The 63,955-nt window shown below is 38.6% G+C and overlaps 2 protein-coding genes across 2 annotated transcripts; both read right to left on the bottom strand.

Moving 5' to 3' along the window:
- Window positions 1-1,099: 1,099 nt before the first annotated feature.
- Window positions 1,100-30,250, bottom strand: LOC112942494 (cytosolic phospholipase A2 epsilon-like). The gene is made up of 21 exons (XM_026033443.1): window positions 30,203-30,250; window positions 28,840-28,911; window positions 20,794-20,866; window positions 17,463-17,599; window positions 16,469-16,600; window positions 15,143-15,183; window positions 14,511-14,553; window positions 14,044-14,101; window positions 13,412-13,578; window positions 13,176-13,262; window positions 12,739-12,776; window positions 11,124-11,271; window positions 10,122-10,258; window positions 8,945-9,167; window positions 7,618-7,732; window positions 6,238-6,375; window positions 5,432-5,539; window positions 4,086-4,277; window positions 3,446-3,612; window positions 2,154-2,340; window positions 1,100-1,348 (listed from the first exon to the last, which is right to left on the bottom strand). The coding sequence occupies exons 3-21, from the start codon at window positions 20,819-20,821 to the stop codon at window positions 1,140-1,142; spliced, it is 2,355 nt and encodes a 784-aa protein (XP_025889228.1). The 5' UTR covers window positions 20,822-20,866; window positions 28,840-28,911; window positions 30,203-30,250; the 3' UTR covers window positions 1,100-1,139.
- A 6,958-nt stretch (window positions 30,251-37,208) lies between these two features.
- On the bottom strand, window positions 37,209-63,712 carry LOC112942459 (cytosolic phospholipase A2 epsilon-like). Its single transcript, XM_026033401.1, has 20 exons — window positions 63,692-63,712; window positions 63,020-63,092; window positions 54,440-54,576; window positions 52,427-52,558; window positions 51,540-51,580; window positions 51,004-51,046; window positions 50,223-50,286; window positions 49,417-49,580; window positions 49,046-49,138; window positions 48,076-48,113; window positions 47,296-47,431; window positions 45,911-46,047; window positions 45,488-45,710; window positions 44,829-44,943; window positions 44,201-44,338; window positions 41,222-41,329; window positions 40,035-40,226; window positions 39,329-39,495; window positions 37,993-38,179; window positions 37,209-37,544 (listed from the first exon to the last, which is right to left on the bottom strand). Exons 2-20 carry the CDS (start codon window positions 63,045-63,047, stop codon window positions 37,336-37,338), a joined length of 2,352 nt encoding a protein of 783 aa, XP_025889186.1. The 5' UTR covers window positions 63,048-63,092; window positions 63,692-63,712; the 3' UTR covers window positions 37,209-37,335.
- Window positions 63,713-63,955: the final 243 nt, after the last annotated feature.

Below are 63,955 nucleotides of genomic sequence, written 5' to 3'. Positions count from 1 at the left end.
TATGAGAAGTAATTCAGCTTAGGAAAAAATACAGGATGTTTTACTTTGAAAACTTGAAAATAAAAATCGGATTCTTTTGATTAATTTTTTTTTTTGCTGTGTTCAAATTATACCTTTCACTGGAACAAAAATTTCATATGAAAAATCCTATGCCACTTCATCTTGCTTTCCATTTATATATGTTTCATTCACAGCCCAAAAGAGCTCAGGAGACAACGAGCTTCACAGATCTGGCAGCATGCACAGACTTTTGTCCCTATAACACTTAGGACTTCTTTGGTTTCTCTTCAGGGTAGTTGCAAAATAGAGTCATTTCAGGAATCCAATGTCAGCTTTCAAATCTAATACTCTGCTTCTTGCTCTCTGGATTGTGCTCTTGAACACATGGCTCTTCTGGGATGCTCTCTGATATTACACTCTTAGGTTTACAGCATGAGGAACAAAGCAGACAGGCCAGAAATGGTGTCTTTCCCTGTGTCCTTCACACATTGGTGTCCACAGGTAGGAAGAAGCCCTGCTGTGGCGCATGAATCTGGCTTTTTCTGCAGGTGGCATCAATAGATGCCCAAGCAGTAGGGGAATTACAAGAAGGAAGGACAAGGAGAATGGAGTCATTAGGAAGATAGTCATCAATGCAAGGCAGGTTAGAAGGAGGAAAAGAAATATATCACATTTTCTTTGTTTTCCAGGTTTAGCTGTACAATGTGTTCAATAAAATAAAATTTTAGGAAGCAGAATTTCTTATCCTCTTCTTATGGCATGTAGATACATTAGCTGCGTTGAATTACTGTAGCTCCTTGGTGTTATAAAATGTGTTTCCTATATGTCATGTATGATATTAAATTAAACTTAAAATAACACATTTGAACTTTATACAAATCCTAATAAGGATTTATATGAAGTGTATTCTGCAGGCAACCTTAATTTAGGGGACAGATCATATATGAAGATTTCATAGGCAATGTTGTTGATTGCTTAGAAAGGCCACTTTATGAGATTGAAAAAAACCCCACTGAGCCACCTGGAGTAGTTTCTTTCTGTAGTGCTGAGCAGTCAGTGTTCAAAAACCTTTGCTCCTTCTGTGTGCTAGAGCATAAGAAACTTCTCCACAACAACAATCCAGGCAATTGGATGGGTGATCAGCACATATTTTGTCTTTTCCGTTGCATTGCCATCTGCAGAGCCTGCATAATCACCTGAGAGTTATTCAGGACATTGTATTCGCTGAGGTTTAGGAGACGCCGATAATTCTCATCAGAGTATCTGACCGAGAACATGCAATAGGGGGAAGAGCGACTGGTCAAATCAAGCTGGCCTCCCTCCATCTCTGAGCAGCAACGCTTCACACCTGGAAGAAAAGACAAATTGTCACTGTAATGCTGAGTTTATCTTAGTGACAAGCTGTGGCCTTACCTTGAACAGTGGGGCTCTCTGTGGACCCTAGCTGAGAGAGTGGAGTTGCTAGTAATACTAGCATGACATTTAAGCAAGAAAGAAGAAACACAAACATGTGAAATCTTAAAGTTCCTACAATTTAGATGACAGTCTTGGAGCACCTACCACCTTCTCTGCGTTTTGCATTTGTGCTGTCTCTGATTCTGGGAGGGCAAAATAGCATTTGAACTTTGCCTGCCTGCACCCAAGATGTAAATGCATCCTCACGACTGGCAGGAAAGGAGAGGAATACCAGACATCTGACTGTGTCAGAAAATAAAAATAACAGAAATAATGACAGCTCCCAGCCATGGCACAATAAGCAAAATGACAACTAGGATAACCACCAAGGAGACACTCATTGATTTTGACACTGCCGGAGTTAATCTTGAAAGCCAAGTTCTCGCTCTCTTGCCATTCACACATGCCACTGTCTCTGCAAATGCAGCATTACCCCTGGGCAACAGACAACATAAGCGTGTGAAAACAGATCTGAGTGAGCCATTTTTTTCCTGGGAAAAATGTTTACAGTCTCTGGCAACATTTTATGGTATCAGTGGGACAGAGATGAAGGCAAATACCATTTGAGCAAGGGCTGTGTCTCTCTTCCCTAGGGCCAAAGATGATATGAATGTATACAGCAACTTTGGCAGAGATGAGAAAATGAGAAAATCAAACAAACTTTGTTTGTTTAATGTTTGCCACCTCTTACAACTTACCAGGTGCTTTGTACTCTCGGAAGGTGTCATTCACAAGTGGAAGGAAAACCACAATAGGACATCTCGGAGAATCTGAATCTTGGAAGAGGTAGCACTCCTTTAGATTTTTCTTCTCTTCATCACTCAAAGAAATTTTGGGGAATGGGATTTTCTGCTCTGAGTAGTATTTGCAGGCTTTGTCCAGAGTCTGAAATACCACAGAAATGATCACTGTTAGAATTGAGGTTGACTTCCTTAAAGCCCAGGAATCATTACATGCTCTAGGTGTGCCTGCTTGAGCAGGAAGGTTGGACTAGATGATCTCTAGAGGTCCCTTCCAACCTTGAATATTCTGTGATTCTGTGATTATCTAGTTTTAAGATTTAGTGATTCAGATCCATGAGGATTCCTTTTTACCAAGAATTTCTCTATACATAATTACCACATGCAGAAACCAGCATACTATTCACAATGCTGAACAGAATTCCAGAGACAGAGTATACTTAGATTTAGATGGAGTAAAATTGCAGAAGCTTAAAGCAAATCACAATAGTGTTAGTAACCGAAAGAGCCTGTGTTTAATATTTATAGAATTAATCAGAAAAGAAAACAACAGTAAAAAAATGTTTTAAGAGAAGTTATGTGACAGGAAGATTTTTTAATCCAAAAAAGAGCCTTTCTGAGGTGTTAGGCTATAGTGTGCCTTTCTCATGAAATATTTAATACAACAAGATCATATTCCACTATGTACTGTGCTATTTGCTATGCAGCATTTAGTGGCAGGCATCATGAAATAGGGAACAGTTTCTATTATATGCTTAATTCCAGCAGCCTTTCTTCAAGAATGTAGCCTAATCTCAGCTATCTGAAATCTCAGCAAAGCTGAAATGAAACTTTATTATACGAGTTATGCACCATATGGAATTCCCCCTACATTGGCCAAGATCGGTAAAATTAATTTTCTAAACAAACTCAATTTCTGAGGTATAAAACCTCAAACAACTTCTCTGAGGAGTTTTATAGACAGCTAATTAGCTTTATCTCCATGAAATTGGGATTTTGCAGGGAGTTGTTTGTCACTTGATCTTCCCTGTAGCATCTCAGTTCCCAGGCCTAGGAATGTTCTGCCCCTGACTATCCACCTAATATCTTTTATATTCTAATTTAAAGCATAAGAAATCCATTCTCATATTTCTGCGTGTTCCCATGCAGGCTCTGGTAACTTGCTTGATTCAGCATAAAGCATAAGAGCCTATTTCCATCATTCTGGAAGAAAAAGGACAGACAGCACATCATAACATGATGCTTCTCACCGATGAATGCGATCCAGTAGTGTAACTTAAATATATGAAGACATCCACTTCCCTCTGTGGCCTTAAAAGCGGTGCACTGCTGGTATTGATGAAAAATCCAGCATCTATCATGCCCAGGTGATCAGGATTTTGCATCAGCTGATTGGGACGTGTGTCTAACACAGTATCTGAAAGGAAAATATTTCTTGGCATATGAAAAGATTTGTGGATATTTTGTTTGGAAAAAAAACGGCTAAACTGAATATTCATGACAGTTTAATCTTAAAAAGACTTGTTTAATGAATTATGAAATAGTCTGTTGGGACTTGAAGAGGCAATCTAAGTCTACTTCTGTACTCCAAGGCAGCACTGGACAGCATTTCTGATAGATTTGTCTAACCTATTCTTAAAAATATTCTATGCCGAGAATCCCAAGTCATCTATTCCAGTAATTTGCTATAGTCATTTGCTAAAGCACATAAACACATGCTTATATTTAAAACAATATTTACATGCTAGGCAGCACTGAGTTCTTAGCTTCTTCTCCCTGTTCAGGAAAAGAAAAGTTCCTTTGGGAGATGCAAGAAATCTTCTTCCAAGTCTTACAGATTTCAGCTCAAAAATATGTGAAGTATTTGTTTTAAATACTAGTTCCTATTACCTTTCCATCGACAGAAATGTTCATTCTCAAGGTAGTTGTTATGCAGCTGATAGCCCTTCAGAAAATTGTGATGCTGGGCAACGGAGAAGCGGTCAGTTAAAGCACCTCGAAGAGCGTTGGACAGGGGACCAGGTGGAGCATACGTGCGAGTCCTTAGCTCATGGGGCCTTGTAGGCAGTATTGGGTCTTCATCTAAAAGAGGGGGGAAAAATTGGCAATCTGTTAATTCATATTAATTTCTGGTTGGCCTAGTACTTAGATCACAAAGTGTGTCCTGAGAAAAACTGTGAAAAAAATATTTTTGATAGAAAATGCTGATGGAAAACAGCAGCTGCGAGCTCTGTTGATGATCTTAAGCTTTAACCTAGAGATGGTTCATCAAACACTATGTTTAGTCTTAGAAAGGGGATACCTTAGTGGAATTATATCATTCAATAAATTTCCAGTGAAAAAGTTACATATCCTCAAGGAAAATATCATGAAATAAAGCCAAGCATAAAGAAAAGGTAGAGCATACTCTTCCCTTCCACTCAGCCAGGCAGGCAACAAAAATGCCCCATAAGATCTACTACAACAGTGAAAAAGTCTACCAAGCAATGAGCAGATGTTCTGCAGTTACATGAGCATTTGCTTTATCAACCAAACAAGTGTATCCCAGGAAAATGTAGAAAATACATCCATACTTAGAAACTATATGTAGTTTTCAGGGTGACTGCACAAGAGTGTATGTGGGTGAAAGGCAGAAATGGCACAAGGTGGGGTTTCCTGAAATCACAGCCTGCTTTGCCAGACCAGGTGCTGACAATGCAACAAGACAGACTTGGCATTTTCCAACATTGCGCAGATGTATTTCTTTATTTTCGGGATGCCTGTAATTGCAGTTACCATCATGTTAAATGATTTAGCAATAAAGCTGTGGTTTCTATATTGCTTCAGAAAAGAGCCTCCAGGCCTCATATGTTCTCATGCCAAGATGAATCCAGCGCAGTAATTACTGTACTGAGTAATAAAATAAAATGTCAGGAAATTGATATTCAGGTTTATTCTCTGTATGGTCAATAAAATAACTTTATTCTCCACTGCTGAGTTTTTGTTCTATATGGTTTGAAAAACAAAGTCTCAACCTTTTCTCAGAAATATGAGACCCCCATAAAGCTTGCTCTTAATGACAGTGCATTTTAATTTGAAGAATTCTAGTAAGTCTAATTATCACAGCAGTATTTCCATTAGCCTACATGCTGGGAGAAGTTGCTAACTTTTAAGAGGATCCTACATCATTGCCTTTAAACTAGTCAAAATGATGATGCAGAAAGGCATCATGAATGAAAAGTTTAAACATTTCTCACCGACATCATCTATTTTGTCTTGGGTCCATCTCTTCCAGAAGTCCTCTGAACTGTGGGACAGTCCCCATATTTGTAATAGGTTAACAGAAAATATGCTACTCCACATGCCTGTAAAGAGAATTAGTGAACACAAGAACACATTTTAACTATAAATTGCCTTTTTTCCCCCTTGTCTTTCAATCTCTTGGACTAATTGTTGAATTGGCTGAATTTAAATTTTAACTAAATTTTAAAGTTGTTAAATTCCTCTTGATTTTCTACAGTATTGGCTCTGACTGAAGAGCTAAATTCACACTGCAATCAGTACTGTCCCGCATGGCTCTGCTGCCCTGTAAAGAGAGAAAAGAGTAGGAGAGAAGATGCAAAAGACACAGCTTTCACAGGCCATTTTACAGAGAGATGCACCGGCTGTTTGGAATCACAAGTAAAAGCCTTGCACTTTTAACAGGTTGAGACTCAAGGACTCAGCCAACTCCTTCTCTACTGCACATTCTTTTCCTCCTTCTAGGATTATCTCCTTCTTACTTTCCCTAGAGAAACTGGTGACTTTGTTAGCAAAGTATGAGAAAAAAGAATTCCTGGGAAAGAATTTCTTCTTTCCCAAGAAATGTGGGGGGGGGAAAAAAAAGAAAAAGATTAGGATCAGTTTTTAATATATCTTTTGGACATATAAGCATGCATCTGCATTGCATGGGAGGTGAAACCACACCAGTGCCCAGTATCTTAAACTAGAAAAGTCCCCACTCTGGTTCACAGCCTTGTGCTTTACCAAAGTGCCTCTGCTCCAGGACCTTGGAATACATCACCTTGCAGGTAGCATATGCGGGATTCGGGGAGTTTTTTTAGCATGCGTCCCATGAAAAACTCGCTTCCAAAATTCTCTGTGGGAATAAAGGCTCCGTACTTCAGCAACCCCACTTCATACGGGGTGAACTCCACCCATTCTGCAATACAACCACAGCGGCACTTAGCACGTTCTCAGTTTTTCAGCTGAGGGCAAGAAGGGAGGATGCTAGAGCATAAACCAGTCAAAAGCAGAGCAAAGCTTCCATTTTCCTGTCTTTGCAAAAGTTATTTATCACCTACAGAGACAGGCTTTAGAGAGGTTTTCATGCCACCCTACTCAGTCATTATGACTATGGATATAAGGAGGCAAGAGCAGTTATGTTGCAAATCTGCTGTTGCTTTGGCAAAATGTGCATGGTGGCAGCAGTGCCAGTGGCACCATGTGCACGCTGCGAGCCTGGGAAGACTCCAGCCTTCACACATCTCCTGTGAATGCACCAAGACTGAACTCTCCAGGCGTGCACTGTTACACTCTGCCCTTGCATACACTATGTCTATACTTCCAATTTTATGGATACAGTTAACAGAATATAATGCATTTAGCTTTCTTTCCTTGAATAATTAGATGTGTACAGAGCTACTCAGTTTTTCAAAAAAATGAGTTTGATACAAGTGGCCAATTATACTCATTCTATGTGGTGCTAAGGAAGACAGAACTTTGCCTTGAATTTCTAGGATGCCACTCAAGTGAAATGCAGTTGTCCAATATAACTGCAGAGTGAGAAAAACCTGTAAAAGAAAGGCCACAGACTATAATTTTCTTTTCAGTCAGAAGAGGTTCATTATTTCATTTTAACCATAAAAATCTGATTTGAATTTCTTCTCCTCCCCTTCTTCCCCTCCAGTTTCTTCTCCTCATGGAAAAGTAACCAAACCAAGCAAAACAAAAGATTCACTTGGGACTAAATTGCATGTCTTTCTCAAGTTTTATCATAAATAAAATTTAGATTTTTTTCTTTCAAATATATTAGAATTGACAAAAAGCAGCATTTAATTCTTGCAAAATTCCAATACTTTCTTATTCTAGTTGGAGCAGATAATATTCCAAACATGGCCTTTCTGGCAGGATTTCCATTCAATCCATCTCAGAAAGGTAATGATCATAAAAATGATCATAAAATGATGATGATCATAAAAAGTTCTTGTATTAAAATCACATGGCTTGAAGCAATGGCCTTTTTTCCATAAAGCAGCTAAGACATCAGGGCTGCTGCCTCAAAGTTCTACCAAACAGTGAAAAGCAAATCTCACACACACACGAACAAAAAAGTCCCAATCCCCTAAAACAGGAATTCCACTAGCAAAATTAAGCTTCACAGGATCTGAAACATCATCCTTACCTTTGAAATCATGAGTGCTATAGTTGTCCCGGACACAGACGGACACGTATATGGGCAGTGGGTTCTGACCCTCACACACTGCTGCTCGCTGCTCCGAAAGTTTGTGAGGATCTTTCTGGTTTTGAAGGAAAGGATTTACATGAGGACACATGAAAACAATGCACAGTGAACCTGATTGAGCTTCATCCATGGAACGACAGATTGCTCTCCTCAGGGATCGAGCCTGACTTCATGCTCTTTACCAAAACGAGGAGAGGAAATCTACTTCAGCATTTACTTCTAGATATACTTGAAAGCACTGCCCAGGAAGGGGCAAGTAGGTCCTTAACATGACTAGAGTATCAAGTAGTGCTTGTTCTCCTCAGGGAAGGAATCCCTTGAGCACATCAGCATGGAGCTTCCCTTCTCAGAGCACAAAAACGATAACAGTCTGGCCTTGAAAAAATCACTGGAATCTGGAAACAAAACACTTGCAACTCAGCTCCCATTTTTTTCTAGAAAAACTTATTGTCATTGAAGAGATTTGTAAGAAATAAGAAATATATCAAAATCCTACCAATTGTCTGACATATGTATGTCAGGCACATATATTTATTTATATATTCACATATATGCCTGACATATATATATATATATATGATTTCAATAAACAAACATTTTTGTCCACACTGGAGCAAATATCTTTTATACGCTCATCAGACTATTTTTTTCTCACTTCCTGAATGTCAAATAAACCATTTTTGAACTGTAATGTAACTGGAGAGAAGAAGAACTAGACCTCTATACTGTTGGGGTAGAAACCACTTCAAATAATATAAAAGCAGATGTCTTGCTTGTAAAAATTAGTACTTCTCAAACCACCTACTCTCTCAGCAATCCTCATCAGCAAAAGCAGAATATGGACTTGCTACCAGTATAGCTACACTTCATATTACATATCAGTGGCTGCAAACGGGCAGTAGGCACTCTAGTTATTCCTTACTGACACTGTTTTCAGGGAGTTTTCACAGAACTGAGATCATTTTGCTTTGCATCTTGAACTCCATCTTGAACTCCTCCTGCATGTGTAGTTTGCATTTCAAGCAGACTGGCTGAGATTGCCTCCAGTTTCTATTTAAATCCAGCAGAAGTCTAATTACACTTTCCAAATGGCTGCATAACTAATGTAGTTTATTAACATGTGATGTATTTCTCTGTAAGCAGTCTACTGAAGAAAATAGAGATATACAGTGTTTATTGATATGGAGAATTATGATGGGTTAATTTCCTCTCCACTCATTGAAAGAAAAAAAATGTAATTCTCTGAGAAAATGAATATATATCATACCCCGTCATTTAGCAGATATTCAATCATGAGCCCCCAAAGATCTATAAACGAAGTCCTGTATCCATCTTCTTTCCGCTGACATAACTGCTTGTTATAGTACTTCATGCGATCCATAGAGAAACAGCTCATCTTGCATTTGGTTGCTTGCTTCTGAGCTTCACCAATATGCCAGTCTAGGTCCTTCTGTGACCAGTAGGCATCTCTGTATAAGTTGGCCATGGTCCTGGAGAAAGATGATAAAGACAACAAAAAAAAAAGCAGCAAAAGAAGACTTTAAATCTGCCTTTGGGGATAGAGATATAGAGTACTGGTTACTATTCATGCCTGTTTGTTTTTGTTATTCTCTTTTGGAGGCTGACCTCTCCAGATTTTTTGAGTGTTTTACAGATGAGGATTACAGTATATGTAGCTTTGTGAGTCGATGGTTTTTTCTAGTTAGACACAGTAGCACCTTAAGAGTGAATATTGCTTCATTTAGGAGGCATAAATAAGGTCCAAAATTATAATACATTTTATTTGCTTGCTTTCTAGAGCATAAATTATCAGACTAGCTGCTGTCTCTAGGTTTTATATCACTGTGTCAAAATTACAATATCACTACCTATAATTTAATTTCATCTTTCATGTTATCCTCTGCATGTTAGACCCTTGTAGGGCCTGTAAACAGGAGATAACACTTAGGAAACAGCCCATTTCCAAGCTGGCAGATTACAGGCAAAAATATGCATTGTTCTATGTTTTCTCCAAATGATCAGTTAAAAAGCAGAGCCTGTTTCAGTTTTTGGAAACAAGGGACATCCATGGAGATAGAATCAGATATGACACTGTGGGCAGAACTGCATCCCCAGAATCCATTTTGAAAGCATATTTGTCATAGACATATTTAACCACTGTAACTGCAGAGCTGAAAAGGAGAGTAAAACCTCCCGGTCTTGTTTGTTTTCAGAATGATTCCATCTCTTTTGACCCAGACAGTTTTTCAAGGTCTTTTTCAGATACAGAGAACCTAAACCTTGTTTTAAAATATTAAGAGATCATACAATAATTCTTGGAGTAGCTACTAACACCTGTAACAAATTCATTCTTGGTGGATACTACCATCCTGTGACTCCAGCTCCTTGTAGCAGCTTTACCCCTCAACCGAGCCATTATAAGCTTCTGTGCAAGCTGTCCTTACCATGTGGTGCCAGACAATCCACTGATGTATGTTATGCAGTCCAAGAGATTCAACTTCTTGAGCCCCTGCAGACTGCCATAGAGGCCTGTCATGGATTTCAGTCCTCCTCCTGTTGTGATGATAGCCACCACGGGGACCTGGTGACACAGAAACACAGGACCCTGAGGCAGGTAACACTCAGTGTGGCGGCCTGGATAGACACAGTATCCTGACACCGCTCCCAGCCCAGCTCCTGACCTCGGAGCACAAGTCCCTTTTCAGAAGGGGAGGCTCAGAAATAGCACAATCATTCCTGCTTTTCTTTTCATAAATATAAGTCAAAGAATTAAGCCAAAACTAGGTTCTTTCCCATCTCTCCTTAGGGCAAGTGAGGGCACAGACAGACAACGATCTGTGCTTGAAACAACGTGTTTTCTTGTCACTTCTCAATCCCTTGACACTTCCTTCTATTTTGCACACCTACCACTAAATCTGCCTGCCAACCCCATGAAAAAATCCACACAATTCACATATATTTAGTAAATTATCCTCATCAAGGTTATTCCTTTTCAGTATCAGGAAACTACTTTAAAATGCAGGATATTCATTTTGAGGAGTTTCAAAATTGGAAGAAAGGAAAGATATTTTAAGAACCACTCAGAGAACATTCTTTAGGAGAGTAAACTCTCACAAAATGATTAAATTAGAACAACAGAAGAAATACTTGTTATGTAATGTATTTAACAGACACAAAGTATTTAATAACCAAGCCAATTAAATAATAGCATATAAGAGATCAATACATCTAAAATCTCATAGATTTTACTTTGCCCCACGGATAAGATGCAATTAGTGTTCCTTGAAATAGCAAAACTTGGTAGCAGTAGCAAATGTAATGAAGACAAATGTGCTAGCATTATTTAGAAAACAGATACTTGTATTTGGTCTAATTTGTTTAAAATTGATCAAGGAGAGACCATGTAGACCCTAGAAAAGTCAAGACCCACTTCCCAGAACACATACCTCATGCTGCTGGAGGTCCTGTTGCAGATGAAAAACATTTTTCAGAGCGTTTGCTACATATCTCTTCCTTTTCCACAGGAAATTCCTCTCATCTGAACATAAGCTAAAGCCAAACCGCATGTCCAGGTCTTCGTTGCATGAGCAATTACTAGGATAAACATGTGTACATATTTTATATATTATCACACCCTTATTGATCACAGCACTGAGATCAAAGATAATCTACTACACTCTTCCTTTCATGTTGATGCAACATGAGATGGAGAACAGGAGAGAATATTACAATTATTTTTAAAAGTAAACAAGTATTTTTCAACCAGTAAGGTTAACCTGTGGCATTACATCCCTTTATTGTTAATTGACAAAAAAATATACAGTATTTAAAAATTAAGCAAATTATTAACATGAATACTCTAAAATTAATTAAATTAATTAATTAAATTAAATTAAAAATTAATTAAATGTCTGTGCTTCTTTGTGCCAATATTTTAAAATACATTTATTAATTCTCATTACACTGGAAATTCCAAAATATTTTCTCGCATTCTAAATATCTAAAATAAAAATAAAACTGCAAATGTTGTGGGAAGAAAATGGCCAATTTTGGGCAACTCTAGTGTGAAGACATCCCCCTCTAGTGGCCCAGTACCACCGCAGAACTACATTGGCAGAAAAAAACTCTCATCTCTAAGGTGAGCTTGATCATGCAACCTTTCCTGGGATCAGCATAAGGATGAAATCAGTGATGAGCAGGCCCTGAAGGGATGGGCTTTTGCTACTGAATTCAGCGGGGTAGGATTTTATCTCTTGCTTTCCTCATCCTACTTGCACAAGCCTCTTCATATCTCAACTCAAGTAGTTGTCAAGAATTGTACAGTGTAAGACTGCTCAGAAGAAGATTAAATCTGCAGTTTAAAAAATCATTCCTTAAATAACTCCACTGTTATAGCTTATTTCCCTGTGCACTTGTGCTGCTCAGTACACTAACATCCCTTCAACTTCTTCCTACTCCATGAGAGTATCTGCAACTCAGCTCTCATGGACATGAGACCTGATGGCTTGTAGCCAGAGCTACCTTTGGGCTTCCTGACTGCCCAGTTAACTGTGACCAGGCACTGGAAAAAAGCACTTTTTTTCTTATTCTTTCATTGACAGAAAGCCTCTTGTAGAGCCTCTAGTCTCTACTACAGAGTACCTTATGTCATTGAAACTAGTTATGGGACTTCCTTCCCTTGTCAGCCAAAGGATGATAGTTCTACAGAACTAAAAAAAAAAAAAAAAGATAATTTATTCATTGTAATTTTCGATCAAGTTCCTTGTTTGCTTCTCTCCATTATGGTTTTCTATCCAAAATTTTCTCTTTTTTATTAATTTCAAAGACTGAAATTGATCAGCTATAGTATTCTCTGGTCAGAGGAGCAGGGATAATGCTAAAATAAATGTGTGTTATCAGCATGTAGTGACGAAGATCAAATTCGGCTAATTACAATATGTTGCATAAGCATTTTACATTTTATTAAAAGCACATTCTAATATTCAGGTTGAGAATGTCAGCTCGTTTCTTTTCTGTGTGGCTAATGTAACAAAAAACAGGAACAGGAGAAAGATGCCTTACCAGCTTTCTGCTTTGACATTCAAATCAAATCTTTTCTCCTAGAAAACAAAAATACCAGCTATAAATGTCCTATTTAGTTTTATTTTTTTTTTTTTACCTCTTTTTGTCTGGAGGACAGAGTTTTATTTAATCTACAGCTAGGTCTGGAAAGGACTGCACCAAGAGTCTGAAATCTCGTTATCTGACAATCTTGCTCATCTCCTCTGTTGGCACATATAGGAGACCAATGAAGCAGCATGACAATGGGTTTCTATGGAGGAAACGGCCATGGAAATACAGCTTCTAATTATTCAAAATCTGAGAAAATTTGAGAGTATTTCCAGCCTTCTTGGAAACCTTCTATAAAGATTCCCATAGGACAAAATTAAGGATGTTTACAGAAGGAATGGTTTTCAACTGAGTGACCTTTTATTCATGAAGGTTAAAGTGACGCTCACCTCTGCAATTGTAGTTTTCTGTCCCATGGGCAGTGAATTCAGCATCACCACTGGGGAGCCTGTCTCTGTACTGAACTTACATGTCCACTGGAAAAATAACATTTTTTTTTTACAAAAAAAAAAAGAAAAAGAAAAAGAAAAAGAAAAAACACAGTAAAGGGTTAATCCTCTCCCTCCTCACACTTCCTAGAAAGAGAGTCATGTTGAGTACATTGATAAGGAGAGTTCTAACATACGGGGTGATACTGCCTCTTCTTCGGCAACATGACATCCAGCGTTGGCTCTGCATACTTGATATAATGGAATTTGGAAGGACCTGTAGGGCTGACAACTCCTTCAGGTCCCAGTGAAATGTCCCTGGTCCCTTCAAAGGAACCTTTCACTGTAAGGGAAAGCTCTTTCTCTAAAAAGGAAAAAAAAAAAAAAAAAAAAAAAAAAAAAAAAAAAAAAGGAACACAAGAAACATTATTTATTTTAACCAGAAAATTGTCTTGGCTTCATTAAAAGCTGGATTCTGATAAGGGCTCTATATTTGGGACCACAGCTCTGTCTAATGTAAAGCACTCTGAAGGGAACAAGCAGTGAAAGGAAATGAGCAAAACTGAAAAACTGAATCTATTTCAATAGAAAGGGGACTCTACATTATTGTTATTGTATATATAACCAAGATTTCAACTTTAATATAGTTCTATTAGACCTTTTAGATATAGAGCAGAAGGGAGTGCAAGAAGTAGTCATCACAATCTGTAATAAACCTAATGCCTTGCCTGACACTAATTGCACTCAATACTGAAGAGACTACTTATTTTACTTATTATTTTTATGAAATGTGCTTATGGGTAAATAGTTAACAGAGCAATAACTTTACTTGACTTTTGTTGCTGCTTCTCAGCCACTTCAACTTCCAAACAGCAAAGTTCACGACACTGTAACAAATACAGAAGGAGGATGTGTGAGAAAGGGTATCACATTCTGATCTCTTTACAGAGAGCCCTGAATACTGAGCATTCATTTGGACATCTCCAATTGCTTCAAGTACATAAGGTCTCACAGTCTTGCCATCACTGTTTTGATAAATAGGAACCCATTTTTAAAGGAGTACTGATACAAGAAACAGGCAGGGAGAAGGATTTGAAATACAGGACAAAAGCAAACTAATGGAATACCACCACTGAGCAGAGAAATAAAATAACCCATTCTCAAACTATCTCAACAGGAAGGGAGAAGTAGGAGAGAAAACTGGCCTATTCAGTATCTAATAGCTTTGAGCTTCTGCAGCCTCTCTTATCTCAAGAAAATACTTATAGAGAATTTCTTAGGAAAAAGGCACATTACCACTAGGACTCCATTGGTAGCAATGGCTTCATGAGGACCAGAACTGAGAAATGAAATAAAAACACATGTTTTCAGTTCAATCAAACGTCCAATCGCGTTTTTCCGGAATGTTCCTCTTTCTCCTAATTTAGAAGAACAGCAGCCAGAAGGATTCCAGCAGCTGTTCAACAAGCTCCTTCTCACATTTGTTTGATTTAGCACTGCTATAAAGAGACTTATCCTCCCCTATCCCACAGCTGAGTGAGGTGTATAATTGCTAGTTTTTTGTAGTGCAATCCCATGATTGTTTATAATACAATCCCATCATTGTCTATAAGCAACTTGCATTTAGGCAGACAAATTCTTCCCCTCAGTACAACATAGCTAATATACATCAACAACATGCTAATTTGTCAAAACACTCCTGCTGGGAAGTCCAGCCTTATGTATTTGCTAGTATGTCAATCAAAGGGGCAGAGGGTAGGGGGTATGAATTACTTGATGGAGGGAGGGCAGAGGGAAGGGAAAGGAAGGGGAAAAAGAAGAAGGGGGGGGAAAAAAAGCTTTCCAGCTTTTCATTGGCTTTTAGTGCTGTTCTTGTATTTTTAGTATGTAATGACATATGTATTTCAATTAGCATGTACATCACTTACATGATCTCCAATCTGAATTCAACTTCTAACTCTTCTGTGGCCTGAGAATAAGAAATTAAATGTGTGATGCTTTCTCTCTTAAACGGACTATGCAGCATTGAAGTAATGCATGTACAGTCTGTGCATAACAAGTCTATGATAAACTTTTCAGACTGAGTGGTCTGAAACAATACTTCAAATTAGATTCCTTCGTGACATCCTTCCTTCTACAAATTATCTTCAAAATAATCTGAACTATGATCTCTTAGTGTGCAATCCCTTTAGAAAGACAATTTGTAACTTGTTTCCTCTTTCAAAGTCTACTTTTTTTTCTCCTTGCTGTTCTTGGCACTGTTCTGCCATTAGTTACTGCCCTTGCTATCAGGTTGGATGTTAAAGAGCCCTTCCACCCACCACTTCAACAAGGAGACTACTATTACTGAGTGACTCAGAGCTACAGCTATGCAACACCCTGTAAAGAGGTGTTGATATGTATGAGCTAGTAGTAAGTGACCTAGTTTGGGTACTAGAAGTGATCTGCCCATAGTAGTAAGAAATTCTGTGCAGGACATTTTGTGCATCAATGACATGCATTCAGCTCAAAGGTTTCCCCAAAGACTATCAAAACTTTTATCCCCATTTTATAGATAGAAAGATGGGAAGCAGAGTAAAGTAGATATCCAGACTTCAGTACAACACTAAGATGTGTGAATCAACTTGAGCTAGTTCACAGTTAGATGCCTCCCTTCTGTACCACTTAATTTCAGCCATATGTTTTATTTCGTCATTTAGGATTTTTTTGTGAGGGCCTCAAACTTTCAAATACAGATTCCTGACTAGGATAGTTGCATTTTTTCCTTTTGTATTTTAAATGACAATTCAAATACCCATTACTTGGATAATCCATGGCGGATTCAAAAAGCTCACCCCAAAATTTTGAAAGCATTGCATAACTTTTCACTGTCTGTCACTTATCTGTCTTGTTTTAAATCCATGCCTGATCTAAATGATAGAGTCACATAGCTGCAGGACCAGTGACAAACTTAAACAACAATCTCCGAGTTCAAACCCAGAAAATAAAACAAGGATACTTCACCAAGAGAAATTACTAATAGCGACTTCCAGCTTTCAAGTACCTGTAGCCAAAACAGACTGCTTCAAAGAAGATACCACAAAGAGTGTTAATAAGCATAGCAGAGACATCAAAGGACGGCAGAGCAATGCAATGCATGGGCTAGTAAGTAGAAGTACATTATAATTTATAGTTTAGGCTTGGAAATTCAGGTGAGCTTGCACTCTACAGCTCAACCCGTGAGATCTCATAGACACCAATCTGACAAATCTCACCTTTGGATCATGCTTAAACGATAGGAGAACTGTCCTTTCAAGTGGAATTTTAGAAATATCAAAGAGTACGGAGAGAAGAAGGTCATCTCGAGTAGCAAAGTCCTCATCATACACAGTTATCTCCAGCACATTCTGGGAAGAGAAGAAGGTTTTTACAGTTTCTGCAATCTGGAACCTGTTACTGGGTCCATAAAAGAGTCTTGGGGATGTGTGTTAGAAGTGGAGGAATTAGGTACCCTACTTTGAAGAAATGTCTTGTAAATCAAACATCGATTCCTCCCCCGTTCAGCTTAATTGCCATGAGTGATGCATTCATAGTATCTATATGGCAGCTTAGTCACCCCCCTGCTTTGATCTTGCACTATTTCATAAAAGCCTCTAGTTTCCTTAAAGTGTCAGTCTTCCCCACCATGTAAAGGGGAGCTTGCTGCTCTTTCACATAGTTTCTATCAAACTCTGAAGAATCACTGCTGCTTAAGATCTAAGGTTTACACTCCTATTTCAAGTCTGGGCCCTGTGATTATACCTCTACAAGCAATTTAAACAGCGCTGGTAAACATTTCCCGTATGGGAACTCAATCCACAATTCTGCTAAGCTGTTTGCACAGTAATTTATGATGTGCTCTCTCTTAAACAATTTCTGGGCACAATTCAAGAGGCAGATAGGACCAACCACGCACAGTTCCAAGTAGGCCGGAAGCTGTTGGGAGCAGCGTGGCAGTAGCTGTTTAGGAAGACAAGAAAGCCTGGTAGTCTGGATATGGCTTTTTTCATCTTCAGCTGGCCTCAGTGCCAAAGCGTGGCTAGTTTAACCTGATTTAATAACATTAATGCGGCCCCAGAAGCCAAGCAGACAACCTTCTAGCAGAAAGTGATCTAAAAATAGTGTTGATTTTTTAGTGTATTTGAATTACTTGCATTTAAAATTGCAAAAGACAGAAAAATATGTGTGTGACCGAAAATCTTCAGGCAGCTACAACAGATGGCTGTTTACCTTGACCTGGCTCTGGATTCTGTAGTAGAAAGTCTCATTCCAAACTGGGTTGTTGGAATTTCTTACAGTCTTGGTGCGGGACTTTTCACAGGTAGCAGTAGGCAACCACAATGTCACATAGCAATCAGCCTGGCTTACTGAATAGGGAGACAGAACAATTGTTGATGTAGCAAAGTAACTAGTGCTACATGACACTTTCTTCTACTTTCCCATCACTCTTTTGTCTTAGTTTTCTTCCTCATACTTTCTTCCTGACTTAGTGAGTCAAGAGGAAATCTCACTTTCAGCAGAGTTGATCTTTTTCTTTCCTTAAAGAACAAACATCCTACGTGAAGGAAAAAGACTCCAACAGGCTCCCTTCCTACTCTGTCAAAATTCCAGATGCTACCCCAATGGCATTTGTTTCCCCTACCCTGCAACTGTGCCACACTCAGACTGAAAGCAGGAAGAGGGATAGTGTTCCATGTGCGGGAAGCTGGATGCAGACAGATGGCAAGACAGGTTTCTCACACACTGGTGATTGTTGGAATTGTGATTCCCAAGGACGTGACTGTCACTTCAAGACACTTAGTTTGCATCCTGGTCCCTTCTTATAGCCATACTTTGCATTAACCTTTTGGAGACATACCCAGAGGTATTTAACATTCCAGTGGGCACAGATGAACAACCAGCAGCATCTGCTTATTAGCAGATGATGTGGAGACGCAGGTCCAGACGCAGCAAGGTTCTAGGAGGCTGTTTGAAGCAACTTTAAGCTGCTGACTGGTAAAATCCAAATCACTGGCTGCTCACCCTAAACGTCTCCCCAGAAAGTGCAGGTTTAGCCATCCTGGCAAGTCTGGCTGTCTTACACATATTTTTGCCTCGTTTATACACACAGGTATTTTCCCTAAAAGAGGCACAAAGTGCTCTCTCCTTGCTAAGGAACTGGAGATCTTCATTCCACTTATAGACTAGTTAAGACCTAGATTTATGACTGCCCTTCTTCTGTCCTAAGACATTATGTTTAATTATGTACAATATGTCAAATTCTAGCATGCATTCTTGTGCTGGATATTTTAGGAAAGGTTCAACTGAAAGAGTTTATTGCTTTCCCATTGCAAAAATGACAAAAATAAATGTTTGGGGATTTTAGAAATAATGATAATGATGTAAAAGAATTTTAATGCAATTCTACTATATGAGCTAGGTTTATCACCTACAGATCAGTGACTACTTCACTGATAAAGTACTCTACCAATGTGATTTGTCATTCTTGTGTATCAAATGTACATTGCAATACAAAACATATCAAACAATCCTTAATTATATGAGTAGATGTAGTTAAACCAGTCAGCTGTATTTAATTCAAAGTATTTCTTCACTTCTGTTTGCACAAGCGCTTTCTACAACCTAGTTATTTGTGATTTTGTCTTACCATCTGACATGCAAACAAGCTTAAGAGAGTCCTTGATTAAATGTTTCTGGTTTATTCCATCATTACACATGTGCTGCAATCATGGACAGGGAGAGGTGTGCAGATACAGAGAATGCAACCCTATGGCATGACCTGGGATATGGCTAGTGTATCTCTCACTCTGAGGTGTGACATAGGAAGTCCCCATAGAAAAATGTGATACCAAGGGTGTTGCATCCTACACCTAGACCAAACCTAGACTTTGGTCTTTTTGGTGACACTGCTGGTTCTACACCCACCATTGCTACCTGTGCAGAACATTAAAATATAATGTTGACATTAAATCACTTCTTGGTTACAAAGGTGAGCAAAATTCTTTGTTCACACGTGAAAGACACTGCATAGTATTGTCTTTGGTGATAGTAAAATGATATAACATTTTACTCCTCTTTAGAGAGTTTAGTTCTAGTCACTAGAAGCGTGGATCATGTCCTAAAATGTTCTTTGAGAAATACCATTACTCACTGTATTATTATCTGTGCACTGAGGTTCACATCTGTCCCTGGTAGGTTCTGGCTCTCTAGCAAACTTACTTGCTTTTAAGTTGCAGGTATCAAATGGTAATACTGCTCTACTCTACTCGCTTGCACCAATGTGTTCCCTGGCTCTTCCAGTGCAGGGACTATGTTGTAGATTGCTACAGTTCAAAATGAAAAAGGAAAATCAAGAAAGACTGCAAATTTACACCATCTCCCTTCCACACTCGCCCCAGAGCTACTTTCTGGATGCTTTTACTGGTGGTTACATAGCTGTACTGAGTCAAAAAATAAAATAAAATAAAATAAAATAAAATAAAATAAAATAAAATAAAATAAAATAAAATAAAATAAAATAAAATAAAATAAAAAAAGAACTGTTAACAGGTATATTTTGTTTCAAATGCATCTCATTCCAGCATATAGGAATAATCCATGTTCTTTATTTTAACAAAATAGGAGTATTCTCCTTTCCTGCTCATATCACTTTCCTGCTATCTGACTCACACATCTGCACAGTTACAAGAATGCTACACGAGCTTTAGAAGGGTCAAGAATTTCAGACCTCCATGAGCACCCTTTTTGACAGTCATTGCAGGGTAATTGATAAACAATAACATCAGCCCCATGGTAATGATTTTAGAAAGTTCTTTCTTGCTTGTGCTCAATACATATTTAAATAATTTAAATGTCAAAGCATTGGCAAGGGGCAAACTGGGAATAGGTTTCTTGGTCCATTTTCGTTTGCTGTTAAAGTTTGCTCCATCCCTCAGGTTCATTTTTGCTTTTAAGAAACTAAACTTAGAGAATTTTGAAAGTATGTCTAAATTCATGAATCAGACCTTTGATAGGTATTTTAGGGAAAAAAACATAAATTTACTGGTGGGTGTAGTGGTGTATTTTTCTTTCATCTATACAGGCCCCAAATTTTACTTCCTCTGTATTTACCCTCAAATATTATTGACTCTTAAAGCCAACCAGTACACAACAAGCACTGAAATAACATGCAGTTTAAAAGCAGAAATGTAAATAAGTTTTTATAAAACTACATCATGGATTATTTAAGAAATGCTTTCAAGCGTTTGCTATATAATTATAAAAGAAAATATGCTGCCTGTACTCTCAGATACGGCTTGACTTCTTTTGAACAATGTGATGTCTTCTTGCTATACACTTATTCATTATCCTCTTAACTTTTTATCCTCACAGAATTAAGTAATCCCACCTTTCATATAGTTGGTTATTTAAAAAATAACAATGTAATAATATAAATCTAGTTATTTTGATATGTCCTATGACTCAACCAACTTTTTTTTAATGTAGAATGTTTACAATATTTTGTTATTCTCTAATCATTTTCAGGAAAATGAAACATTTGTGGGAACCATAATATACTTACAAGCATCCCCTCGTTGGAGATTTCTCATTCTTATGACTCTTACAGTGAGCAAGTAGCAGGGAGATGATTCTATCTGGAGAAGAACAATACGGACTATGAATTAACCTTCAATGGAAAAAAAAAGCACATAAGCAACCTAATCAAATGCTGTAATACAATAATATAGTCAGTAAAATTGTGTCAGCTTTCTCATTGTTTTGTGGATGAAAATCTGAACAAAGCAATCTAAAAACACAGTGGAAGAGAGAAGACAGCTCAGTAGTCTGCGCCATCTGAGCAGGAAGAGGATTTAAAAAGGCCCAAGAAATATAGAGATATTTCACATGAGCAGTCTTGAAACCTCCAACAATTTGCAGTTTAAGGACTTTCTAAGGCTGTTGTGTTTTCGTTATATGTGACATAAAATTCAGCTGTTTAAGAAGCCTTGTTTTGTTTTTAATGTTTTACTGTGTTTTCCTCCAAGAGATTGGATTGATCTTTATAGCAGAAAAGAAAGGGATGTCAAGTGATACTGAATGCTAGATACTTACTCACTCCTATACTCTGAAATTGTTGAGATTATCTCCAGAACATACTTACAATAAGTCTCCAGAACAGAGCAAGCACACTGACAACCACCATGATGGAGTTGTCAAAACTTTAAGTTTTGACAAAAACTTAAAGTTAAGATCAACTTAATAAACATCTGTTAGGTCCCACCCCATTAAAAAGAGCTATGCTGAGAATGTCTGTTGTGGTTAACAGACCTCAGATTATTGAGAGTCTGAATGGAACTCTATAGTTAATTATGGGTACGTGGTAAACTAAAAACTGAAGATAATTTACAGATAATTTAGGGACTAAGGAATTAGATATGGGATACCTTCAGGGAGAAAAGAAAAAGAAATCCAAAACCAAAATTCTAAAAAATTGAAGTGTCTAATTTCTTTTGACTTCTTTGAATATCTGAGCCATAATCTGGCAAAAAATAAGTCTCTTCAGATTTTTGCGAATGCAGGAGCCTCTTCCTATTTATTAGGAGAGGATAATGTGATTTCCTTCTTCTAAGTAAGGCAATTTCCTGCAGGTTCATTTCAAAAATTTGTCTGTAGTGGTATCTGCAAAAGGCTACTCTAACACAGCTCATAAATAAATCAGCATTTCCTGTGACTGTGAGACACAGCCATTTCCTCACACTCCTAGAAACATTTCAGCCTGCATAAGGGGTTACAGCAAAGTCCTTTAAATCATTCTTTTTGACAATTGTTATTTTTATCAGCTGATTTCCTCTCATTTAGGAGCATCCTCCTGTTTCTATAAAACTTCAGAGACTTCCTAGAACAACTAGAAGCAAGCAGCCAAAGTAGATGCAAAGGCAGATGAAGAATGGCTGAAAGAACCTCACTTAAAACAATACACTTATTTTTGCCAAAATTCCTTTTTTTTTTCTCTCTCTCTCCTTTCCTTCTGGTAAGAGGATTAATTTTCAACTATGAAGACAATTAGGCCTCTTTTGGTACAAGAAACTATTTTCTCTCCTAAAGCACTAAAAATAATATTTTTGCTGAGATCTTAAATTGTTCTTGCTGCCTTATCCATGAGCCTTAAGAATGCTTTTCTTTCTTTTTGCTTCCTTTTGGTACTTCTACAGGTCATTCACCCTCAGCAATCCCTCTGCCTTCAGTTTCACATGTTTTGGAAGGAGTGAAAATGCTAGAGAAGCTGCAAAATATCTTAGTAAAATAGTATGTCCTCAGTGCTAGTGCAAAGACACTTGTTCACATTTCAGAAACAGTATAACCATATTAATGCACGTCTCCACCCAGTTAATTAACCCATCCTCTCAGCTGGATAATTAGCAGAGGTGGATCACCACACTCACATGCTAGGAATGAGCTCGGGCACCTCAGAGCTCAGCATCTACCCTAGAAGGCAGAAACTCATAGCTCAGTAAGATTTGTATAAGCAACATGGCAATTAATGCAACTGTTTATCCCAAGAGAGCCCCAAGATTGCACAAGGTGCCACCAGCTCATGGACTCGTTCCAGCTGTGCTTCCTCAAGCAAGTGGCCCTCACACTTGAGTAAGAACTAATGGATTCAATATTTGCCAAGGAGTTTGAGATTCTTAGATAAGAGACATTATGAAAGCACAGCTTGTTTCTTTTATAATCATTATTATGCAACTGCTGCCATGTGGTCACCCTTGCTTCCTTTATAACATCTTTCAAATGTGCTTGCTGTACTCAAAGAAATCTGGCTTGGGGAAGTCAACTCAAAGATGTGGGTTTCACAGAAAGCTTCCCAAAGTGTCACCAAAAAATCAGGAGATTCATAGAAGCTATGCAATTCCAGAGCTGTGCTTCCACTCTGGGGGAGACGCATAGCCCTTTAGTCAAGGGAAGGAAGCAGCCAGATACTGGCCATCCTGCACCCAGCGGCCAGTCGACACAGCACAGCTCCCTGCCAGGCTCAGCCCTGTTGATGGGGACACAGAAAACTGCAGGTAGAGCACAAGTCATGAGCTAGTCAAGCCTCCTTAGTTCCACTGCTCCCAGGAGGATTTGCTATTTTAATTAATTCCAGTAACTTATTCAAAAAAAAAAAAAAAGAGGAAATGTATTTAAGTAGCAACCTGGACTATCATAACATGCTAGATAGAATCTAGTTAAGCAAGCAAAGAAAATATGAAATAGGTATGCTTAAAACAAAGAATAAGTTTTGTTTTTCTGTTCGCTTAAAACCTATTATAACCTCATTTATGAAGAAGGACAACTGCTGTGTCATCATGTTCCACACAGCAGGAGTTTTTAATACACCTTGAATGAAAGATGACCCCAAGCAGATTTCTGTCTTGGGGGAAACAAGGATTTACTGCAACACCTATTTAGCTCTGTCATACTGTAACTTTGCTTTTGATAAAATCAAACCTGATGTGTTCACTCAGACTGATGTACTGATATTCTTCCTGTCTTCCAAGTTATTTGCATGTGTGCTATATGTACACATGTATATGGTAGCATAACAGCAAGCAATCGACCATGCTCATTTGCCGGGCGGGTATTAGCAGAGTGAATATGCTAGTTGCTCTCTACTTCAGAGAAATCAAATGATTTACTGGGCTTTTCCAAATGACAGCTACACCACACATAGGGCAGAATTCACACTCTCTTCTTCCACTTTTCCACCACTTTCCACTGTAAAAAACAGTATGATATGAAGCTAGACAACAAGAGATGGTATCTCCACTCTCCGAGAGATGGTATCAATGATTCCAACTTTCTCCCACTACCTTAGTACGAAATTCAAACACAATTTTCCCCATAGAGAGCACTTTGGGGATTCCCGGTAGTCTGCATTCCATGCAGTCCATCTATTCCAGCCCTCAGTAAAGTCATGCTCATATTCAGATGTAGGCATGTGTGGCATGCAGCTATCTTGAAATGCAATGGTGTGAATGCTAGAGTGGTTCAACTCTAATACATCCTGTCACATCACAAGTGGCTATTGATCTCCCAAATGACATATCTCTCTAATGAGAGGAGAGCCCATGAGGTGAAAGGATCATCTCCATTATATTTTCCTCTTGCCTTTAAAATGCCTTTTTCGGCTTCTTGGCTTCTTCATCTATCAGAATTTTTCAGCTATTGTTAGCAGTATCTTCCCAGCTTGCCAAGGCAATGCTACAGACACTCACCATGCAAACTGTAGATAGTTGCAGTTTCTCAGTTTTATGACAATGTAGTCAAATATGTGCTAAGTTGATTAATATTTTGCTTCTCAGTTTTATTGCCCTGTTTTGCTGCTTGCTTAGCAGACTATGGTAACTGTTTTCCCAAGGCAGACAACTTACTTGTGCAGCTGATTCCAGAAAGGAGAATTTGCACTACATATCCTGGGGCAGCCTACGCATCCCAAGTCTTGATTCTTGCCCTTTTTAGTCTATTTATTTCAGAGTCATTATAACAGAAACAGAGTGCAGAGATCCCGAAAATCACCTTCAATGGCTGTGAGAGTTGATTTATCTTTTCAATAGTAGAAAAACACCATTTCTACCAAGTAAGCTGAAATATTTTTTGTTATTTATGAACACCGAGGAAAGAACTTCCTCTCCACCTTTTCTGCAGTCACCTATTAATTCTACTTATACCCATTTGTATGTCATCTGGCATAAAAGCCACCCAAAGATGATGTTCATACCTTTACTAATGTCCCCCTGCATTCCTGACCCTGAAAAGCATTCTGCTGTGATGAGGTCACTCACAGGATGTCACATAGGCACTCCTGTCTTCATCTTCAGGTGCCAATTTAACTAGATGGTAGCCAGGCACCAAATCAAAAGAATCAAAATACTTTGCTGCTGACAGGGTATCTAGAATTGGTGGTGTGCAGAGAGGTACCCATCTTGAGCTATCTGTGAATGACCTTTCCTTAATGAATGCGTGTCCTCAAGTTTCTACCAGGCCTCTTTGCAGTTGTAATTAGGATGCTTCAGGCACTGAAAAATCACTCAGTTAAGCCATGTCCCTGCAAGCGGTTGAGTTTATCTCCCACCACAGGAGAAGACATTGTGGCACGTTGCACAGGTTAAACACAACCGATTGCTGCGTTTGATCATGTTGCTGGGGATCTTCCTCATTCCCAACAAACCAAGCCTCCACACCGGAAAAACAGCAGCTCTAATTGCTTCCTTCCTTTGCCTCCTACAGATGCACAGGTTGCAGCACCTCTCCTGCTCACAGACTGGTCTGTCCTGGTCCCCGAGAAGCTCAGATGTGCCAGCTGCACTGATGACTGCTGCTAGGCTGATTTTCGCAAGCTATACCTCTTGCTGCAGGTCACAGCAGCTTCTTTTGATCAGGCCTACTCTTCACCAGAGTTACACTGATTTTGGTCCGGTATTTGTGACTTCAAATATCTCCATAGTTTAGCAGAAACATTCCTTTCATGTATATAGCCATGGTAAGCCTGTTTTCAGCAGGGAAAAATTATCTGTGCCCTGAAGAGCACGACAGATATGTATGTAGGGCCCCAATTAGAGTGTTTTTCCATCATTTCTTCTTCATACATTCCTTCCTCATACATTTATCCATCAGGGGACTCTGAATACCATCCAGAAATATGTCTGTGCACATGATTTCTGATTCCCTACTTATATTAGCATATTTCCAAAAAACAGAATTTCAAATACTGGTTGGCAAAACATTGATACTCTCAGTGCATAGTGATTGCATCTTATTTTTAGTAATGATTAACATTGTGCTTTTTCCTTTTCTTTGTTTCTCCAGATGTTTAACAAAGTGTTCTTTTTTTCTTATTTGAAAAAACAAGTCTATTTGAAAACACATCACATTAGGTTGTGCATGCAAAATTATTTCTATATGCATAATTTTAGTCAAGGGAATAGGACAGTCAGTCAGTGAAAAGCACCATCACAGAATCACAGAGTGGCTGAGATTGGAAGGGACCTCTGGAGACCCTCTTTTCAACACCCTCTTCTCAAGCAGGGTCACCTAGAGCATGTTGCCCAGTACCTGTCCAGACAGCTTTCGAGTATCTCCAAGAACGGAGACTCCACAGCCTCTCTGGGCAACCAGAGCTCAATCATCCTCACAGTAAAGAATCTTTTCCTCACATTCAGAAGGAACTGCCTGTGCTTCAATTTGTGCCTGTTGCCTCTTCTACTATGGCTGGGGGACCACTGAGATCACTACAGATTCCCAGGGAAATCTTAGAGTCTATCTCAATGTAGGTGTTTTACAGTTTTGATGTCAAAGGTAGCTCAGATAAACCTTACTTCAAATTTAGGAAGTAATCTCCTCTGGTTTTGAGAGATTCCTTGTTTGAAGGAGGCACTTGATCGTGCAACATTTGGGCAGTCTACATTTTAGGTAACCTCATACCACCATTTGAGAGACGCTCAGAAACACTTCTGCAACTGAGTGAAACAATTGACAGTGGAACTACCAGCCCTGCTGGGTTCTGGCAACCACTGTGGACATGAGGATGGCTCAGGAGACATCACGGCCTCCTGGACAAACAGAAGTGCCTGCGGCTGAGCCTGGAGCTAGTGTTGCTGGAGATGCTGCCCCTGGAATTTAAACAGTGATGCCTGGAATGCCACAGCTGGCTCTACCTGCTACTGTAGTGCAGGAAAAAGTACCAGTCAAGATTTGAATAACATTGATTTTTTTTTTTCGTGCAGATATAAATCAACATGTTGGCATAAAGCATGTTCAGTCACTATAATATACTATGATGTTTCTAACAGTTGATGCACCTTAGGAGGCAGAGACTCTCATATTTAAGTCTTCTTAAGTTTCAATGAGAAAACATTTATGCTTTGGAGAGCAAGACTGAGCAGGAGATAACTGTGTGCATGTGTCCTTCCCACACGACATGATATGCTGCAATAACCAAGTCGTGATCATGCATGCACGTACAAGACAGTTGTACGGTCCGAACACAGAAGAAAAACTGTGACTTGCAGTGTCCAGTGCAAGAGCAATAGGCCTGCCCATCGTCAATGGATTTTCATTAATTTTTTGGAACTTTTGCAGTTCAGAAGTGTTAAAAAAACAGGTATTTCTGTGAGAAACAGATGCAGCAAAGTGATCTAGAAGATTATTATGATTCCACACGTGTAAAACGTTGCTTTTGGTCCACTTCTGTCACATCAAGCTCCTCTAGATTTCACCACTCCTAATTGTATTTAATCTAAAGCCATCTCCAGAGCAGATAATGGAAAAACAAACACCTCACTGTGCAGGATTAAGAAATGGAAGTGAGACTTCACTGTCATATACATAATTATCATTCATAACACAGGAGTTCAAAATTCTTTGCTTTCTCTCTTTATGATTTTAGGTTCCTTTCTTCTTTTAAACATGAGGCATTTTATTAACAATCTATGGATTCATTGCTTTTCAGCCTGTTTTTACTGTCTGCAGAATTCCAATACCCAGCCTAAAGCTTTGATATCTCCAAAATCTGGAGATGCTGAAGATTGTATGTTAAATATGTACAAAGCAAAAGGACTCCAAATTACTTGAACATTTCCTAAGGAAACACAACAAAATCTTTTAATGCCATTGATCTAGACATCAAGAAATTAAGAAAAAAATATATTTTCAGTATTTTTACTTATTCACATAGGCTTTGTGCTCTTTAGTGTTTGCATTTATCCATTATTAGGCTTTCTATTTTATAATAAATTTCTTGATGCCTATATTCTACTAGAACTACCTACATAGATACATGCTCACTTTCTTGCCAGTGTATAGTATCATTGTAGTATTATTTAGGCTTCATTTTGTTGATGATAACTCATCTGCATGTATTATGAACCAAATCTTCATAGAATCGTTGAACTCAGACTTCTTGTCTCAGACAACACAGTTAGACATGAGTTATATCATTTTAATTTTCCTAATTCTAATACAAAGCAATGCCTGTATTTACTGCACAGATGGCAAGGAAACAGGTTTACGAGATTCCTCTAGTTCAGTAATTTCTAACAAAAATAAACCTGTGACTGGTCTTCTTCAAACACAAGAAATAGCACTTGTATATGCAAACGACTCATTTCCCTGAATCCTCCTGGTACAGTGGTAGAAATCAGGGTAATCCAGGCTCTTTAACAGCCTTGCACAGAATGGTAGGCTAGACATTACCTTGTGAAAACTGTATACATCACTCTTGCTTGCAATCCATTCAGTTACAAAAAATACTGTGGAATGCAAAAAACACACTCATGGGTTTTTCTTTGCATATCACAGAATCACATATATTTGCATATAATGGAGAGATTAAGACAGGAGATATTCTGTACTCTTCTAATAATAAACAAAAGAAAAATACAGCAAACAATTCTGATAATCACAAACATGAATGGAACAAAGTTATCCAAACAATAAACTTAAGGGCGTTTCCCTTGCAACACTTGAATGGCTGCCATAATTATTTATCTCTTCAAACTGCTGGTTAGCAGCCAGTCTACCTGTGCCTTCTTCCCTTTCAGTAACCAAAACCCATAGCCCTTTCTCACTCAGAATTCTCTTACAATACCTTGAATTCACCACTGGCTCCTTGAGTATTTTCTCTGTTTCCTTCTTCTGGTCCCAGAGGAAAGTTTTGGTCCTGATGACAGAAAGCAATGATAAATGGTAACGTTCAAACCACAACAGTTTTTCTAGGGTAGATTATAAATTTCTATTTATAGTAACTGCTGATGAAACCCCAAGTATAGTGGCTGGTGGTTCCCTTGTGTTGCTGCCCTCATAGCAATGAGCAAATCACCCAGTGGTTCTGCACACACAAATGTTACTGGGTATTATGGTGCAAAACCCATATAAGCAGTACGGTGTGAACTAAGCTATTAGGGAAGGAACCGTTTTAGTTGCGAGACACTTAAAAAAAAAAAAAAAAAAAAAAAAGCCTCTATATTTTTTCTGTCAATAAAGGTTTTCAGTCTGCTTTAAATAAGATTCTTTGTCTATCAGCTTCGCCTCTGAGGAATAATTAACTCTAGATTAAAAATAACAACAAAAGCAAACAAAACAAAATCCCACAGAATCTCTACTCCAATGAAATATGTTGCAATTGTAAAAAGATTAAATATAACATTTCAATTACTTTCGGGAAACAGAAGAACAGAAGTTTAAAAATATTTTCAAAATGAATGATGCTCCTATGTGATATGCTTCATAGAAAATATAACTACAAGACAATCCCTATGAAAAATACTGAATTTTTTTTTCAGAGTCCTTCCTGAAACAATGTGCCTTCACCCACAGAGAATAATGCTGTGCTAAAATTAAATGTAAGTCTTGAATCAAGTCAAGGACTGCCAAGTGTAAAATTCAAAATAAAATGGAAATATATATTTATATAAAATTAGTAGATCTATCAATCAAAACGTACTAATATATCATCAATAGTGATAGAGAAGTATTTGATTTTAAACAAAAATAACATCTGATTACGGAAGAACAAAATGTCTACTGAAAATGAACCTAATCTTTTTTTTTCTAAAGAAGTTTGAAGTTTGGAAAACTAGAATTAGGCTGGCAACTTGCTCCCCTGTCATCTTCAAGTTGTCTCCCTTCTCTCTTCTTTTTTTAGACTTTCTCCCCCCCCCCCCCCCCCCCCCCCTTTTTTTTTTTTTTTTTTTTTTTTTTATTCCCTTCGCCGGGCCTAACTGCTCTTATTTCACCTAAAAGCTGAGATTTCTGGCTCCAGAATAGTCAGGAGACCTTCTGCTACAGATCTCAAAGAAGAGAGCACTTCAGCTTAAATTCCTTGAGGCAGAGACATTGCCCAGTCCCATTTGAGTTTAAGTATGAACAGTAGCTTGTGTCTAAATATAGGATTTTGTTTTCTGTCCAATGTATCTCAAACATAACTTAAACTCTTAAAGCTATTTTCTTACCTGTGGTGCTTTGGTATGTGATGCTATCCTGGCCTTTCCTGCATCCTTAGAATAGCCTTTTTGTGGCATCTCTGCTGGCAGCTCTTCCTGAGACATGTTTGCAGGATTTAATCCTGTGGGAGTAAATGACAAGTTATTTTATAAAATGACCTGGAGCTCCACCCCTCTCAGAGCCATAGGTGCAGGAATTCCCTCCCATTGCCGGAGAGGATACAGCATGAAGGATGATTACTCTGGGGAAGCCTCTCTGCTCCTCCCGGGCTGGGACACCATCCTCGTGCCAGGCTATGCCTCCCCGGTGGCATTTGAATACCATCAAGGGCACAGCTACTTGGACCTAACCCTTCTCAATCAGATCTTCCCCTCCTGCCACACATGGATCACATCAAGCTGTAAGTCACAGCAGGTCATATGTAGCTGCATAGGGGAAACTGAGCCATGGAAAAGGAGCCTGTGTGTAAATAATCCCCTGTGAGCCACCTGTGTACAGGTCCTCACCTTTCCACCTCGGTGTAAACCTCCATATAATGAGTGACATCTGAAAGTTACCGCCTGCAAAGAGGCATTGAACTCTGCCACAGGATAACTTCCTCCTGGAAAGTGCCACCTCCAGCAGCTGACTGGTTATTGCATGAACCAGTAGCTCCCAGCTCCTCATGGGCTGGCCCATATTCCTTGTGCAGTATAGGGAAGGACAACTAAGGTGTGGGGATAGGGCTGAGTTTTCACCTCACCTCCTTAAGGATGAGCAGTAGGTAGGGTTGTAAGCAAGCAACAGAGACCAGGAGTCCCAGATGGTGTGTGATGGGCCAGACAACAGGGGAGAAAGAGCTAAACAGTTGTGGGAGCTACCAGAAAGCTCTTGAAACCAGTGACATTGGCTATGAGTATTACCCAGGGCAGCTGAAAGTGCATTATATTAAACAAAAGGGCAGAGAAATATATGACCGTATAGAGCAGATAGGAGCTATATCTTTGTAGATTTCTCCAGGACAAAAGTCAATTGAATTTACAGAGCAGTTTTAGGAAGACTATATCAAGCGAAATAAATTAATTGAATAGAATATCTAGTGTTGCAGTTTCATTTTATTGAGATTTTGTTCAAATGGAGCGTGAAAAGAGGGGCACATCAACATCTCTGTGCATACACTGTAGAAATGACTATCTTCAAACACAGAAACAAATACAAAGCAAACTAGCAGCTTCAGAAAGAGTAGGCTGTGTCATAGCATCTGTATTTCCAACATGGGAAATAGTTCTGCCCACACCTGAAGTGCAAGAGCATCTTTTGGCCTCAGGTCATGGACACTCTGAGCTGTATCCTTGAGAACTCTTCTTACAGCTGAATTTGGAGAACAATTATCTAATTTTTTTAGCCTCCTCAGAAAAGAAACCTGCCTGCCTGACCTTGGAAGACCTGCCATAAAATGCTGAGAATACCAGTACAATTGTTATTAGACCAGGCTAGCTTTCCCAAGCCTCATTAGCCCAGAGAAACATTAATACAAATGACGATGTGCATTCAGAAACTCCTCTAAAAGTGACGAAACATTAGAAATTTGAGAATTCCTATCCTCAAGGAAAATGGAGAAGCACAATACAAATTCTGTACACATATTTCCGTATCTGTGAAATTAATTCCCCAGTTATATATATACACTCAATCCTCTGAAAGGATTTATGTAGCTTTCACCTAAGCTGAGGTTCTGCTCCCACCTGACTGTCTCTGCAAGAAACTTCATAAAGAAAACTCAGAGGCTGAAAAAGGAATTTAAATCAAAATATGTAAAGCTGGAGAGTCTTGATTTATAGAGTAAAAATGGGAATTTCCAAGTGTTATTATTTTATTTCTTTGCATTTTGTATTTCAGGAATTTAAAGATACATAAAGCAAAATAACTGATCACATGCCACCAGCTTAGGTATCAGCAGTCACAGCTGACCACAAGAACAGCCAGAGCAAGCATTCATAATTAGGCTCTGCTTTATGCACATGTAACTAAAGACATTAATCTCTAAGAGATGCTAAGATATTTTTAGGTCATTTTGCTCATATCTTTTACCCCAGAGCCTGCTCTGTGTGGAGTCTTACATCATCTATCAACCATCAAAAATAAACTACATCATATATTTACAAAGTAGAAAACACCTACAAGTCACTAAGTTTGAAAAATGGCTTGGTTTCTGGCTGGAATAATTCTGGTTGTCAGCCAGCTGAGTAGCAGCAGAAATTACAAAAGGAAAGAAACAACTATTAATTGCTTAATTAATTGCTATTAAAAGCTCACATTACTAACATGTAGAAGCATGGAGCAGCTTGCCTGATAGTTATCAGCCTCCAAGGATACAGTGTTACCTCACTAGAAGAAAGGAAACAGGAAGAGAGCAAACATTGACTCTACAGCTAATACAATATTAGCTCCAGTTAATAATCTACAGCTAATCTAGAGATTACCAGCTGAAAGGGAGGACAACGTAATAAACAGCAGCTGGCAGTAGAACTGCTGCTTTAAGAGTGCAGGTGACCCTCTTTTCTTCCAGCAGTAGGATTTAATACCATCAGGCTTTCTTGTTTGGGAGTTCTGCTTATTATTCTTTTTAAGGGAACAATATGACAAGACAACTTCGAAAAAAGCAGAGAAATGAGACACCCTTTCCTCATTTTAAATATTTGTCTCCAGTCCTTTTTTGTTCCTGATTTTCTCTTCATTTCTTCTTTGCATTTCTTAATTCGGTACTTACCAACTCTTTGCATCCCTAAAATATCCATTCCCTTCCTTTGTCCATCTCAATAACACATAACTGTCATACCCTCTGCACTTTCTTTTAGAGATAACACGACTTTGCTTTCTTTCATTTGTCTCCTCCTCACATTTTAACCCATTTTATTCATCTTTCTTCTTTTTCTTTCATATCTCATTCACACTGCAATAGTACCTCCAACCATCAAATCTGAATGATGAGAGCTTGGTTATATTTGGAATCAGCATACTCTACCATTAGAGTAGTCGGGAGCATGTCACAATGCCCAGGTGAGACACCCAACCGTGTGGAGAAAAAGTGATAGAACTAAAACAAGCAGTCAAAGAGGGAGGAAACAAACCAGGGAGCTGATTTGTTTGGGAGCCAAGGAAAAAGAATTTACAGATATGAGAAGACACCTCTCGAGTTTTGATACGAAGAGCTAGAGGAGTGGGAGAGGTTTTGGAAAGTGCTTTATAAATTCGGAGGCTATGTTATTCTTTGGTAGGAATCCAGCAAGAGAATGACATTCGGGGAGATCTCAAAGGTGCAACTGTTCAATAGCATGGGACACACACATATCACTCATTCTTACCTGTTGACCAGCTTTCCATGATCAGGGCACGAGGAAACCAATTCTGCTAGAAACAAGGCCCTGATGACCTCCTCTGAGGTTTGTCACTCTAGCAGCCTGATGGGTTATTGTACATATACAGCTGAACTTTAAAATTGGAATAAGTTTTGGCACAGGGAGTCTATGAAGGGAATCCTGCTCTATCATCCATATTTTCTCACATTCTCTGTCGCAGATGCATTTCCTGTCATTCACAAGAAACAACCTTAGAAATTAATAGCTCACTTCACTTAGACTATAATAGTATTTTTATCACTTGGGGGTTACAGAACAGTAAAAAGTTGCACTGCCCATCTCAGCAGACAAACTTATACTGCAGCTAAAGTACTTGCTTAGTTTCTGCTTCATCAGCAGCACTCACTCAAAGTGATTATCCAAGTACCCTCATGCCTTGCAGGTGGGTTCAAAGCTCCCACTACTGCTTTTCTTAGGTTCTTATAGGCTGACTCATCACACTGAGCTGCCCAGTTGTTGATGTGTCTTTGTGATAATCATAGGGGCTGAGGCAAAGATGCAATTGCATGGTAATCTCTTACTACAGATAATGAAAAGGTACAAATGAAAGGCAAACACAGAAAAAAAATTGAAAACATACTCATTAGAATTAAGGATGTCACTATGTCAATATTTATAGTTCCTATCTGCACAGCTACCAAGAGCTTTGCCTTTTAAAATAGTTAACAAGAATCATGTTTTCCCTATTGAGGCTAATACTTGTAACACACTATGGGCCCAGATTTTTGCAGTACTACTTCTACAGTTCTTTGCTTTCTGCCTTGAAGGGATAATCCCACAGAATTACTCCTATTTCCTGTAAAACAGACACTCCCATTCACAAAACCAAAAGTTCACAACTGTAGCTGTCACCTACATTCCTTCAATGCTTTAGTACAGGCCAGGGGCAAAGCACAGCCAACTAGCAGCTAACCCAGAACAAAAATAAGAAATGCCAGCAGACAACATCAAAACTGTCTGCATTAGCTAGCAATCAAAAACTGAAGACCAGGATATTCTGCAAGTGACCTGTGCAATTAATCAATAAAATTAAATATAGAAAGCAAGCTGAGGCCAATCAATTAACCAACTCCTCCTCTCCAAGTCATTAAAAAATAGCACCTCTGCAGTTCAAGACTGCTGACTAGATGGGATTCAGAAGAGTAGACTATCACTGAGAAACAGTGACCCAGAGTAAACTCTAGAATTTTTCAGACTTGAAGAAATTGCCCTGAATGTCTATTCTACTCTTCTCCCAGTCAAGAAGGAAAGCCTAGAGTGGCACGCTGCTAAGTGATGCAGGGTCAGCTCGCCTTTGCTGGGACACAGCACGTAAGCTGAAGGGCAACTCAGCACGTACCACAGATGGGAGCTGGGGACACTGGGACAGTATGATGGGACTTTACTACCTATAGCAGGCAAGATGGAGGCCCATGTCTCAGCATCATTGCCTTTGGCATCTCTGGGTGAAGGCCACCAGGGCCCAAGGAGGTAGACTGCTGGACAGAGGATCAGTACAGACCTTATTCAGGTCCTACAAGAATATAGGACAAGCAGGCATTTTCTTGTGTCACACTGAGGACCTCATTGGATGACTCAGCTGGCTGCAGGTCAGGTGAGAGAGCAAAGTACAGACATGTATCTGCAAAATGAAAGTCACGGGACGTTTGAGGACTACAAGAGGATTGACAGGAAGATCCAGATCTTGTCTGAGAGATTCAGCCTTTTCACAAGCACTGCTAGGGGCTAGTTTGTGGCTTTGGCTAGCTTGCCTTGAGGTGGGAATGGCACCTGGTACAGTAAAGTAGAGGACGCAATAATGGCATGATCAGAATGAATTAAAATAAATTAAAATAAGATAGAATAACCAGCAAGGGAAGTAAAAGAGAGTTAGTTAAGGGCAGGAATGGAAAAAGAGAGGCACATGTCTTCAAACTTGGCCTCATTAAAGGCCTTGGAAGGCACAGAAAGGAAGTCCATTTGCAGCTCTTGGAGATTCCTGAAACTCCTGTGGAAGAGGAACAGATGGGAAAAGTAGTAAACATGTGTGTCACACAAAATAGACTTGCCATAATGATAAACTGGAAGGCATAAGAGGGAGTTCAGACCTGGAATGGCTCCTTATAGTTATGTGTGGGTCTGGACCAGAAGAGAGGCAATGCCAAAAGGGACTTGAACCGTGTGATTTAGCAACAGAGATCACAAGGAGAGGAGTGCGTGATGAACTCAATCAAGTAAACAATCATCTTAATGCATGGGAGATTTAAAACAGGGCTGCAAATTGCATGGAGGTGTGCCAGTCTGGAAAAGACAGCTGGAGGAAGGACACATTATCACTAAGGAAGGAGAAGTTATTGAACGTGAGTGTGGGAGTCCGAAGAAGCAGAGAGCTTCAAGTCATGGTGGAATGCTGGAAGGAAAGAGAGAAAAAGATGACAGCCAGAGAGAAGCAAATTTTTCAAACTTTTAGAATTTCACATTTCATTTAGGACTTTAAGGATTTATTTTCTATTTTTACTATGATTGCATAATTCATAATGTACCACTCAGCTGTGCGTGTGTCCTAATATATGCTATTTTAACATAGACAAATTACTGAGTTTCATTCAAATTTGAAATAATTAAGGATAGATGACACTGAAACATTCTATCTTTTCCTTATATCGACATCTCTGTTGTAATGAAATAGTTTTACAGAGTATGTGACATTATCAAAATCCTTCATAAAGCAAGCAATTATTTTGGTCTTCAGCTCACAAATTAGCTCAATGAAAACAGCTTGTATTGCTTGTAAACAATTAGAAAGTTATATAATTACACATGAGTGTAAATTATGAATATCACTAAAGAACACTTAGCTTGCCCAGTTATCACAAACTCAGAATGTCTTCCAGTTTTTAGTTTTTTTTTTTTTTTTTTAATACTTATAGCATCTCTACATAATAAAAGCAGGAAGTACTACCAAACATGCTGAAATTAATGGGAAGTAGGCGCTGAGCTGCAGCCCTGGTGAAAACCACAACTCCAGGTTAGGTACTCACACATGCACCTTAAGAACTGATCTATACTCACAACACAGTTTGGAACAGTCTCTTCTAAGGAAATTACCGAACCAAAAAAAAAATTCATTCAAAGGTATAGAAAAAAAAGAAAACTTTCTATGTAAACTCTTTTTTCTATAACTTTTATATATAGCTTTTCGTGCTATTTGCAATTAAGTTTCAGGATGACATGAAATGTAAAATAAAATAGACTTTTCTCTATTTCTTTAAAACTGTCCAAATTTTTAACATGTTCTTTTTCTGCTTGACTAAGTTTAGAATAAGAAAGACATCTGTAGTTTGTTTGTCTGCACTGGTAACTTCTACCGGTGAAGTAAATTTTAAAAAAATTTGTATTTAAAAGCATGTCTATGTCCCGTATTTCCTAGCAACTCTTCATTTCATGTATAAATATATATATAAGTGTATATATTTTATGTGTATATATACACTCATATATACACACAGACACATGCAGACATATAAAATATTCAACAGTGAAAATCAAATTAAATAAACAACTACAAGGCTAATCACTGTTTTGTTTAATCGGTCTATCCTGGCTTGCAGCTTCGTAGAGAAGAACCACAAGCTAAGAAAAAAGCCTTAGTACTTTCCACAGTCTGTATTGCTCATCTCCAAACAGGTTTTTGATGCTTTTCCATGGGAGGAAAGAAAAAAATTTTAAAAATCCAACTATCTTTCTGGAACTTAGAATGGCATTTATTTTTTCTGCTGCTTTTTGTGTTCCACTGCTGATTTCAAAGCCTGAAGGATCAAATGTTTGTTGTTCTGGATGTTGTAGCTGGTGAGTTTTACCAGCTTGTCAAACTCCTCCTCGGTGTAGGTGAAGCTGTTGATGCAGTAAGGGGAGGCAGAGCTGGAAACGTCCACGTCACCCTGGGCCAGTTCAGACGGGCCGCGTTCCACCCCTGCCAGATAAACACAGGCCATTAACAGGAAGCTTCTGTGGTCCAGGCATGTTTTTAAGCAGGTTTTTGGGGGTTTTTTTTAAGCTAAAAAAGGAAGTTTCTCCCACTCATCTTTCAAGCTGGCTCTGTTTCCACTTGGGCTGGAGCAGAGGGGCACATCAGTTTCCTGAGGGACCTGGCAACCTCCGACAAGGCTCAAGGGCCTCTGTTCAGTCTGGTGGCCTCTGGAGGGACCTGGTGACCTCTGGAAGGACCTACCCCTCACTCACTCAGGGACACTGGATTAAGGCTGGAAGAGGGTTGGCAAGTAAACTGCGTCCTGAGAAATAACAAGTACCAGTAAGAGAGGGAAGACAGGGTGGCTCTTCCCTGAGAGCACAGCCATTCTCAGCTCCTGCTCCTGCTGCCTGGAGTCTGTCTGGCAGCAAAGGGATGACCAGCTCCTTACCTGGCTCTTTGTATGTCCTGAACGTGTCATTCACCAGGGGAAAAAACACCACTATCGGCGCCTGGGGGGTCTCCCGGTCTTCAAAGATGTAGCACTCCTTCAGGTTGCTCTCCTCTTCATCACTTAGGTGGATCTTGGGAAACGGGATTCCCTGCTTTAGGAAGTATTTAGAGGCTTTTTCCAAAGGCTATATTTAGACAAGAAAATAAAGAAGAAAAAAGGTCAGAAATGCTATTCCTCCAGCTTTCTTCAGTGCTCAACACACCCACCAAAGGCCTCCTCACAAAGACAAGAAACCTGTGCTCACTATCAATGTTTCTTCTGGTATTTGCTTCTTTTATGAGATAATAACTATTAGTTATTAGCAGAAAAACATGTCAAGACCCAAACTCTAACCTCCTACTTGCTGTCATACTTCCCGCTCAGCGACTATCTGCAAGATAAATGAAATGTTCATAGCTGCAACCAGGGGCTGGCCAAGAAAGGTAGAGCACAGAAACATGCCCACTGCTGGAGAAAACCCTAAAATCAACAGAAAAGTCAGAAATCTGAAAAGGTGCATTTCAAAATGCAGCTTCCTGAAAGTACAAATATCTTTTTAACTTTGTATGAAATAGTCAAAAGTCCTTATCTCTCTTAGACGCCTAAAGATTACTACAAATGATGGAGGCCTCAGAGCACAAACATCTCCTTGACTGAAATGTTAATTTAATTTTGCAGATGTGTTATTGACTTTAGGAAACAAGTCATTTGCTCCTAAATCTGGTCAGCATTTCTGAAAACTCGTCTGTAGTCTTCAAGAAGCTCTATCTTATCCATACCCAGTAACAGGAACTCTAGACTGAGTTGTTAGCTGGTATTTGAAACAGCGGACATGAACATCAAAGGATATTCTTCTCCATAACTTTGAAAAAATTAACAGGAAAACTGGACAAGTTACTTCTCATCTGACTGCATATAGCTATCTTTAGATATCATGAAATAGAAGCAAAATGAGCTCCTAAGTGGTAGTACTGGTTCCTGAAAAACCCTCAATAGAAGATAAAACCAGCTATACTGAGGCCCCAGTGGCACTTGGGTCTAGGAGACAGACTGTTATATATTGTAGCTTTAATTAAAATGAAAACTTCAGAAAATTTTTGTTCTCTTTACGGAATTTGGCATGATATATTAGCATCACCATGCGTCTAGACATCTAGAAACTGAAACTCTCAGCCAACATTTTTTTTCTCCTCTAATAAGCTGCTTCTATGTAAATTTATTATGACTCCATAGGAATTAAAAAGGTCTTAAGAACAGTGGTTATTATTTGTAGAAAACAGAGTACTCCTCACACCGATGTCTGTGATCCAGAAGAGTAGTTTAAGTGTAAGACAATATCCACTTTCCTCTGTGGCCTCATCAGTGGTGGGTAGCTGATATCGATGTATCCAGCTGTGTCTGCCAGGCACAGGAACTCTGTTGTTTGTGTCAGCTGGTTGGGGAAATTGTCTAGCACAGTATCTAAAAGGAAATATTTCTTACGGTAAGTGACATTGAAGAAGTGATAAATGTGCTGTCTGGCTAGCTAAAGATGAATAAAACATAGCTTGTCTCCCCATTGCTTTTGTTCTGACAAGACCCTGCTGCTTTACTGAAACTCAACCTTCACTTAGAGAGAAAAAAAAAAAAATCTTGTCCAAGATAAAAAAACAGCTCTTTCCTTTCTCAAGCAGCTCTTTCCTCCATCCTTGACTAGCAATAATTCTCCATTTCTGGAACAAAGGGACTTCTTGGAGTATCTATTTAGATTCTAATTTCAGTAAAAACAGAACTGTCCAGAATTTGACTTTTTTGCAAATTCACAAGACACAGTGAAAAAGTGACTGAAATGTGAAAAGTCACTTCTGTTAAGGATGTTCTGTCCAGCTGATGTGAATGGATGACATTTAATTAGTTACACTTTTTTCTCCCCCCCACAAGTGAAGGTTAAAGCCGGATCATCATCTTTTCACTAATAAAAATGTCAAACCATCAGGTAAATTTTTTTTTTTTTTTTTTACCTTTCCATATACAAAAGTTTTTGCTCTGTAGGTACTCATTGTGCAACTGAAGTCCCTTTAGGAAGTTGAAGAACTTTGAAACCAGCACCCTCTTTGTCAAGAGCTGCCGAATAATATCCATAATGCCACATTCAGGGGTCACCAAGTAAGTCTCCAACTCATTGTTCTGTGTTGGTAGAAAAGGCACTTGTTCTGCAGATTGGTAGAGGATATGAACGAATTATTTCCTTAATGCACACCTTTGTAATAATTGCAACGTCAAAGCTATCTCACATCAGCTAAAGGAAAGAAAATCCTAATAAAATGTGGCAACATACTTGATCTCAAAACAGGAAGAAGAGAATCAACAATCAACAAAGCATATTTCTCAGAAAACAAAATGAGTGTGGAAACAAATTTCTTAGAGATGGAAAAAGTGATCTACTGTTGACAGAAATTAAGTTGGTTACTCTGTGTAAATTTGTGGAGGCTGAGAATTTGGACTTGTTTCTTCCAAGATTAAATTGGTTTTGATAAAAATGGTTTCAAGACAAGGGATTTAGACACATGGAAATTGAGTGAACTGTCAGTTCATCAGACCTGCTATCAAGGGCATTGTTAGAGCTCACTATTCCAAAACACCGCTATGGAGGAAGTGAAGAAGAGCACATAAGTCAAACTTGTTGTTCATATTCAGACATAAGACTTTGAAGGAAAACAAATGGATACTGCCAAATCAACAAACAACAACAAATATGCCACAGTGTTGTAGGTAATTGATATATCCAACTCCATAACAGCTACACTCAAGAAGTGTGATCTGCCAAGGCAGACAGAAAGCACGGCACTGAGATGTTTGCAATAACATGTAGCTTAACTGAAAGGCCCTGGCAAGGATAATCCAGTTTAAAAAACAGAGGAATTTATAGTTTCATATTTGGTCACAAATCATCACTTGCATGAATTCATTCAAAGGAAACTTATGGAAATAATGTTGCTAAAAATAAGTTCAGTCATGAAAGCAGAAACCCAATTGCATACAAATTACTAGAAATGACAGCTATAAGTAAAAAAGGAGTGCAGTATTGGCCCCAGCTTTAAGACATAAAAAGCCTTCATAAAATTTTGACACTATTTGTATCTGAACATAACAATCATTTAAAGATTTATAAGACTAGAGATAAAATAAGAATAGAAATATAACCAACCAACATTAACAGCTCTAGGTTGGGTGCACCTCAGTGAGGCTCTTCCTGAAGAAACTGATGAATGCCAGGCATCCAAGAGGTTATAGGAGAAGACATTGCTCCACAGGCCTGTGTAATGGATAAGAAGAGAGACAACAAGAAGAGAACATTTTGCTGGGAAAAACAAGAAAACAGTTGAGGTTGGAAGGTACCCCTATAGATCATCTAGTCCAATCCCCCTGCTCAAGCAGGGACACAGAGAACGTGACACAGGGTGGCATCCAGGTGGGTTTTGGAGATCTCCAGAGAAGGAGACTCCACAACCTCTCTGGGCAGCCTGTTCCAGGACTCTGTCACCCTGCCAGTGAAGTGGTTCTTCCTCATACGGAGATGAAACTTCCTGTGTTTCAATTTGTACCCATTATGCCTTTTCCTGTCACTGGCCACCACCAAGAATAATTTAACCCCATTCTCTTTACATTCACCCCTCAGGTGTTTGTACATGTTGATAAGATCCCCTCACAATCTTCTCTTCTGCAGGCTAAACAGATCCAGCTCGCCTAGTCTTTCCTCATAAGATAGACATCCCTCTTGCCCTGGGGAGCCCAGAACTGCCCCCAATACTCCAGGTGCAGCCCCACCCGAGCTGAGCAGAGAGGCTGGATCCCCTCCCTCGCCCTGCTGGCAACACTCCTCCTGATGCAGGCCAGGATCCCATTGGATTTCTTGGCCACAAGGACACACCGCTGCCTCACGGCTAACTTGGCATTAACCAGAACTCCCAAATTCCTCTCTATAGAGCTGCTTTCCAGCAGGTCAGCCCGAAGGCTTCTAACATTTCACTAAAACCTGTAGTAATTTCTTTTACATTTTGTCTTCAGAGAAGAATCTAAATGGTTTTAACCACTGTGCCAAGTCCTTAGCTATTCTAATTCATTGCCACATACATCTGTATCAGTATACCACAAACCAAAGTTTTCTAATCAGCATAGTCCTGTCCTACAAAAAGAACAAAAAAAAAAGCAACAACAACAAAAAAAACACAGAAAGTAAAACTTTTCCACATAAAGATAGGGACTCTTTGCACTCAACCAGACAGTCAGAGTTCATTTGGAGATAACTGCTGGCCAATTTTGCTCAGCACAATCTCAGTTCTCTGCCATTTGAGAAGCTGTTGTGCAAGCCCGAAGTGAAAACAGAATTGTAAGGAGAGGCAACATCTTTTCCAAGGCTAGAGAGATGGAAAAAACAGACAAACTTTCAGGCATCCCAGCCTTTCTTTGGTAAATCTGAATCTTGTATCTCCCAAAAAAATCATAATATTCTTTCAATTTCTCTCACCACTGCTCTTATAACTTCCACCAAATGATACCTCACTTTTATCCTTAAACCATTATACTGTAGCTGATAGTACATTTTAATTGCAAATCAGGAGGGCACTTGCATGTTATATCACTAGGTGGCAGTGTTATTCTCTCTATGCTGTCTTTTCTAGAACTACTTCTATGTCCTGCATAAATTCAGCTACTGAATTAAGACTGCTACTATTAAGACTGAGCCCAGGCTGGGAGTGATGGGTTATTTGCTAACAAATTTAGATAATACCATCATTTCTTCAAAACTGCAACTGAGGTACGAGTTCTCCAAAGTGCGCCTCTGTAGTCCCACCTAGCTCCAGAATCTACTTAAGGGAAGAAAATAAGAAAATGGCCAGTATAAAGAGACTTCTTTCTTACAGTACTCTCCTAATATCTCACCAATCTTTTGGGATTTAGGACTTCCAGTGCTAGTTCTTGCAGCTTAACTATTACGTTTCAGGTATAAAAATGACCTTACCCCTATGATTTTTTTCTCCCCTTTTGAACTTATTAATACTCGTGGTTCCTGTGACACTTCCTGTCAATGAAGTCTTTGATTTCACTCTGTTTGGTCAGGATCCAGTTCCCATGGCACTACTCTCTGCCCCTTACACTCATACAGCAAGACACAGGGAATTTAAATTCTCTCTTCACTTTCTCCACTTGATTCAGAATTTTGGAGCTTTCTACAGTATTCTTAAGTCACCTCTTTTTTAAATTATTGCATTGCTAAAAGTTCCAGGCATAGACACTGAAGTTCTAAGAATTGGCTGTATGATTAAAAAGAAAGTTCTCTTCTTCACATACAAATATTTTATCATGATTGTACTAACATGACTATGAACTCCTTTTTGCATCATGCGTTGAGGAATATAAGGTCTCTATATACCAAATAAATGATACCATGGAGCTAGTTTTATAGGTTTATCAGCTGATTTTTTTTTTTTTTAATCTTACTGGACATGGCTATTGCTGGCATCCTTGGTGTTCTACAGTGCATCATGATTATTTCCAAGTAATGTATCTATTGTTTAGAGTTTAACGACTCTTCTACAGACAATTTAACTCCAGAGAACCAGGAGATGAAGGGGTGTGGCATTACATAAAATTAAAACAAGAACAATTGCATAAAACCCTCAAAGCTGTCTTTCATCTATTCTTGAGAACCACCCACTTTAATGAGATAAGGGTGGCAAAACTCCCTGATTTAATCACACTAGCAAAATTACAAAAGTTTTGCAACACTATTAAAGCAGAAAAAATATTATTAAGAATTGAGGAAACATATTCTAAATTGTTGTATTTTCTAATTAACTCAGCAATAACCTTGCCTTTCCTTTTACATTAGGCCACAGACAAATGTGGCTTTAGGATTCCGGTTTCAACATACATATATCAGCCCTAAAACTCCAGACTTAAAAATCACCTGGAAAGCAAAAGTGAATGGCATTATTTTAAACTTTCTTTGAGCACTTTTCTACCCAGTTATCCCATCTCCAGGCTGAGGAATTCAATCAGTGTTTTGGAACAACTTGTACGTTGTATTTCAGGCCTGTATGCTGCAGGCATGGTTTGCAGTATGCAGCAACTGCGTTATAGCAAATACAGCTTTACACAATGCACACTTTGATAAGCATATCACCTTGCATAAAGCAGATCCTGGATTCAGGGAGCTTCTTCATCAGGCGACCCATGAAGAACTGACTGCCAAAATCTTCTGCGCGAATGAAGGCTCCGTATTTTAGGAATCCCACCTCATAAGGGGTGAACTCCACCCATTCTGCAAGTAGAGACACACATTGGACTTTTCATTCTCAATCCCATCCCCACTTCCTTTCAGGCAGAGCTCTGAAATGACAAGGAAGCAATTGCAGGACAAGCCCTTTCAAGAGGGTGATTGCAGACTGGTTTTTATCAGGATAATTTATCATTGGTCACCTAATTTTAGCCACTCTCTCAAGTTTCCTTAAGGTTTTCATATAGAACTTTCCAAAGAGCCTCTCCAGATAAGGAACAAAGTTTATACCAAAAAGAATTGGCTTAAGTTACTCTATGTACAGAACCAAGGCTCTGACCCGGGTGTGTCTAGCTGTCCTAAAGGCCTTCCACAAATTTCACATACCTAGAGAGCCTGAGTATAAAAGAAACTGAAAAAAGAAGAGGACATGAGTGCTGGAATTCGGCAGTGCAAGGGGCTGCAGGTGTGAGAAAAATAATGCAAGTCATTCATACATCAGCTGAGCCCAGATGTGACTCAGTTCTGCCATCACCTTTAAACTCTGGAAGGCTGTAACGTTCTTTCATGTTGAGGATCATGTAGATAGGAAGAGGATTCTGACCCTGATCCAATGCCTGCCGCTCATCTGAAAGCTTATGGTCATTTTTCTGTGAATTGACCAAAAAAAGGAAGTGTGTAACTAAGGAACTGTCATTCATTGTGACTGGTCTTGCAAGATTAAAGAATAATAAATATTTGTTTCCAGTTACATTTTCTTACTCTTTTCACTCATTTTGTGCCTATACATTCTTTTTTAACCAAAAAAAAAGGTAAACATTTATACATCCATGTAAAATCATAAAGCTACTGACAAGCTGTAGAACATTTGGAGGTACAATGGGCTCTCATTACACCCAGTAAGTGCATCCATTTTGTAAGGAATATTTGATTTCCTATAGAAATAAAAAGAGGAAGAGAAAGCAAGAGCAGAACTCTGCTGTGATGAGCTCAAATATTCATAGAGGTAAAAAGTGATGTAGACTCCCTGCTTTACTGAACACCTTCAAACTGGTGCTTATTTGCTGAAAGGCACATGGAATGAAATCCCTTTTAGTCAGGAAAAATTGTCTGCTTGGATAATGCAATACCATAAGGTTTTCATTGCCCATACATTAGTGTTCAATAGATAAGGAAAAAATATATGCACAGTACCCCATCATTTAAAGCTTTTTCCAGTAGAAGCCCCCAGAAATCAACGCTGGAAGTCTGATATCCCTCTTGCTTCCGCAGCTTTAGTTCCTTGTCATAATATTTAAAGCTTTCCAAAGAAAAGCAACTCAGCTTGCACTTGGTCATGTGCCTCCGGACTTCACCAATCGGTCCAGACAGATCTTCGTGTGACCAGTCAGAGCTCTGATACAAATGTGACAAAGTCCTGGGAAAAAGAACAGAAATACATGATCATATCTGCACATATACATTCACTTCTTAGATTTAAGGGCCGCATCAAGTTAACTACTTGATATCCATTGAAAATACCTTTTGGGCTCAGTTTATCAAGCAGGAGAAAAGATTTTTGGACTTAGAGCAAACTACAGAGGTGTTGAATGACAGCTTTGTTCAGGGTCTCCTTACCATGTTGAGCCAGATGAGCCAGTGATGTATGAAACAGCATCTAAGAGACCCAGCTTCTGAAGGCCCAACAGGTTGCCTAACAAAGATGTCAGTGCCCGGGTGCCACCCCCTGTTGTCATGACTGCTACGACTGGTACCTGTTTACACATCAACACAAGCAGTTGGTAAGCAACAATTTAGCACATCAAATGAGAGCTGAGTAAATTACAGAATTTCTGTCCCACAGGACAGTCTAACATTTCGATATTAGCCAAAGTGGGGGAGGAAAAAATGAAATGCTGGTTTTTGAACAGATTTTTTTTTTTTTTTTTTTTTTGGAAACATCTATTTTCTAGTTCTTGACATTTTTGATCAAAAGATACCAGCCTTCTAAATTGCTACATGCTGGTTTATTAGAACAGCTCAAAGCTTCTTTTTTCAAGGCACTTCAGTATTAGACTGCATTTTCCTTAACTGGATCATCTCAAGACAGCTGTATTCTGAGAATCAGACAATCTCTTTCTCTAAGTCAAGTGCAATGACTGGATTATATTTGCCATAAAGTACTAGAGTACTTAAAGGCCATCATGAACCACAAAGCCTAATGGTGCGGATGACTGATGTGAACTTAAAAAATACAAAATTCTGTTCCTCCTGCCCCATTCTGCTTTCCTCTCTGTACTCTAAGGAACGTCACCTTGAAGGAGTACTGAATTTTCCTCTCTCATCAGTGTCACAAAACACCAAGGCAATTCTAAGGTATAAACACAAAAATCAAAGTAACATTTTGAAACAGGGGAATACTTATTTTACTTGGATTCTCATCTGGCAAATGGAGTTTGAGACTACAATTAGATTTTGAAGGAGTTGTGGTTCACATATTCTGAGATGTATGCCTGTCTTCAGTTTCACACAGAAATACCAGGGTTATCCGGAAGGATGTATGATTTCTAAAGACAACTACCCCAAGTCAGAGAGATGAAAGGAAAATGTCTTTATACTGTCACAGTGACAATACAGTCGAGATGATGAGCACCAAAGGAAAGTCTGCAGTAAGAAACTTTATCAGTGTCAGGTATCACCTGTCCTGCTAGAATCCGATAATACAAAATATCTATTTAAGGCCTTGATGCTCAGGTAGGAGAGAAGGATTGTAAGTCATAGATGAAAAAAGGAATAAGGCAAAGGAAAAAAAAAACATGCTGGTTCATGGTTCTTTTGTCAGTAAACAGGTACAGCCAGCAGCCTGGATACCACTTGTGCTCTCCCACTGTTTCATCTAAACATTTTGAATGCTTAACATGGGAGACGAAACACATCAGAGCTCTTTAAAGAACAATATGCTAACAGCTACAAACGCAAAACATTTACACAACACAATCTAAACTATCCGGTGCTCCACATACCTCATGGTCCTGTAGGTCTTGTTCTAAATTAAGGGCTTTTTTTAGAGCAGAAGCCACAAACTTCTTCCGTTTCTGTAGGAAATTGGTCTCCTCCGTACAGAGATCAAATGCCAAGCGAACATCTAATTTTTTGCTCCTTAAACATAGTTCAAGGTGAAACAGTAAGTGAAGCCTTTTTATGTGATTTGGACCTGAACTCACAAGTCATAACCTCTGCAACGAGGCTAAGAAAGGCCAGTCCTACAGCCCCACAAAGGTACATCAGCAGAGGGCATAGACAAGCTGGACAAGTGGCTGAGAGAGATTAAAAAAATGTAAAATCTTATGGAAGAAAGTGGAAATATGGTTTACTTCTATGCCGGTTTTCAAAATCTGACAAATCTGACAAATTTTCTAAATCTTGACAAATCAAAAGTCTGACAAACCCTGCATCCTTATACAAATACTATTAACAGCAGAGACCTTCAAGTTGTATATATAAAAATATTCTGTTTTTTTTTATTTTGAAAGTTCAGAATACATGCACTTTTTTATAAGCTTGTATCTTTGGAGATTGTGCAGACAGAAAAGATTATTGTCCCCATCAAGCCTGAACTGCTGCATAACACAGATACTGGGAAATTTCAATGAGCACATTTAAAAACATGCAGTGTATAGTCATGTATTATTAACATTCAATGACTTAATACTATCTTCCTCAAATACAGAAAGAGGTAAGAAGATGACAAAGCTGGCCATCATCGTTATTCATAACCACAAAACCCAAAGAGATTTTCTTACCAGTCTTTGGACTTCAGATTTAAATTAATTGTTTCATCCTGAAAAACACAAAAGAAGTACTGGAGATGGTTTTATGTTTGATTCTTTACTTTCAGTTAGCATTGAGGTCCTTCACTTTTTCTGAGATCACTACTGAGCCCAAAGCCAAAATAATAAGAAAATCCATGTATTTTTAAATCTTTTACAAGTGTACCATATTTTCACTCAAATATTTTATCCTAAAGATTCAGCTATTTTAGATATACAGAGCTGTGTATAGCAAACACCACCATCAACATCATCACAAATATGTTGAATACTCCCATTTTGGAGAATAGGAGGCTTGGGATGTTTGGGGGGAGGGATGAATGCTAATACTTATTTCTACTCAATTCAGATGAAAATGTACATGCCCATAACACTTTCTATTTAGGAATGTAAATTTAATCTATTTTAAGCACCAGCTCACAAACAGCTGAATTAACTTCCAGGCATATTATGAATGTATTTCTATTGGGAAATAGTTTCAAAAGCAGTACAAAATTCCTTCAGGTTGCTCAGGACGTGCTGAGTTTGTGGTGTTACAGGGCCTCTGTAGCAATATGTGCCTGGGGATTCCTGTCCTATAAAAATCTTGTGAGAGTTGACATACTGCACTTCAGAGGTAGGAAGAAACACCCAGGCCTGAGGACTGCATCCTGTCAGCAGGATGCACATAAATCAGCAAACAAGCCATACATTTTGAGAGTGATCAGCTGTACTATGTGCAAGTTTTAACTAAACAGCATTATTTCTTATTGTCACCATGAGATAGTTAAGAGTATCTTAAACGTGCTATACCATTCCGGGATTCCTTCACACGTCCAGCACAACATGTTTTTATTTTCATGTGATTTTCTAATTCCCAGTGGAATATAGATGAGAGAGACTAGCAGCTATCACTCTTTGGACCCTACCTTCAGGTTTATTCTAAAAAGTTGGCATCAATCACCTTAGCTACTGCTACTCTCTCCTTGAGGGGAAGTGAATCCAGAGGAATGAGAAGGGATGCATTGCTGTCTTTTTCCTCTTCACTTGATGTACACTGAAAAATAAATTTTAACATAGAAAAATATTAATTTATGTGCTGCAAAATGTACTATCACAAAACTATTCCTTTCAGAAAGGATCGATATCCAACAGTCTCCAAGCTGGCATAGAGTATGAGGGTTTTTTTGTGGATACTGTGCTTTAACATGGAAGATCAGGCAAGATACTTTTTTAGTTAAAAATACAAATTCTTTCTTATTGCCTCACTGAAGCTGCTTGTAAGTATGGCACACTATCCATTCATTTCGCTTACTTAAGCAACTGATCACCTACCAAGCAGAAATGTGACTTTTTTTCTGGCAGTGCAACTCGTAGTTCTGACTGCCTGTACTTGCCATAGTGGAACACAATGGGCTCAGCTGGCCTGAGGGGAGAGCGCAGGGAAAGTTTCTGCCTCTTCTCATAGGATCCCTTCAATGCAAATAAGAAGTCTTTTTCTAAAAAAAAAAAAATAAAGGAAAAAAACCCTAATTATTATGATTACAGAAAGCAAATATTAAGTAATCACTTAGAAGCTGTTTTTACGTATGTGCAATAAACAATGTTAAAAAGCTTCCAGATTCTAAATAATTACCAAAGAGCTTTGCAGAAAAAAAGGAAAAGAAATAAAGTGCTTGTGTAGTAGCAACAGGAGCCCTTGTAGACAGAGTGAAGGAAAACTCAGTAGGAAGTAAATTATTGATTTAGAAAATACTATTTAATTCTATTTTACAACATTGATGAATTTCATACTCCAATTTTGAAGTCCAATTTTCATTGTCAGTCAGCACAGACAGATATTGTATAACTGCTAGATCTGTGGTCTCACACGTATTCCCAACCAAGCAATTCCTTTGCTCTGACTAAAAGAAGAAAATAGGGAAATTACAGGATGAGAAAATGACAGAAAATGAGAAGCTCTGAAATAGTCAAGCTGCTTCTACTTCACAGGGTTGAAAAGCCACAGTCACTGTGCTTCACTGTGCTTCCTTCCTTGTAGATTTTTTTTGACATAAAAAGAATGAATGACTTATTCTTTATTTTAAATTTACTATCAAAAGCAAACAAACAAACAAAATCTTTCTAGCTTGAAGTCTAACCTGAAGCTTCTTTCTTCATCCATCTATTGTCCACCTGGACTTCCAGGCAGGAAATTTCACGAGACTGCAGCAGGAATGAATGATAAAAGAATTAAGAATACAAAACACACTACACCTGAGTCACTTCCTTGCTATCTATGCCTTGCCATCAGGGCTTCCTGGGATCCGGAAAACTGCCCACCTTTTGTTTACTTCAGCTGAGAAGAGGATGACACAGGCACTCTGAAAACGTGCCAGGGTTTTATCTGAAAGAAAATTGGCATCCTTGGTCTATCCTAAAGTTTCCCAGGACTGAGAAGGGAAGGGAAATAACCAGGGAAGGAAGAGGAGGGTGTACAGCCCTGGTAACGGTGGGATGGTGGGTCAGCCAAGTCACAAGGCTCTCCTTGCAGACAGCCACCTTACAGACCTTGGTTGCCTCCTCTAAACAGCCAGCCAGGCGCATTCAAGAGAGCTACTTCTAGATCATCCTACAGAGGTGAGGAAAACAAGGTGTCTGTGAAGGGCTTGCTAAGAGAAATCCATGCAGGGATGAAACAGATGCAGAGCATCACTCCCCTCTCAGCCATGGGGCTTGCAATCAGCTAGTGACAGAGGACACTTTTTGGACATCCCAGAGCAACAGTGAGGTGGTGCCCATGGCAAATACGGCACCCAGTTCTCTATCTACCTCTCCTTCAGCTCTGTCTGCAGTGAGGTGTTGGAACACCTCCTAGATTCCCTGGTCCCATCACCAGTGTGAAAATGAAGTAGTAAAGAAATAGAAACAATTAAAAATTACCACTAATACACCATTATTGACAAGCTTTTCAGGAGGAACTGGACTGAAAGACAAAAAACGTATTGTTATAACCATAAGTAATCTGAGCTAACTGCAACATTAAATGAACAACAGGAGTAACACTTTCCTTATAGATTGCCTTGCCCAGGACAGTCTCTAACATGTCACTGATTTTAAAACTCACTGTTGTTTTCAAAGGAGGTATCTGATATGTGCTCTCCTTATTTTTGTGAAGGCAATTGCAATGAATAATAATAATTAGCATTGTGGTTGCAGCTCTTATTATGCTTTTCCCTCCTCCTTCTCTTCCTTCTCCAGGAAGCACTGGGCTAGATTAGTATACAAGATGATTCCTGATAGATAAGGAGCATAGTGTTTCTGCTGATATGCAAGTAGCTTAGTAAACACCTGCTATTGCTGTGATGTTGCTTATTGTTTTAAACTATGACAATAAACTAAGCCATACCTGTATTTATGACTGTTTGCTTTTACAAAGTACAATTGTTCAATCCTATTTCAGTTCAGTTTTTACTCACATGCTATCTGATGCAAACTCCACCTCCAGCACTTCTTGTGTCTGTAAAAGATTAATCAATTCAGAGTGTTTACAGTCATTTTCTTTCTCACCAGCTACTGCTGTCAGCAATTAGTCTGGTTCCTGAAATAGCTCTTACAATCCGATTTCTCTCCTCTTTGATGTTGAGATGATTGAAAGCAAATGAGTTAGAGTGATTGTGGAAATTGTTTTCATGACACGGGTAAATACCAGGCCCCAGCATTTGAACAGCAGTTGATTACAGAGTAGAACAGTCACCTAGGTAAACCCCAGCCCCCTGCCTGCAAATGGCTCTTGGCTAAAAACCCTGTCTAAAACTTTGGCTTTTCTGAGGAACATGACTCTTGGATAGCACAGGCCGTGCTCACTTCTGCCTGAAAGGACTCTCATAACATCATTGATTAGTTATTGGACAAATTAGCAAATTTCTCCTACGCAATATGCTGTAAGAAAAGCCTGTGAAGCAACATACTTATGCAAACCATCTAACCTGGAAATCCAAATCCCATGCTGAAGTCATCATGCATGAGTTCGGGTATACTGATGTGATGACATAGTTACAGTAATAGGCCAGCTTTAACATCTCAGCATGGTTTCTTAGTGCTATATTCAGGTATACATGAAAGAATTACATGTCAAAAAGTATTAGTATAAAAGTGAGTACAAAGGAGCTAGTCAAATTTTTCATGATGAAGTCCAAGATAAGGAATACTTTCTGCTGAATAAAGTTTGGAGGGTACCTCACAAGATACAGGAAATGCAAAGGAAATAAACCCATCCACATAAAATTGCTCTGCAAGAATTTATTTAGGATGTAATACTGAAATTATGTATCTTCCCTGTAGCCAAGGCAATTTGATTCCTCACCTGTGGGTTTAGCTGAAAAGTCAAGTGAGCAGTTTCTCCAAGCTGGATTTTGGCTAAATCAAAGAGGACAGTGAAGAGGAGATCATCTTTAGTGACTTCATTTTCATCATAGACTTTAATCTCCAGGATATTCTGGGAACAGAGACAGAGAATCAGCAGCATTTCTAGTCTGAGTCCTTACAGCTGGAGGAAGAGCAGGATGTGCTCAGTATATTCAGAAATACAAAGAATGGAGAGAAGTGAGAAAGCAAGTCCAAAGTATTTATCCACATAGATATGAAGAAATATGTTCTGAACCTTCTATAGCTGATTAGGTTACTGATTTGCCTTTGTAGAGTAGTTTAAACAACAAAGGATAGTAAATTCATTGAATACACACTTTCTGTATTGAGAAACAAGGTTTGGCTTCTAATTTGATTTGAAGACTCTCTGATCTGTAGAAAACGACATAGTGGACAGGGCTTTATTGCTGGCTGCAGAATACAGATCCTCAGACATAAGCAGTGATTAAAATATACTTTAAAAAGTCATATAACTATTGTGTGACTGCACAGGTCACATGACAAAATTCATCACGTAATCTATGGAAACTGCTACGTTTTGTTAAAGTGCAGAAAAAATACATAGAGAACAGCAAAGTTTTGTTTCCACTGGATTTATATCCTACGTATCTCAAATCCTAGTTCATTCTTCCTACAGCTCAATGCTGCTCTTCTCCCTCCTGCAGTACCTGCCTGTAAAAGGCATATGTAAATACGTATATATGTACATATATGTAAAGGCAGTGCATCATCGCTAGACAAATAAAGTTCTCTGTTCAGTGCTGGTAGGAAGTGGAGTTCAAGCTGTTGAGCATCATCTCATCTTTTTCTCTCTGTTAGTGTGGTGTCTCGGTTTTGAAAGACCTGCCAGCCTAAGGCATTGCAAGGCAAGAGCGTTCTGGTGCAAGAGATACAGATCAGTCACTTGGTGTTTGTTCCCACATTGCAAAGCTTAGCTTGCCTTCATGATTCCTTGTGGAGCCTGCGGGGCTCGGTGAAATTCTGCCTCACTGGTATTTTGAAAGAAGCTGGATTTTTTTTTAGGTTTGCAAGGAAAACATTGACCATAGGCCACAGAAGGGTAGATTTTTAAAATCTGAAAGGTGTGCTAAACAGGATAAACAGCACCTAACCTTAATGAATTAAGTGAACTTCGTGGTTTGTAGTGTGAGCAACATCTATAACCAAAGGAGGGAAAAACTGTTCACTTCTTTGGCAGAGATGCCCTGTTGGAGAAGTCTCTTGATGTCCACAAGAGCCAGGGAATTGGCCTGCTTCTTTGGCACCTGGCAGTGATGCTCTTGTCCCTCTCCATCATGAGCACCAGAAAATTAAAGACACAAGTCATAAATCAGGATTTGATTACCCCCAGGCATGAAGTAAATCTGATTTAAAAACTGTCACTTTTCTGGGTCTACCTGCACTCTGAAACAATGAGAAGAGGAGCAGATGCAGGTGCTGCTTTTTGGTGTATGTGTAGAGGGCAGGGTTAGTGGGACTTGCAAAGCTGTATAAATTCTCACATTTTTATGTCAAGGTAAAAGCTCAGCTGCTTTTCTTTTGCAATCTTTAAAATGCCTTAAAATGCCTTTTTTCCCCGCTTTTTTCTTTTTCTTTTTTTTTTTTTTAAACTCAAGGTATTACTCTATAGTAGTTCAACAATTCAACAATACAGCACTGTGACTTTTCTACTAATTAGCTGAAGTGTCTTACGCAGTTCAATTTATTCTGTAATTCTTACTTTTAGTCTTAAAAACCAGATAGTTAAAAAAAAAAAGTGAAAAAAATTGATGAGACGCTTTATGAATAGATGTGGAATATTCTGCAACTTGGGCTCTACTGCATCTTATTCCACATCCCATACCATGTCCTTCACACCTGTGTTTTGTCTAGTTATTCTAGATACTGATAATACAATAAGATCTCTGCCCCCAAAGAAAAACAAATCTACTCCGCATCTTCCGTATCCTACTTTTACTTGGCTCTGGATCCTGAAGATAAACGTTTCATTCCACACTGGATCTTTGCAGTTCTTGATGGTTTTGGTCCGGACAGTCTCAGAGGAAGCAGTGGGCAAGAAGAGGCTTACATAGCAATCAGTTTGACTAACTGTATTAAAAAAAAAGAACATATATATAAACTAACTAAAAAATTTCCATAAAAATCTTAGAGCATAGGCTTATTGCACTGTATACAGTATAGCACTGTAGTCATTAAGCTACATAAAGGAAATATTCTTTTTTTTCCATTTAATTTGTCCCACTCAGTATTACTCAATAGCACTACTACTTGTTCTGGCAATCAGGTAGAAACTCTGGTCTTAAATGGAGGTTCAAAGAAACTACAACAGCAAGGACAGCTGATAAGGAAAAGAAAAATACAGATAATTTTATTTAAAGAAATACATTATTTATTTGTCAACATAGTCATCAACAGATCTCTCCAGTGGTGAAGCAAAAGGTCTGATAAGTACTGTCAAAAGAGAAATCATGCTGAAAGGAAGCAGCTGACTGTCCTTAGCTTTGGAGAAGGGATCAGAAGAGGTAGCTGCAAAGATCTACCCTCTCTGCTTTGCTGCCCGCTTGCACACACAGCTGGAGCCCAGTGCTGGCAATGAGGCAACAGCCTACATCTGCCAACTTGCAGGCACTGGGGGAGCTGCTAGAAGGAGTTTCATGGCATGTTGGCTCTGATCCCAGCTCTGCTCCAGCCTACTAAATCACCTTGGGCAACTGCTTCCACTTGAATTTATCTTGATTCTCTATCCAGCATTTCCACACCTATATATCTGCAATAATGATCCTTCCTTTTTCTTTTTGTAATCTGCTTTGCTCCCATAATTAAAAACATAAAAATAATAAATACTGTTATTATACCCACAGAGTCCACAAGAAGAGAGTGCCTTATCAGTAATTACATTTTTGTTTCTTTACCAGCCCCTTGATTCTCATTCCACTCTTTCTTCAAACTTTCAGTGTTACTTTTGTGAATAGGTAGTGAATAGGTATGGCTTGAAGTATGTCCGTAGCCATCTTATGAATTATTTATATTTCAGCTTTTCTGATACAATCTGACTGACAATGAAACATGAAACATCTTGCAGTTTTTCAGCATGAATTTGACAGTTTACCCCTTGCTTTCTACAGCAGGGAAGAAATGACTTTAACATAACAAGTGCATACTTCCCTACTGTTTTCTATGTAATATTATGCTCTTAGACTTACTACCACAGCTTTTAAAATATAGAACCTATGCAATTTCCATCTAGGTAATTTTTGCTCAGAGAGTTTATAAAATCATTTCTTCGGCTTTTTCACAACAACATTTTCTACCATTATTTGCCTACAATTGACTCTAAACTGTCAAAAAAGAAAGAATTAACTTTGCATGATTACATTCTCAGAGAGTGCTAAAGAAGCAGATAAGAACAGAAGTAACTGTTTCTTCAGTAACTATACTTGCTAGTTAATGACATTTAATAAATATGTGTTTTCAGAGAATTCATTCATTTATGCTCTGTGATATCTCTTTGTCAAACATATTACTTAAAAATCCAATTTTAAAAGACAAGTATTTAATAATTTCAGAGTATCAGAGAAGCCAGCCCTAAACGTGTGACCTGGAATCTAGCATCTATATAGGGCTATGGTGAAATCTTAATTAAATCCTTCATATTCTCTGAATGCAGCAAACCTACAGAAAAACTTGAGAAGTCAGTCCAGTCTGTAATAAGCCTGTTCACATTTAATAAGAGCAAACCAGAGTTTACTCTTCATATGCTCTTCAAATGTTCACATTTAATAAGTGCAAACCACAGCTTGATGATCTGTATATAACTGCAGCTTACTCAGTAGCTGTTGGGACCCTAGTCTTGACATAGTCCAAGGAATAGAGAGGCTCAATGAGATACCAATCTGTGACCAGGCAACTGCAGCCAGACCATTACCCAAATAACAACAAATTATGCAAATAAAGGGTACTCTTGTAGAGATTATCTGATAGTTTATATAGATGACACAGATTTAGATATCTTTTGGACCCATCCCAGATACTCAATGTTGGAGGTAAGTGTGGGAGATGATCTTTTTCTTCATATACACTCAGAACCGTACATAGAAGCAAGCAGATGTGCAGTGCCTTCCCAATTTAACCACTGCCAAGGTTAGAATTGTATCAGCTATTGAAGTTAAACATGTCCAAATGATAGAAGACTGGCCTACACAGCCTGATATACAGGCAAAAACTGGAAGAATTGAAAAATGGGATTTTATCATTTAAAATACAGACAAGAATAACCTGACAAGAATAACCTGACAAGAATAATATGGCAACACTCCCTTGTCTAATGCCCAAATAATTGTTATTTGTCCTGTCTTATGATCATAGGAAAATAACCAGATTTAGGAAAATAGCTCCAGCTGTAGAGAGAACCTATATATTTTCTGTTTATTCATTTTCTCATTTCAGAGGATATTCCTATCCAAATATGTATCAAACAGTGATAGAAAAGGTAGACTTGTCCATGCCTCAGGAAAGAGGATCAGCCCAGGTGAACCTTCACAAGCTGAATCCCAACTTGCTGCCACATGATGCCCAGGTTTATTTTGGAAAAGAGTAAACAGAATAATCAAAGCATTTCAATTATACGACATAAGAAGAAACTAACCAAGCTTCCAGTGGCCTCAAGAGTCAGGACAGCCTGTGATATGGCAATTATTATATGGTGCACCAGGCCTAGTGGTAGTTCCCAATTAATCTATAGTGCTGACAGGCTCAGTGCCTGCAGAGCAATTGCAAAGCTTCTTCCTTTACACATAAAAGACTGTAAAGTCATGGGAAAATTTGCCATCTTTTCTTTCCAAATACACAGTACGCCCAAGTAACAAGGCTTAGATCCATACCTAGTGCCTCTATGTACTGTCTCAATATTTTAAATCATCAGAAGAAAACACCACAAAAAGCATCACAGAGGCACCCACAGGACAGCTGTGCTACAATTTCTCCTTCCCACTCCAACTGTCTTATGAAGCAACAGGGGATAAACTATATTACCTAACTAACATTACGGGTACAAGTAGTTCTTGCAAGATCTATGCAAAATAGAAACAAAGATGTCATTAGATGACCTTTATATATCTTCTATTTTGGGAAACTGCAATTATATATCATAGATTTTGTAGGTACACCCATTTTTAAATTTTCCATAACCATTAAAAAAAAAAAAAAAAAGCAGCAATAATGCTTCATATAAAGCCATGTGCAGATCTGAGGCCAAGCTGCAGTGCTGCTTGTGCACTGCGAAGGTATCTGATCTGAATCTTTCAATTTAGGTTAAGAATTTTGAATTCAACACTCTCTGGTTTATAAACAAACTGTTTTTATAAAAAATAAATAAATAAACTTTTCTTTCAAGTTGAATCTGGAACTGAGTGGAAAGCTGCAAACAAGATGTAGATCAAAGTGATAAGAAGAAGGTCGGCTGACTAGCATGAGGTGTTCTTCTCTATAAACCAACACAGAAAGAAATTACAAATATGGTAAGTGAGATTAAACATATGTCAAAGTGTCACTTACAGGAAACAGTGAGCACTGATACTCCATAGGAGCTGGTTACAGAAATAAATAGATAAAATTTAAAAAAAAATGTTCTTTGCTTTTTATTGTTGGAATGGAAAAGTTATGTCTGAGAAAACAGCATGGAAATAATAGGAGTATAAAATAAGGGTGCAATAAGTTGCCTCATTGCTTCACTAGAAGGATCCTTCATGTGATAGTTTGTACTAACTAATAAGAAAACAAAGAAATCTCTCACAATGCTGATGAGCTAGTTTGACCAGATGAATTCCAAAACATACCAGGACAAACAACTATATCAAGGATGTTTACTCCCCAGCATCATGTGCCTAAGAATTCAGCCCAAAGTCTGTAAAAGTCAGCCACCATACTCTCAACTAGATTTTGGACCTACAAGTTATAAGATACAGGTAGAATAGGATTTGATTTTTTTGTTTTATTTGATAGGGACTTTGTTTACTTTGCATTAAAAGCTTGGATTACAGCAATTGTTCACCTCGACATATATGTTAAACTTCAGTCACATCAAATTAAAACAGAGAAAGAAACAGCCTCCAGACTGTTCTTTTTAACATCAAGATTAGTTGTAATCTTATTTTCACCGTGAAAGTAAATGAGCCAACATTTCGGCTAACACCTCCTGCCTCGGTTCCGTTCTTTAATGGGAAGGGAGTTCTTTAAAGAGAGACAGGAAAGCTTGGTCCAGGAATTGATAGATTCCTTTGCCAAGCAATGATCTTCAAAAAGATTCCCCATTTAATAGCAGAATATGACAGAAGCAGCAAAACCAACATTTGTGAGTAAAGGTTTCTTCTAACCTCGACCAGTGGATAATGCACTTTACCTCCCACTGAGGACAAAGCAACATAAGGAATCTGGGAGAGAACCCATAATCTCCTGCAAAACTCATGGATGTCTTTACAGCAATGCAGACTACCTCAGCTACATCAAAACTATCCCATGCTCTTTACGTTGGCCTCCTACATGACAGCAAATCACACCTGGGTTGTTGGGCCTTATCTAGAAGGTAAACAAGGCCTCAATTCAGTTAAAAGGTTGCCTGAAGCTCCTCTCTGAAGACCATCCTTGATAAAGGTTCTCAAACGCTGTGAAACTTTCCCCTGGGTGGGGCCTCCCCTGGCACTGCTGATTCTCCAGAATTAAAATTGGTGGGGACTGAGACATACCACAAGTCTTGCAAAATTGCCTTTTAGTTTCAGGCTCACCTCTGCAATATACTTCATCTCTTCTAGATACATATGAAAGATTACTAAAAAGCACAAATGCATGAAACAAAAATCTACCCTTGGCCCAAAGGGAAAGAATGGATTACTGAATGAATTACTGAATAGAGATGTCAGTCCTGCTGCTTACTGTAAAACTAGCTGAACTTCATAGACTATTGTTTTTATGAAATTGGAACAATGAGGAAAGAATTAGAATAGATTTTATAGGTTTTAGTTTTCATGTGGAAATCTATTTGGAATCAATTTTTAAAAAAGAACTTTAAATGTGTTTTTCCCATTAAAAAAAAAAAATGAAAATGAGAATTTGTAGCTTCTTTTCATCATCAAAGGACTACCCCAAAAAATTGAAAACAATTCCAGCAAGGAATGAATGTTTGCATCAGCCTTTGTGTTCTTTATGAAGTTCTTTGGATGCCCCACATGGTAAAAATAAACACTTTAGATATTTCATTTGTGATTAGTGTTCAGGATCCAGCAAAATATCCTTCAGTCTTAAATTCAACAAATTCAACAGTAAGCTGGATATAAAGGGAAAATATGGTCTCCATCAAGGATGCTAAACAATAAGGCCTAATAGCATTTAAGAGGATGTGCTGAGCTGTAAACAGGGGAGAAGGCAATGCTAAGCATAGTTTTGTAAGTGGTGAGAAGGTGTGACACAACTTCCGAAGAAATTTGTAAATACAGAATGACTATTCAGAAATCAAAACACAGGCTTCATTACCATTATGCATTCACAACTGCTGAAGTTGCCAAGTTTTGGAAAGAAGCCGTGTGCTAGTATTGTGCTGTGTTATTTCATTCATGAACTGTCTCAGTTTTTGCAATGACATCCATTCAGGTGTGCTGGTCCTTTCTGAGCACAAACTAGAGTCACATCCTGAGCAGGCTGCCTCAACCATGCAGCTCTGCAAGCCACCCAGTAGAGGAGGGGGAAAGGGCTCTAAATGGATGTGCGGTGGATCTGATGCCACCAAGATCTCTGCCATCACCTCCTGTTTATTACAGCCTCTCTTCTCCACCCACACTTCTTCCGTGCTCATTTCCATTGCCTCCACCCATTTCAAAGCTGCTGTTTTAAAACAAGTTTTGACATTTTAAGAGCTTATAAAATATCTGAAGACCTGTTTCAACTCCTCATTCACTAGAGGTCTCTTGTGACATAGATGGATAATGAAGTCTAAGAACATGCAGTACTGCCATGAAAGGCTTTTGAGATCATCTCTGTCCAGTGAAGTACAACAGGTTCAATACCACCTGTACAGATACCAGGTTACAGCATGCTAACTACTCCTACCTTTTGCCTTTAAGACAGGGGCAAGCCTGAGCCATTTACCGAAGGAAACCAAAAGACTCCTATAACCTTCAACCAACAATGACTTTTTTTATTCAGGTGCTCCTGTGAGGTCCCTAAAGCCCTTGTTTTATTCCTTGTTTTAGAAATGATTTGCTAAGGCACTAAGGCACTTATTTTGTCCAAGGTAGAATCAAGAGTGTGCAGCAAGGTGTGGAGGAATATCCCACATCACATCTTTTAACCACTGAAACAGCTTTTGGCTCTCTCACATGTAGAGTATACGGGAGTCCAGCAGAGCTATAAGATGCATATGTGCCTCCTTACAAATCATTGACACTGAGCACTAGAGGTGGAGTCATTTCCACAGCTGCAAGGAAGTGCCTTGAACAAGATTCCTGAACAAATAACAGCATATTAATAAACTACAAGGTTGCATACAGCATAGTCCCTTTTAGTGGCAGTTTATGATGCTATGAATGCATGGCATATGCTTTTCACTTCTGATAATATCTATACAACACACTCCTTCTTGGAGTTTGTGCCAACAGTTTGTTAGGGCTTGAGGAAAAAAGAGAGAAAGAGATGTAAAAATAATCTCCTGCACTCAAGAACAGAAAATGGGTAATCGGAGGGAAACTGCTTTTTGCACCTATTTAGATGGTAGCAATGATTTGGGGAAAAGTGAGAACAGACTCGAACATCAGTAGATGAAACCAAAGAGAAGGGTGGACAGAAAGGAACAGAGATTGCAGAACTGATTCACATAACATTAACTGAGATCACTCATTCATTTGTTATTTGTATTACTAACCATGGTTATGGCTTTGTTATGACAAACATTAAGATCAATCCTTCATTTTGCCAAGTGCTCTAGTCGTCATGCAATTAGACTTTGATCTTGATGTAAACAGCTTACAATTACAGTAGGAAAAGTCTTCTTTCAGGATATGACATCAGAAGGAGGAGTTTTTGGATGTTAACAGTTGATTTTATACATGCATATTTTGTTTTCTAAACTACTTAGGAAATCACTGTTGACTGCCCTTGTTGCAACTTTGTAGTTACGCACATCACTATGTCTCTGTTCAGATTCCTATGGCCGAGTGCTTCAGTTTCTTTTGTGTTTTCTCTCTGTTAACGAAAACGCAGCCTGTCTGAGCATCCAGCAGCATAAGGAACATGCACGAGATACTTTGCAAAGGTGGCAATGTTCTTTCTCAAGGGACCTCATCCTAGAATTTCTCTCAGCCACAGCAAAGGTAGAAATTTTGTTTCACTGGACCAGTCTCAGACACTGGGCAGCAGGGGCCTTCAGGCTGAGTAAGCAGAGTGTGCTCATGTCCTGGTCCATGCCACAACCAAGTGGTTGCCCCTAAAAATGTGTCACAGCTCCCCATTCTGCAAGTGTCTCAAGCAAGCGTGGCCAGATGACAATATTCAGACTACAGCAAAATGAGCCCTTCTCTACAAATTCTCCGCATGCCATTCTGTACTGCCACAAGGAAATAGCACTGTCCAGGCAGTGAATCCAGGTTTTGCTAGAACTGTGTATGCATTTAAGAAGGACAGGGATTGTGGCAAGACTTTGAGATGATTGTAGCAAGAGATGATAGTAGCTGCACAGTTACCAACGATATGTTATTAGCCAGTTTTGGAGAAATACGAGGAGATTGTTGTCCTTGTTGTTTCTACGCCCTCTTTCAACTTTCAACTTTCTCTCCTTCTCTCTTTCCTCAAAACAACTTCAGGTCTCTTTACATGCATTTTTGTAGATATTCCCTTTCCTAGGTATAGTCTTTCCTGATAAGTGTTTTTAAGGACTCAGTTTAGTGGAGATCACCACAGGTGTAGAGATGTCATGAAGAGATGCTGAGTGTGCAAGTGTACAGTGTTTAAGTGAACTCAACAAGAGTAATTAAGTTGGAAATTCAGAAGAGGGCAGAGACATGAGTTTAGAGAAGGCTTTACCACCTCCCAGAGCAAGATAGCAGGCACCATCTTGTATGCCATACAGAGAACTATGACAACCCTACTTAAATAATCAGTCATGGAAGTTGCACAGAAAACTCTTGTTTCAGTAGCAACAGGACATCATGTCCAGCCATTATGCAGAGTTATAACTTCCCATCTAAAGTGCAATGAAATGTAATGTGCACATTACAATCCATCCAGAGTCACCCTGAACCAGAAATAAATTACAAAATGATCAAGTGGACAGGTACAAAAGGCAGTAATACACTTGGAGTGTTACCTGCTCACTACCAAAAGGTGTTGTTCATCCAAAATGAATTCTGAGAATATCCAAATTCAAACATGCATCAATTTGGGGAACCACAGTGACACTTTATACACTGCTACAAGTCACAGTGTTCAGTTACACTCTCTGCTTGCAGAACTGAAGTACTGGGAACTGCAAAGCAAGACTGATACTCACACAGATCCGCCTTCCTCAGATTTCTCATTCTTATGATTTTTACAGAGAGGGAACTGCACGGACATTCTTCATGCTGAAAAAAAAATGACAAAATGATCACCTGGAAGAATATTAAATAGCTTATGCTTTATAAAATATGCATACACAACATGCAAAGTGCATGTTGTAATTTTCATGCAACACTACTTGCACTGCTTTGAAATGTGAACCGTGTCCTTACAGAGTTATAAAAACGATACAGAAAAAGTAAATATTTCTCTGTCAATTGATGCCATTGATTGGAGAAGAAAACAGAGTAAAACAGTTTTAAATAAAATTGATGCTTGCATTACCTTACAGGACATTTTAAATTTAATCCAATTATATTAATAATAATTAATTTAATCCAATTATCTGTCTAAGATTTTTATTGAGAACATATTTCTGCAAGCTCCTGGAAGCAGTGGAGAACAAATACATGAAAGATAACGAACTGCTAAAATACAGAAACAATTTTTGGTAATTTAAGTGATTGCAATGCTGCAGGTTTCAGTGTCTTGCTCATGTTGAAAAGCATCCTGACTATCACGTAGAGATCAGTGAAACTATTCACTGAGTACAAGTGCAGCAGAATCTTTACACAGAGTAATATAGTTTATATGAGGTAATGTTAATGACTTTCCCCATCCATACCAGGTTTTAGAAGTTTACAAAAAAAATTATTGATTGACATGTCAAACATAGAAAGTAAAACAAATTATTAGAAACAATTCAAACAAATTCTTAATTCTTGCATATTTTACAACATGAAATTTGAGTTATTTCTTCATTGCAAGCAATTACTTACTCCCTTCACTCACATCCCTCTAAGACAGAAGAGCTCTTTAGCTTCCATTTCACAGCTGGGGAAAGGAGGCACAGAGTGATTAAACAATTTGCTCATGGTCAAGTACTAAG

The sequence above is a fragment of the Nothoprocta perdicaria genome, unplaced genomic scaffold (assembly GCF_003342845.1).
Source record: "Nothoprocta perdicaria isolate Ctin4 unplaced genomic scaffold, notPer1 scaffold_129, whole genome shotgun sequence".
In the NCBI taxonomy this organism is placed as follows: domain Eukaryota; kingdom Metazoa; phylum Chordata; class Aves; order Tinamiformes; family Tinamidae; genus Nothoprocta; species Nothoprocta perdicaria.
This window is presented reverse-complemented; position numbering and strand designations above follow the sequence as displayed.

What these genes read in the sequence shown, in the direction of transcription:
- LOC112942494 (XM_026033443.1), bottom strand. Translation starts at nt 20,821, where the DNA reads ATGAGAAATCTCCAACGAGGGGATGCTT. An exon ending in CTACCAATGGAGTCCTAGTG is followed by an intron (nt 14,102 to 14,510) that starts GTAATGTGCCTT and finishes TATTTGTTACAG; the next exon opens with TGTCGTGAACTTTGCTGTTT. An exon ending in CTACTGGATCGCATTCATCG is followed by an intron (nt 2,341 to 3,445) that starts GTGAGAAGCATC and finishes GTGGTATTTCAG; the next exon opens with ACTCTGGACAAAGCCTGCAA.
- LOC112942459 (XM_026033401.1), bottom strand. Translation starts at nt 63,047, where the DNA reads ATGAGAAATCTGAGGAAGGCGGATCTGT. An exon ending in AAAAAGCTTTAAATGATGGG is followed by an intron (nt 44,944 to 45,487) that starts GTACTGTGCATA and finishes GTCAATTCACAG; the next exon opens with AAAAATGACCATAAGCTTTC. An exon ending in CAGGATCTGCTTTATGCAAG is followed by an intron (nt 41,330 to 44,200) that starts GTGATATGCTTA and finishes TCCATTACACAG; the next exon opens with GCCTGTGGAGCAATGTCTTC.